The sequence below is a fragment of the Netta rufina genome (assembly GCF_964035555.1).
Source record: "Netta rufina genome assembly, chromosome: 16".
Classification (NCBI taxonomy): Eukaryota; Metazoa; Chordata; class Aves; order Anseriformes; family Anatidae; genus Netta; species Netta rufina.
This window is the reverse complement of record NC_140140.1, coordinates 9,631,992-9,704,080: the sequence shown is the minus strand read 5'-3', so window position 1 is coordinate 9,704,080 and position 72,089 is coordinate 9,631,992. Positions and strand designations below refer to the sequence as shown.

At 40.1% G+C, this 72,089-nt stretch overlaps 2 protein-coding genes across 4 annotated transcripts in view; one reads left to right on the top strand and one right to left on the bottom strand.

Annotated features, from left to right (window-relative positions):
- The first annotated feature begins 15,649 nt into the window (after nt 1-15,649).
- On the top strand, nt 15,650-44,058 carry ZNF217 (zinc finger protein 217). Of its 3 annotated transcripts, none has more exons than XM_084296413.1 (6): nt 15,650-15,783; nt 30,410-32,199; nt 34,368-34,493; nt 35,321-36,916; nt 40,533-40,661; nt 41,950-44,058. In XM_084296413.1, the coding sequence occupies exons 2-5, from the start codon at nt 30,801-30,803 to the stop codon at nt 40,640-40,642; spliced, it is 3,231 nt and encodes a 1,076-aa protein (XP_084152539.1). In that variant the 5' UTR covers nt 15,650-15,783; nt 30,410-30,800; the 3' UTR covers nt 40,643-40,661; nt 41,950-44,058. The 3 variants fall into 3 exon arrangements, with proteins under 3 accessions (XP_084152539.1, XP_084152540.1, XP_084152541.1); XM_084296414.1 differs by lacking the exon at nt 15,650-15,783 and adding an exon at nt 16,118-16,457; XM_084296415.1 differs by lacking the exon at nt 15,650-15,783 and adding an exon at nt 30,211-30,238.
- A 17,054-nt stretch (nt 44,059-61,112) lies between these two features.
- The window catches only part of TSHZ2 (teashirt zinc finger homeobox 2), a 220,323-nt gene continuing 209,346 nt past the window's right edge, over nt 61,113-72,089 (bottom strand). The window contains exon 3 of the mRNA XM_084296558.1: nt 61,113-61,334. The gene's annotated coding sequence lies outside the window, so the exon portion shown is untranslated. The remainder of the gene's footprint in view (nt 61,335-72,089) is intronic.

The window sequence follows — 72,089 nt, the reverse complement described above, 5'->3', positions numbered from 1 at the left end:
TTTTATGAGGCAAATTAAAAGAAATCGTTCACCCAAATCTTCCCTCAGAGATATACTAATATAATTCATTCAAGTCCTGTTTATACACAAAATTAGCTGCCTTTTAAAGTAAAAATAAAATCTGATGAGTAAGAAATGTACCTGTTAATATCAGTGCTTAATGAACTTTGCTCATGGTGAGACCTGTGAATATAATGCAGAATTGGGCACTGCTATTTTTAGGAGCATCAAATCGATGTCACTGTGACACTGCACTTACAGCTTTTTATGTTGCTTTCCTGAAGAGCTAACCAATTTCTTCAGCTCATCAAGACAAACTATTTGAATCATTTAGAAAATGAGAACAAAGGATAAATCATTCTCTGCTATCGCCAATTAATTTTACACCCTTCCAAATTTTAGGACTTTTTTTTTTTTTTTTTAATTGTGTGTCTATATTACTCCCTTGAAACCATATTTGAAACTATTTTTTTAATTTAAATTGTGTGAGGAATACAGTTGAAGGGGGAAAGGGAAGAAAGATTTTATTTGTCAGAAGAACTGATACAGTCTATGTGGTTAAAAGAAGAAAAAAAAAAAAGTACAACAAATTGCTGGTCACTGAATATAGAAATCCATGTTGTTGTCCATTAATTTGCAGTTATATAACTATTGGCAAGTAAAAAAAAAGATATTTTTTTTTTCTCCTTAATACACCACCAACAACAAACAAAAACAACCTACACATAGCCAGCCTTTCTTCCATCATTTCTAATCACTATGTATAAATGCTTTGCTAGGAATATATTATCTCCATTTGCAGACTGTAAACTTGTATTTCTGATGATAAATCTGCTGAGACATTGGCTTAGTTATGAGCAGAGTGCATGGGTAACCGGAGATATTTCATGTACTGCTTTATATCTAAATTCAGACAATATGACCCTTATGTTCTTAATATTGTCAATTCTGAAAATGCTTTACAAATGTTAATATAATACCTGAAGGTCCAAAGTTCATGGAAAAAGTAGGGAAACCCTGAAACTGAAAGCAGTCCTATCATGAGACCAAAAGTAAAATAAAATAAAATAAAATAAAATAAAATAAAATAAAATAAAATAAAATAAAATAAAATAAAAATATGTACACACTTTAAGCATATATTGAAGTACTGTTATGGTTACTCTGTTTTGAAACAATATCTTCACAGAGTAAGAATTAGAATGTAATGTCTTATTATCATTAACAATATTATTTTTTTTTTTTTAACTGTTCCTTGCACTTAATGCCGTGTACGTTTCCACTGGTAATAATGAGCCAGAGCAGTAGGTATTCACAGCTGGAATTATACTAGTTGAGGTGTCCTGTGCATTACCGAAATCTTTGAGCAGGTAAAGCAGTTAATTAGTCCCCTAGTGCGAAGTTTGCAATCAGGTGTTGAAGCAGTTTCAGTTACAGTGTTGTGGTGAATCATTTCCTTCTGATGCTTGTGGTGATCAATCATGTGGGGCCCTCTTCTAGATTTTCACACTAGCTTTAAGACAAAAGACTTTCAGAAAGAAAAACAAAATATTATCCATCTGTGTACCCAGCATGTAGCTCATGTAACCATTTTAAAGTTTGTTTATTTTCTAAATAAAAGGTTATACAAACATTTTACTTTTTAAAATTTACATATTAATCTAAGGCTTTATAAGGAAAAGTTCTCTAATACCATCTGAGTTTAAAGCACAAAAACTATATATATTTTTTGAAATGCTGTTATTTATTTTTTGATTGCTAGTCTTCTTTCTGACATTAAACATGTTATCAGCAGAACATTCAGGAAAATATCCTGATTTTTCCAGAGGCAGCTTTTAAACTGCATCACAGATAAAACTAAATACTTTTTTTTTTTTTTTTTTCTGAAAGAAGAGGCAACACAGGTCCGTACTTGTATGACCACGCATATTTCATTACATGCACAGAAAGCATGTATGAAGAATTTTCACCTGCAGCTATTTTGATTGATTGATTTGGATTCAGGAATGCATCCCTATTTGAGCCCACACTTAAGCATGTGGTTAACAACACGCACAAGGTAATACTTAAATTTGGTCATGCACTTAAATGTGGTCATGATGAAGGATGGATTTGAGCATGTGCGAAAGTGATTTCTTGACTTGTGGCCTTTGTCACTGCAATATAAAAATATGCATACAGAGCACCAGCCACACACTGCAATTATGAAAGCCTAACCTCCTGTCCTCAGTCGTGTTTTAATATATAAAATAATTGTGTGACAATGAAGACCTTCAGCTCTCACAGACTTCAGTGGGAATTAAGGATCATTGGAGGTGGCGAAACTAACAATATTTGCATAAAAATGCACATGGGAAAAAAAGAGCATCAACTGTATAATCATATTCCAGGCCTATTTTCAATGTCTTCTTTATCTTTTTATCTGACTACTGTGTTCAGGGTGGATTTTACTAGAAATGTAAATGAACATTCATTTCAAAAAAAAATTTTTTTCTTTACATGATGGTAATTAATTGTGGGAAACAATTTTTAACTTTTCCCCATTGTTTCCTCCAGTTTGCAGACCTGTACCCTGGGGTCTAGGAAGATTATTAACTGTGGAGATTGCTTGCTTTCCACTGCTTCTTATAATTATAAAATGGTTAAATGAATAAAGAATAAGGAACGTGACCTTGTCACCCCAACTCATGAGTGATTGTCAAGCGAGGTATCCCAGTAGGTCAAATACCAAAGTCTCCCATTTATTTTTTTCCATTTTATCATGAACTAAACCTGGAAGTGCTGATCTCACAAAGACTTCTGCACATTCATACTTTTAAGCATCAGAAAGAAAAGGCCCGTGCCGTGCCTTCGATATGTATGGTGCAGGAGTGAGACCTAAGGAAATTGGGAGCCAAACCCATTGACTTCAATAGAGGTTTCACATGAAGGATTGCAGGATCAGATTCCTGGGTGATACAAAGGAAGGTTTACAGAAAGTGCTGGGGGTGGGGAACAGTTACCGAAGATATAATTAAAGTTGCGACAGCACTTACTGATGATCGCTTCTGATGAAAGCAACAAAACTATACACCAACTAAATGTGAAGGTCTCTTCTTGGTTTAATTTCCAACAATAAGGTTAAGCAAGCAAGAGCGGGGTGGGTGCGAGGGCTGGGGGATGGGTGCATTTGCATATTCGTAAGAGATGGGGGATATCACAGGGGAGGCAGAGTACAGAGAGAGCATGCGGAGACACTGGCACTTGGATGTTATTGCCCCCGCTACAGTATTTTTGATAGCTGGATCAATATAACATTGGCTGTCCTTGCAAAACACAACAGGTCAATAAATAAATTCGTCTGCATTTTTCTAGCTTGCCGTGCTGGGAAATAATACAGGTTACTAAAGAATTGTCACCTTTGATTTATAAAACTAATTGAACATAGGTGGTTTGGTTTATCTCAAATCATTTAGCAAATTAAAAGATACAGGGGAAGAAAATTCTACAAGTGAGCCAGTGCAATCCAGTGCATCTGAACACTTCGCAGTTTATGGAGACATCTGACCTTGATTAGTATGAGTGCGTTTAGCACAGCACTTTGGTGTTGCTCACCCTTTGTCTGTTGACAAGATACGATATTCAAAATAAATCTGCAGTGAAGCATTTTTAAAACTATCATTTAAGATTCTAGGAATTAATTTCAACTTCAGTCTTGGGGCAACAATTTTCCCTAAGTAATTCCTGCTTTTTTTGCAGCATAGTTTTGCTTCTGATTTTGTATTGCCTTGCATTATATTATATTTGTAATAGTCGAGTTTATTCATTTCATTGGGATTCATTTATTACATAAACTGGCTCTTCTCTTAGATTAACACATATTTCTGTTCAAGACACTTCTTGCAGATTTTGGAAATACTATGTGCTATTTTTGTCCTGTTCTTGTGTTATAAATGAATTGCTCCTGCAAGCTAAAGAAGCAGTTTCAGGATTATTTTTTTTAATCATGGACTTTTCCTAATTGTCTTTGGCTTGCAAAAAAATGAGATTCCCAGGTGAGTCTCTAATATTCCATCTAATTAGGATTCCTTTTTTAAAAGATAAAATAAAATAAAATAAAATAAAATAAAATAAAATAAAATAAAATAAAATAAAATAAAATAAAATAAAATAAAAATAAAAAAACTTGGGTTAAGCTCCCCTGCCTGTGATGGCAGTGGCCCAGGCTGCGCTCCCCGTTACGCTGTGCAGTCAATCAGAGCCTGCCTGGACCTTCCTGAATATCGTGGCATGAAAGGCAGTTTGGATAATTTCAATCCTAAAAAACCTACAGCAATGAATTGGGGGAAATGAAGCTGATTTGTTAACATTCCAGAGATGGAAATTTCCCATATTTCCCCTTGAGATTTTGCATTGGGGATGATGAGTATTGTCTCCAAAGCCAAGTCAATATACATGTATTCCTCACAGCCAGCAGGTCCCTAATCCACTCACTTCTTCCCTGGTTATGAAGAGCTAATCTGGGGCTGCTACATTTCTGTCTGGGATTTCCTGGACAGAAATATGTGCACATGTGCTGTGTAATGGCATGTAGAATAAACCTGATGTATCCGGGATGCATCAAACTTATTGCACATGTGTAAATCAACCATATATCGCATGCTCAATAAATCCAACATTTCCGAGAAAAGTAGTACATGACCTACACATTCACTATACAGATCCTTAGAATTGGGGATGTATGAAAATTCATCTGATGCTACTGCACAGAAATTTCAACTGGGCTGCTCTTTTAAGCAGGAATCCCAGATGAAGGGCAAAGGCACGCCTTATTTTTTTTCTTGAACAAAGAAGAGGACAAAAAATTACTTTCCTCATCTCTTTGGTGACAAAAAAAAAAAAGGATATGTTTGGAAATATCTAAGCATAAAAGTAGCCTCAGATAATCCTACCATATTGTACATTTCCATTCTGTTCCTCCTTTGGTTAATTGCTGAGAGTTCATGGTTTTGGTCCACTAGATATCATATGGGTATCCTAAGGTATTCTTTAAAGGATTTATACACTTAGTTCAGTGTTTGTGTTCCAGACTTGTAGTATCTCGGGGAAAATGCTGCATCTCTCCAAGCCGCAGTTTCTTCATCTATAAAATGGGTATGGAGATGCCTACCCCTGTTTGTAAAGTATGAGTACGCTTCAGTGGTTCTGTTGTTCTTATGGCCAGCTGTGACTTTTAATTAAATTGTGGACTGTTGTAAGAAAAGCTTGTGCTACCTATGCATGTTGGGTTGTGCCTCTGTAAGTCACTCACTCCCACATAAAGCAATTTTTGAAAGCCCCACAAAACTCACTTTACTTTTGACCTATTCCTGTTTCTAAGATGCATGACATGAAAGCCTAGGACATTAACACAGTGCACAGTCCTCTCAACTAGCTTCAAAAAAAATGCATATAGTCACAGCTATCATTAAAAAATCTTTTTCCTCCTTTGAAAAATGAGAAAGTAGAAACAAAGGCTGCTCGGATGACAAATGTTTCTTACTAAAAATAATTTAAATCAATGAAAATATTTATATAATTAAGTAATAGGTGCCTGGGGTAGTAGAGGGAGTCTGTTGACTTTATGTAACTGGTCATTATTATACTAAATACAGGGCACACTATTACTACAAAGCCATTATCATTCAGTACATGGCTTCTTGTTCAGAGTAGTTAATGCATTTATGAACCTTTAAAATATCTGCATGAGAGAAAGGATTAGTGACTTCTCTGCCTTAGAAAAGAATTCTTTTCCCTTTATTTTACAAATTGTGATTTTATTTTCAAAGCTGAAACAAAGGAAAGGCTGTACTCTGGCAAGGAGACTTAAGGCTGACAGCTGGAGTACTGTATATAGGGTGGCAGTTCTTGATTTGTCAGCATGTTGCTAGGGGTAGGGAAATTGAGAGTATAGTAAAATGCCTATTGAGATATTCCTGTATCTCATGGCACATATGTACGCTTGCTCTTTCCCTTGTCTAACTATATTCACTGCAACTTCTAAAAAAAATATATATATATCCTCTTGACGAAACCAGAAAGACACATCCTGTGTTTCCTTTCTTCTCTTTGCCTTTGTGCACAGGTCGAAGAAGTAACAGAATAAGGGGCAGCACAGAAACCAAGTCTGCAGAGGAGTTGGGTTGGAGGAGGGTTGCAGGAGAGCAGCAGTGAGGCTGCGCTCCCTCAGGGCACTGGGGGGGAACAGGGGACAGCCAGCATGTCGACACGGCTGGGGGCACTGGGAGCTCTACTGTCTGTATAGATACACCATCTATATGTAGCATCTATCTATCTATCTATCTATCTGTCAGGAGCTGTACTGCCTCCTTACTTCCCAGACAATTATATACCAGGCTCCATAGCAGCATGCAGGACCTGAGGTCCTGTTGGTGTTGGTGCAGGTAGGACATGAAGAGGGCACACGTTCATAGAGAGTTCTTCCAATTTCTCCTGAGTGTCTGCACAGGTAAAAGCAAATGAAAATGTGCCCAATTAGCTGCTTCCATGTACAATTATCTGGTGTACATACATGAATTAAAATAATTATGCGCCTAAAGTAGACATCCAGCTTCACGTACATTTGCAATACTCTGTCAAGTTGCTTAATTTCTCTTGAAAACCCACCTTCAATAATGAAGTCTAAAGCCATTTTGTATCTAACACAGCAGAATAGATTTCTGTGCTCTTCTTACACTTTGTACAATGACCTTATTTACTATTGCCCTTCAACGTTTGTAAAAGATATTTATCTAACTGCACACACATAGCACCAAAGGACATTGTACAGCATTTAAACTTTACTCATTTTTCTAAACTTCTGTGTGCTGCTTTAAGGGTTTGAATTCACCATAGAGCCTGAGAAAGGCACAGTGTCTGAAACAAACTGGTCTGTGCTGTTCCTGCAGAAGAAGCAGGAAGTTTGAAGCAGGAAGCATTTTTTCACTCTCATGGTTTATATTGTCACCAGAAGTCCTTGATAAAGCTATGGTTGCATCTGTTGGGCAAGGATTTTGTCAGTACCAAAAGCTGGTATTAGGAGACCTGAGAGAGGGCTCTGCTTCTCCTCAACATCAGTGACTAATGCACTGTACTTCAGCCAAACAGTTCTCTTTTCCTGTACGTATGCATGTAAATATAGTTTCCAATTATTATATATAGTCTAAACTTGAACGGCTTTCTTACTCACAGAAACTGTGTTCTCACAAACTGTGTTAATAGCAACTTTGTTATTCTAAAACTATAGTACCCTACAATTTTGGAAGAACAGTCTTATATTATGAAAAAGTCCATGTAAATTTTTTTTTTTTTTTAACTATCTAATCTGCAGTAATACCATCTCAAATAAACTGAAAGGGGTTTACATTTCAATTCTGCTTGACATTTCATTTCTGATGCTTTAGGTTTTGCATTTGATTCCATGGAACAAGTCACTGTAATTTTTCTCTGATGTCAGAAGGTGAAGTTTGAAATGTTCTCAGTTGCATGTGCTACTGCGAGGCTTCACAGCATCATTTGAAAATAGGATTTTTAATTGTAGAAAAAGCCCAATTATGTACGTTTATTAAAACAAACAAACAAAAACCACAACACTTCTCTCAAAAACTTCATTATTTAGTAGAATTTATTTTGAGGAAGAAAAGTACAGGAACTAATGTAAAAATGTCAATAATGAATCAAAATCTGATAATTTACCCTGAATAATATCCTGACACAGCCCACAGGGAAGCTATTACTCTGTCCCATACCAATACTTGCACTGTAGCAAAACCCCAATGTCAACCTCTGAATTTCCACCTGGAAGTGGGAGTCCTGCCTGTTGAAACGGGGGGCAGCCATCCAAGGGGTGCACACAGAGCCTGCTCTGCACTGTGGGATCAGGTTTTGCAGAATGATAACAGGTTAATTAAAATAAAAATAAAAGCAAAACTCCTCTTAAGCATGCTGAAGTGCTGTGGGGAAGTCACAGCTGCTGGAAATGATTGCAGCACCGTTAAAGCAATAGCATGCTACTATAGGCACCAGCTGAAACTCTGGCTCATACACATCTGCCTAGGTTCTGCATGAAGCTGGGGCTGAACCCCTGCTCCCTTGTCCCCCTAGAAGTGAGGCATGGAGGGGAAGGCACTGCAGGTAAGCAAACAATCAGCTCTTCCTTACATGTACTGCATTTGGCAGGTTTTCTCCCCCTGGCTGGCTCTCAAGAGTTGCCTGCCTGTGAGCCGAGCATTGGCAGCGCATTGACAAAACTTCCCTTCGGGGATTGTTTGGGGAATTTTGGCGCAAGTCAGCGTGGCAGAAGTTGGGGAATCTGTGCAAGGAGACGGCACTTGGGGCTTGATTTTTTTGAAAGTTACTTGAAAGCTTCTTAGATCTGGGGAGTGTTTTTCTCTTCCCCCTCCCCCTTCAGCCCAGAGCATCGATGGCAAATGTTCATCACCTGTTTGCGCAGCGCCTGCCCGCTCCCGCACAGTTGCAAGAACGTCACTTCTGCAAGAACAGGGAAGCAGAAAAATGTAAATCAAACAAACAGAACAAATGCAGGGAAAGCGATCAGGTTACCGGGCAGTTGTGAAAGGGGAAAAAAACCTAAAGCGTTTTGAAGTAAAGTAATATTGTGGTGTCTGAGAACTGATTCTCAAAATGGGGAAGCACAGTCACTGCTGGTGGGCAAGAGCGTTTGAGGCAGCTATCTCTGCTCAGATCAAGGAATACTTGTTCCCATTAACTAGCATTAGAAACCAGTGAGATCTGGCAACATACCAGGCCTTTGTCAACTGTCATGCAAATACCCCGTTTCAAACAATCGCTTGTCCTTTTTTTTATAAGCTTTCATATGCGCATTTTTGTCATACCAGCCCTATGGCATTCAAAACGCTAAGAAGCCTCCGATTTTTTTTTTCTCCTGTATTTCTGATACAAGGAGGAAGTGTTGATGAAGGTGCAACTGTAGGAAGAAATAAGTAATGATAACAAAGAGAGTGAGCTCAGGGAATTCATTGTGATCAGATTAGGAAGAAGAAAAAGCTGCAGCCATCCCAGAATGGTAATACAGCTTCAGGAGTAATCAATATTAGCTCCCTATTTATAGAACACCTTTCATTCAGATGTTGTGCGGTGTTTATAAATTAATAAACACACGTGCAATAATCCCATCATCCATTATTAACATATCAGCAGTTTAGGCTTATGAGAGTCAATTATTATTTTTAACCCTGAAAGTTTTTAACAGACCCACAAAATCGGTTTTTGTATCCCATTCTCTCTGCCCTGCAATTCGGTCTTTTAGGTGTTGTAATAGCACTACCGCTGAAGGAGAGGACACACCCTAAGGTAAATAGCTTAGCAGAAGAATTTGTGCAAAAATTAATTTAACCGGTCCCATGGCATCTCTCAGAGTCTGGGGCAATCTGACATAGGAGCATCTATATTCATGGGGTCTTCAGTCCCTCCGTTACTGCTGTCCTAAGGCAGATGATTTTGTGTCCTTGCCCATGGTTCAGTACCCTGGGCTCTGCCTTCACGTCCAGGTCCAGGCAGCAGTGACCCCCCCTCCCGTCAGCCCTTGGGTGCATGTGGAATACAGAACAGGAGGGAATTCCCCAGGAGATGTCTCCTGCAGTTTGTAAACCTCTTGAGAAACTCAGGTGGGCTACTTCCAGTATTTTGGTGATACACAATGTGTATTGAAACACGTTGTAAATAACATTATTAGTCTGCCTGAAATTTCCATTCCATTTGTTTAAGAACAAAACAAAGAGAAGGCTTTTAATGGAAGGCAAAACGGAAGACAACCCTCAAAAGAAGAAGTGAAGAAAAAGGTGGCATTTGAATTACATTTACAGCACTGCACAGGTGTCAGAAGTGAAACACGGCTGCAGAGCTCTTCAGACCTGTGATCTCTGTAAGATCTGGGCTTTTGCTGTAGATCAACTTATTCTGTAGCAAGTGTGAATACTTGGAGGGAAGAGTATTTACAAATACAAAATTAAGCATATAATCGTATCAAAACAATGCATTTAGGCTTCAATTTTAGAACCAGTTCAGTGTGTACCTGCCTCTATACATGTAAGCAGCCTGCTCAGAGCTAGGCTTTTAATATTAAACATTTTTTTTATTATTTGACAAATGGTGTTAGATGCTAATTAGCATGGTGACTGCATTCTTAATTTGCCTTTGCTTGTGCAGTGGAAAGAAGTAGTTCATAAACTGAGAGTGAGAACACTGAAAGCCAAAACTAATCAAGGAAGACAGAAGATTAACAGCCAGTCTCTAGATCTGCCCCTTGATATTCAGAGTAAAGGGCAGGTGATAGCAGGGAGGACAATTTGGAAAGTTACAACTAAAGTTTAGGGCCTCCGGTCCTGATTACTAAGCACATTTGGGGCAGACTGTACAATACCAGAATCTTCAGTTTATCTTTTCAAGTGGCTTTTTTTTTTTTTTTTTAAACATATATTTTGTCTTCATTTACTGCACAGTACAAATGTATGCATGCTTGAAGTTTGCTTCTGTTTTCAGTCCTGAGGAAGAGCTGGTGTGCCTGAAATCCCTCCTCTCTTCCGACTGCATTGCTTCAATGAAAGGTATTACTTCTCTGTGCAAATCTTTATTCTCATTCTAGCACCATAGTAACAACTCTGTTACTTTCATTACTACTATCAACCAATTCATATGCACTCAAATAAATGGCAGTAAGATCCTGAAGATCTTTTACCCTATGAGTTAAAAGAAAAGAGGACAGCCATATCGTGTGTGCTGTCATTTAGAAAAGGATCCATTTGCAGAACAAAGTACAGAAACAAAACTGTAGGTTGAGCAAAATGAGCTTGGAGAAAGTGATTTATTTATTTATTTATAGAAATCTACGTGCTATCGAACAAGCTTCTGTTTACATGTCTTCTCCTATGCTACGTGTACTGTGATAAATGGAAAGAAAAGGCATGCCATGCTTCAAGTCTGTTAAAGTTCATACTCAGTGAAAACAAAACAAAATCAAGGTCAAATAGAAAATCTTTAATAGCTGTACTGTCAGCATGCCTCACAGGACTTGAAATCTATGAGTTTATACACACAGGATGTATGAAATAGAGAAAGGGGGAAAAAAAAAACCTGCAGTTTCTTTCGCGTTATAAAAATAAACTGTTCTATGCTAAATGTGCTGCTTATAAAGTAACTAGACCTACACATTTTAGCAGAGTATAAAAATACCTACCAAAAATGCTTTTTTAAAGAATGCAGCACTTTGGCCTAGAATGCAAAGAGGGGAGGGGAAAAACAAAACAAAACAAACCCCAAGCTGTTGCTGATGACAGAGGGAGGCTGGTAACTGAATATGCGTTGAGGAGATAGCTGCTAATGCAAGAGCAAGGCACATTCTTGGGGGGGAGGGCGCGGGGCGCCTTGTGCACGGCTACTGCACAAAGTTGCTCCATGGATTATCTGATGTTGCAAGAACCTGATTGCTTGCAGCTTTCTCATCACTGCCTCATCTGTGTCTTCATTTAGTAAACCTAATCATGTGAGCATGTTAGTCAAATTGGAGACCATGCCTAACTACCAAACTGCCCCTGCAGCAGGCGTTTCCTGTAAACATACTACTGTGTGCACTGCTGCAGAGGCAAGAACATGAGAATCATCTGACACGATTGGATTTTCTTTTAGTCGTTGCTGAAATAATGCTGAAAGACGTAATTTGTGTGAAGGGGGAATTCAAAAACAAGCCACAGAACACTGATAAAGCTTTCTCATCAGTCTGTCTATTTTCTAGTCTCAGTCTCAGCTATCTTGCAAACAATTTATGAGCAATTTTGTAAGCAAAGTAAAATGATCCTGATTTTACAAACAGAATTTGCTGTGCAGAAATGAATCCTGTACAATTTTATATCCTAACACATGTCCCAGACACCCAAACTAATTTACAAAGGACTTCTCAAATTTGTTCTGTAGCTTTGAGCCATTAAGTTATGCTGCGATTGTGGTTTCAAGCTTATCTCCTTTAAAAGCTAAAACATTGTGTATTTACTTTATTTATCTATTCATGCCAGCATAAGGAGAATTTCGTATGACTTGACTGCTAGAGCCAGGGCTTTTAAAAATAAAACCAAAACAAAACAACAAAAACCTGCCTAATTTTTTTGTGCTTTGTGAGAAGACTTGCCCAAGATCACACAGGAAGTCTGTGGCAGACTTGGGACTGAGCCCAGATCCCCGAAATCCCATTTGTGCCCTACCCACACAGCAGTCCAGATTTAATAGCTGCCTACATATGAATCTAAAATGAGAGAGTCCCTGTGCAAAAGCATGAAGCTTGGTTGATCCCCTGCTCCCAGGTATAGTCTGGGCACTGTGCTGCTCAGATCAGTTATTTCAGACAAACGTCCACACTAACCCTTGAAAGACTTAAACTTAGTTAAAGGCTTCCTGTTGCTTGAGCAGCCTTATGTTCGTTCTCTCTCTGACAGCCAGTGTTTTCCCATGTGCAGCATGCAGAAGAGCAGGGCTTAAACCAGTTTACAAGACTTTTACTACAATTTTTTTAATGTAATGTAAATTTACATAATGTAATTTAAAATAACTTAAACACAAATTTATGTACATTAGGAGTTTGGGGACCGAAACCAAACATTTCAGCTTTCAGCAATGTTATTTTATTTTTTTTCCTGTTCTTATGGAGGAGATTATCACAATTTTGGGCTTGCTGCCTGGTTCCAAAGTCTAGCTTGGAGTTAATATTGCAAGATCGTGTAGTAACATACATGTATAGTGCAGTACAGTAAACACAGGTTTGTTAGTCCTTCCTGTGCTTTTGTTGTCGAAGTTTTTACTTCATGCATAATACATCAATTCCTGAAGCTTCTCCAGAAAGGCAGCAAATGTCCTCAACCCAAGGCAAACAGAGGGAGAAGAAAATCTAAGATTTATTTTTGCAAGTTGCCCCTTGCCTCATATCAAACATTTCCAGTGCCATGAGCATAAATCACGGGAGTCACTGTGGCTAATCTGTAAAAATAAATTGGATGTTTTCATTTCAGTCATATAATGTGATATTATATGATGCATTTTGAGGGGAAAAACAAAAACAAAATTTAAAGGTATGAGTTTCTATATATAAATACATTTATATATATACATATATATTTTTTTTTCCTGAAAGTTTTTTTTTTTTTCCATGTTTTCCACAGTGGTATCCTATCTCAGTTGATAAAAATCATACAGCTTCTGCATTCTCTATTAAATCATGTTTACAGTCACCCAGAGTCCTGGCTCCAGTGGAGCGCCCCTTGATTTTAAGGAGGCCAGTATATTTCACCTGGAAAAGTACACTTTTAAAAAGGGGTGAAAAACAAAAGGGGAGGAGAAGCAATGGGTGTTGATATGTCACAAAAACAAGAAATATTGTAAAATATGACTCATTGAGTCTTTTAGGTGACAGAGTTAAGATGTTAAGAGCAAAGCACGAGGGTTCTTTTGTTTGTTTCTTTGTTTAAAGTTTGTGGGCACTCAAGTTAATTCTTCAATATAAGGACATTTAAAATGCTGAAATGGAAAGACAGTAGCCAGACTACACTTTTAACAGTCATGATTTTCAAGGGTCATGTGATTGAGAGCACTGGTGGTAGCAAACCTGGTAGCTCACACCCATTTCCAGGGAGATTCTACTTTGTTCTTTCTGCCATGCTTCCATTTGCAGGAAATCGATACCAAAATAAATGTAAGTGGCAAGTCCCGCTGAAGCGCAGGGACCCACTCCCGTGCTTAAACTTGGGAGTGTTTGTGGGATCAGGTTTGGTCACATAGTACAAATTAGTGTGCAGCAACTTACAAAGAAATGTGAAGCTCTTGCAATACAGTGGAATATTTTGCAGGCATGCATAAGCACCTTGCTCAGATACATGATACTGTAAAAGTCACACTTAAAAACAACAACTAAAAATGCTCATTGTGCAACAAGCACTGCATCGGTTTCCTCCTGTATCAATCGCCAGGAGGACCAAGTCCTAACAACTTATAACCTGTAAAGAAGCAGGCTGAGGCCACCCCCCATGCTCTCGGTTCACACAGCTGATCCAGAGGTATTTTAACCTTCAGGAAACTAGTAAGGGTGTGCCACCTCCCTTTATGACTAGTTGAAGGTCTTATGCATTGAAATTTTAAAAGTTTGGCCTCGTGTTGTGGTCTTCTTTTCATTAAAAGAATTCCACTTCAAGTTAGTGTGATGTAAGATTCACATTTGTCAATAAAGATAATTCATCTTCCAGAATGGTGTTGTAAGTAATATTGCCACATTTTGTAATGTTTTTGATTAATCTTTATTTGCCATATAAGTGACCTAAATTTCAGCCTGAGCACTGTTGTTCATTTCAGTCTGGGAGAACAGTTTGCGAAAAGCTTTGTTTGTTTGTTTTTAATGTCAAAACAAAACAAATGTATACTTTTAGTTGCAGTTATTTTAGAAATGTCCTCCATTCAGTCAGGATGATTTTATGTGGAAGCAAATAAGCTCCTGGGTGTGATCTCAACCTACTGATGTGAACTAACCTGACTTTAACAGGTCTCTGTGTGTCTTTGGGGAAAAAACGGGAGGAGAGGCCACATGGAAACCTCGCCTCTTTCTTATCCCATTTACTTGAAGAAGGTGCTAACCTCAGGTCTAGCAGAGATTAAGCACTTTGCTAACAGTATTACAGATTTAATTTAACTCCTAAGAAGCTCCGTGGTTCCAGCTGAAATACTTAAAAACTCTTTCAATGAATACTGAACTATTATAGTGAATCTTCTTGCAGTGAAGTTTTTAACTCTTATAATCTCTTATAATTAACTCTTATAGTTTCTCAGCTGCGTTTAATTCCACTTTAGTGCCCATACCTTTAGAGAAGTAACACTCAACAGCCGAGTGCTTATGACCATAGATACGTAGAATATATGAGATAATTTGTTGTTGTTTGTTTGTTTTTAAGCCTACACTTTTTCCCTGTTCTTAGGCTGCAAGTGCTTGCCAATCTATAAGGAGAGGTGACAAATTGCCATCTTTCTCTGTTCTTCCCCTCATGGCCAGTACCTCCACGTGCTGGTCGCGTTTATTATTCACTTGGCTGTACTCTCTATTTATTATTCACTTTACGGTACTCTTTATGGATATATTTATTAAGCTAACTACTCTGCAGCAGTCGGGGGTCACCGGGGCTCCAGCAGCGTGCCACCCCGAGCCGGCCCAAGCCGCTTCGCCCCACCGGGGCCCACAAAAGCCCACTGATGGCGGCCCCTTCCGAGGCGTATGGCCGTATTTACATTTACAAAGAGGCAGCCGAAGGGGCCCCGGGGGCTGAATTGCTGCCCCCTCACACACACATCAGCCCCGTGCCCCACAAAGGCCGGCTCGGCTCCACACCAGGGGCAGCCACCGGCGGCGCTCCGGGGCCCAACGGCCCCTCAAGGGAGCCGGGGGAAGGCAGCGGGGGGGGAGCACTGCCGGACCGCCCCACTCCTCACTGCCGGCTCCGGGCCGGGAGAAGGCGGGGAAGGGAAGAAGAGAAAGGAGGGGAAGGGAGGCGAGGGGCAGGGCCTGCCGTGAGGGCGGAGCGGACGGCCGGGGGGCTGCCCGAGCAACAGCTGCGGCGGGAGCGGTTTACAAACAGTGCCCCGAGCGCCAGCACCGCCGCCGAGTCCGGGCTCCGGCGGCACCGCGGGCGGCCGCCCCCGCTCCCCTCCGTCCCTCCTTGCCCCCACCTCAGGATGCCGGCCGGGGAGGCGGCTCAGGCGCAGGTGAGGGAGGGCTGAGGGTCGGCTGCAGTGAAGGGGGGCTCCCCTCCGGACCCCTCCAATCCACTCGTGTCCTCCCCCCTACTCATACTCCCACGGGAGGGGAGCCACAGCCCCTTCCCCGCGGGGCTGGCCCCCGTGTGATGGAGGGAGGTGGTGGTGGGGGGCAGCACCTCTGCGGGGGGGTCCCCGCTTTGTGAGGGGCTGGGGGGGCCCCCTCGCGGCTGTCCGGAGCCTGGAGGGTGTGAGTGTGGAGGGGGGGGAGGCTGAGGAGGAGGAGGAGGAGGAAGGGCAGGTGAGGAGGGGGGGTCAGGTGAGAGGCGGCGGAGCAGCTGCAGGTAACGAGCCCCTCCCTGGGGGCGGTGGGGGGCGAGCGCAGCCCTTCCCAGCCTCCCTGTCTCCCTCCCAGCCTCTCTCCTTCCCTCCCAGCCTCCCTCCGGTGCCTCCCAGCCCTGCCCGGCTCCTTCCTTCGCCCGCTCGGGGTCGCCTCCCCTCTGCGCCCCCCGCGGCCAGGAGGTGTCCCCAGGTCCCGCTGCGGCCCCTGTCCCTTCCCTTGCTGCCTCCCCGGGGCTCTCCCAGCGCCCAGGCTGGGCTCGGGGGGCTTCTCCGGGCTCGGGGGGAGCAGGGGGCACCCGCTTCTTTGTGAGCCCGAGATGGTCCTGGAGGAAGGATTTGGAGTAAGTGGCTCATGGGGCCGGGGATAGGGGGGTTAATGAAAAGTTTATCGATCCGTTTTGCCATTTTTTTTTCTCCTAAAGGCTAAACCCTTCCTCCTGATTTCCCAGGCATCGTGTTCCTTTCTCTCTTTTTTTTTTTTTTTAATTATTTTTTTTTTATAAGAGGAATAGGAAGTTTAGAAAATAAATAAATAAGCCCCAACTGACTTCTTAGGCAACAAAGACGTTGCCAAGCGAGGACAATAAAATTCTAGAATATCTAGAGATTGAATTTCACTCCTGCTCCGTGATACTCGCCGGACTTTCTGTTCCTGGGGGTGGAGGGGGGGGGGGGTGTTTATTTGTTTCCCACACAGAAAACCTGCAGCCAGAGTGAGCTGTGTGTACTCTAATGAGCCATCCCATAAACGTGCTGTGTGACTCCCAGTAAGTATCTGAATTGAAGTGTAATAGTTTTGAAGTGGCGGTGAACAACAATCTTTATGCTGTGTTATTGATCTGCTGATGAAAGGCGTTTGGATCTGAAAGGGGTTTAGTTTAGGGTTTTTGTGTGCTTAAAGCTTTTTTTTTTTTTTAAGGCAACAACACTTTTTTTTTTCTTTTTTTTTTTTTTTTCCTCTTTCTGAAATGACCTTGAGAGCTTTAAAACTCCATCAGTTTCTAGCCGGTGGGTTTGAGGGGAAGGCAGTAGCAGAAGCATCTAGTGAAAATCGAAAATAGAAATAGGAACTGAAGTAGGTGCAGTGAAATGTTTTCTTATAGAAGTATGTGAAAAGGGAAGTTTTTGTAAGAATGTGTGAAAAAGAAGAGAGGGAAATAACGCAGTTTCAGATGTAACGAGAGACCGAGCATATCATTCTTCACATTTTATTAGGCCCTGAGCTGCAGGACTGATACGATCTGGAAGACACCGAAATAAAACGCCTAACTACAAGTTGAATAGCAGGCATTGACTTGCTGACCAGGGCTTACATGCTCGTTGCTTGGGGGGGGGCTGGCTCTGTGTCTGCAAAGGTATCGGAGCACCGAGCTATGACAATGGCTTGCAAGCGCTTTCACGCCATGTTTTATTGCTCCTAGGAGCTCCCACTGCCTGTGGGTTTGGGAACACGGCTGAGACTTTAATTCGGGATGTCCACCCCAATGTTCAAGCGTTTCCTGGGATAACACAGAAGGACGGTTTTAAATCAGAAGGATAAGCTGCATTCTTTGGCCGAGGGGGAGGGCAGGGGGGAAAGGGTGGAGGAGGCTTTTTTTTCTTCCCCTTTAACTAGTTCTGTAACTGAGTCAATATTTTAAGATCTGTAGCAGGAATGTGGCTTTGTGATCACTGATCTTTCTGCAGCACTTTTGAAAAGGAGCAATACTGTAATTCCCTGCGAAATATTCGGGTTTTCTCTCTTTCGGCTCCCATTTGCAATCAGTGTGAGTTTTCAAGTTCTGCTTTTTGAGTTTGTTAGGGTGATGAATATGAAAAGCAAATAACTTTAGAAACGCGGTTATTACAGGGATTATTGATTGGCTTGGCCTACAGCCAGCAGCTCTTCTGCCGGCACCGGAGTTGCTGATTTAAATTCTGGAGATTCTTTTAAAATATGTAAGTCTTTGTGCATCGTTAAACAATATACCGGGCTATTTAAGAACAGTAGATCAGTTTTTTTAGTTAAGGTTGTTCAATTATGTCTTCATCGCTTTGGAGTTGGTTGAATGACTTGACATGAGATTAAGCACAACAAAAGAAAAGGCAGGGGAACAACAGCTGCCTGCCAGCACCAGAGCACTCGTATTCCTAGCAGTTAAGCATTTTTACCTTCTAGTATTCTGTGGTGTCAGGTTTAAACGTTAATATTTATATTCGTGTTTACAAGAACCTTAGGCATTTCTGATAACACATCAGGCGCTGAGTCCTGGGTATTCGTGTTTTGGGCTTGTTTGTCTCTTGCGTTTTTAAGAAAACTACCTTCAGATCTGATACTAAGGAGTGAATTGATCTCATTAACTTTTCAGACAAAAGTAGCAAACAGTCCCCACTAGTTTGTACTTGTTTAGTTACTGTGTGGTAAGAACTTTAAGGTGTGTCCTTAATGGCAGCTGACGATTCTTGCTGAGAAGCCTTGTTTATTTTAGGTAGATGTTTTATACAGAATTTCCAGTGGGACGAATTACTACACTGCCTGCACTTAGCCTTTCTGAAGACTGGCTGTGAGCATAAGAGAATAATTTTACCATGCTGCAATCAGTATATATATTTTTAAATTAAAGTCATTAAGTTTTACTGTGTATTTTGAGGGTTTTCCTACTTCCTTTGTTTAAACATTCTTAAACAGTACATATCATACATGAATTTAAAACATTCATATGGCACTATTAGGCTGGATTTACATTTAAAATGAGTACCTACGTTCTTGCTGATCAAAATAGAAAAAGTATTTCTTTAAATAAGTGGATGTTTTCTGGTTTTGAATGTGGTAAGAGGACTATATTTGTATCTTGTAAACAAAGTTTCGTATAAAGTAGTCTTTACAGAATGGCTTCCAGGCTTTGGATTAGAGGATTTTTTCCTTAATTTTAAGTGAATATTTTTTTTTCTTTGTTTTGGTAGGGGTGGGGGGAGCAAGATTTAGCACAGGGGCTGGGAAAGAGAAGCTAATAAACTTTAGCACCTTTATCAGACTGTCTTATGAAAGGTTACTTCATTTTGGCTTCCTCTTTCATGAGATCACATTCAAAAATTCCTTTTTGAGCACTTCTAACCTTCAGAAAGTACCTTTCCCTTACTGCTATACTTTCATGTAGAACAGGGTTGCTAGATTAATATCACATTTTATATGAACGGAGTGCTAAGTTATTACTGTGATCAGGGGAAATAATTTCAAAAGGGAGCTCTGAGTTTCCCTTGACTGTCAAAATGGTGATTACAACAAACTCTTAATTACAAACTCAGATTTTTGTAACTAAGAAGGTCTGGGGAAACGTTAAGTAAATTTTGACTTCCCTTTGTTCTTGGTGACTTTTTTTGTCCCAACTCTTTCTAACCTGAATCTTGATATGGAATTCATTGTCCTGTTAAAGGATTCCATGCTCTGGGTATGTAAATACACTCCCTCTTTCCTGTGTTATGAAATGTGCAACTACCACTGGCATATGGAAGGAACAGCCCCGTCCCCCCTTCTCCTCCCCAAGGTAAAATGGGCTAAGCTTTCTTTTCTTTGCAAGCAGCTGAAAGAAGAGTTTGACCTTTGAACTCCCCCTCACACTTCCACCCTGCTTTCAGGATGATTAAATAACCAAGGATATTTGCCTGTGTCTTATGCTTATTTATCTCACTTAAAATGTTCTAATACTTAACTGTTGAGGTATTGTCTTTAAATATAGCAAGATAGTACATTTCAGCTACAGCAGGGCTGCCATTTGCCAGCTCAGCCCTCTTATTTTTGAGACTCTGGATTTAGAACATCAACATTCCAGTAAGATACTCTTTCCACATCTCATAACTACATTAATTTCAAGCTACTATTTGCTTTTAATGGACTCGGGGTCATTTCTGATGACCCTTGACCCCCCACTTTTAAGGTAACTTTAGTAACCAAAAAGTTGAAAAGAGTTTTTCTTTGTGGCGCATGAATACGATCAGGGGATTCTGCTGACTACTGTATGCATGCTTTTAGAGAGATGTGACTCATACCACAAGAGATTTGCAACTGAAGACAAAAGTAAGGAAAAGGATATGACCAAGCTGTGTAAGATTCTCAATGCGCTGTATTTTAAGGTTTTTAAAAAAAAAAGTGTGCTTTTCCAAGCTAAATTTGCCTAGCTTTTTCTGTACCTCCAAGCACAAGGCTATTCTCAAAGATTTGGTTTTAAACATCAACTTTTTTTTTAAAGTGAAATTCCCAAACCTTGTTTTATTGCTGATAAAAACGTATGCCAACAGGAGAAAAATACATTAAAATTTCTACTGTTACAATCATATGACTTTGGTCAGGGTAGTTTATAGCTTATCATAAATCTAGCTGCTCTTGTGATTCTTTCCCTTCTTTTTCTTTTTTTCTTTTTCTTTTCTTTCGGGGGAGGGGGGGGAGGCGGGGAACAGGCTCAGTGGTGTGATAGGAACTGACATCAAGTTTCAAAGTAAACTAGGGTGGGTGCTGGGAGAAGTGAGGTATAAATGCAAAAAGAGACATACTTGTTTATGTACACACCATGTCTGTGAGTGTGTTGCTGGAGATGGAATTAGTACTCAGGCTGCCTTGGAAATTTCACAAGAAAGTAGAAGAGGAAATGTAGTTAAAATATGCAGGAAAATCTATGTAGATCAGTGTGACTTAGAGATTTGAGCAGAAACCTGTCCACGTAAAAGTGAATAATTGACCGGGTGGTGATTCTCTATGTGCTAAAGATTTTATGTAACTAAAGTATCAAAGTCTGAGTTTGTTTATGCACAACAGGTACACTTGCATTTTTCTGTGTAATAAAGTGTAGAGCAGTTTGCCTCTGACATAAGCGACTGTAGGAAATTAAAGGCCCTTGTATTGTGCTTACGCTTATTGTGGTGTTTGGGAGCTGATTGGGTGGGACCTTTGGGGTTATGGCAGCCTCTGTTTCTTCTCCTACACAGGTAGGAAGAAGCAAATCAGATGTGCTCCATCCAAAACCTGTGATGTATATAGTTACATAGTGCACTGTTAGGAAAATGGGCATAAAGGTGTTCTGGAGAAACCACTGCTTTTGTTTAGCTTTAATGCTCATCTCTAATCTTTTTTTTAATGCTAGTAAAAAATCATATAAGAAACTTCTGCTTATTTTCTCTCTTCAGAAAGGTTGATTTCTTGTGGATGCTGACTCGTTTCTAGGATAGCGTGGCACCTTAAAGCTCAGTGAGGTGCACTGTGCCATCTCATGCATCCCTTCAGTCCAATAGTGTTGGATAATATGATGCCAGGGAACTAAGAGTTGAGTCTCCATCAGTTGGTGCTGGCCTCTGGAAGAGCTCCCACCTGCATAGAATAAAGGAGGCAATGATTTGAAATGTCTATTTCTAGCACACTTCTATTTTAGTATCTTCAGATGCTATGCCAGGGGATGACTTGAGTAGCAGTAAATGTCTTTCCATCAGGCTGTGTACCTTTTTCCATCTTTCAGGACTGATTTTTGCTAATATATACTTGTGGATATCTTCAAAGTGACACCTTTGAAGTCAGTGCTCTGCAGTGGGGGGGGGGGAGGATAAAAAGCTGCTGCTTTTTTTCTCTCCCAAAGTACAGGGGCTTAAACTGTGCTGGGTGGGAGTTTGATTCAGAGTTGAAATCAGGTGAGAGGACTAGGGAAGACTAATGACATGGACAAAGTGAGCTCTTTGGAAGTAACTACTAATCTCAAATTCAGGAATAACAAAATCTCTTTTCCTGTTATTTCATCTTTGCTGCTCAAAGGGATGCAACTTCCCTATAATTGCTACAGAGGAACTTCAGGCTCGTGAGTAGTAAGGAATTGTCTAATTGGTAATCTCTGAATTTTACCACTTCTTTGTAGTGGTGGTTGCTGGAGAGATTTAACATGCTTCTGCCAAGAAGTGTTAAAAATAAATAAGTAAATCAAATTTGCTGTTAAGGTCTCTGAAAATATCTTCTTTCAAATGGAAACCAGGACTAAACATATAAGGCAGTTTATGTAAGGTGAGACTGACTCAACAATAAAAATGTATCTCTCGCTGCACCGAGAGTCTTTACCTGATGTGGAGAGAACAATAAACTGTTTTGTAAGGTAAGGGGTCATTGCCAGTTTAAGTGTGTGTAACTTCTTAATTTAATGAAGTTGCATCATATGGCAGTGGTGAAATGTGTCCCAGACTTATTTAAAATGGGATTACTCTTGTCTTTCAGCCCTTCCACGCCAGGTATTGGCTCCTTCATATTGTCTAAAGTACACTTTGCTTTTGTGGTTCCTGAGAAATTCTCACCTAATCAGAGGGAGGGGGGGGAAAGAGAAAAATCTGGCCGTTAGAGCAGTCCTTCTAACTTCAAAAGTCAATGCTTATTTGTAGCACTTCCTCCTTTAATGCCAAGAATTAGTCTCTTTTATATTTGCTCTTGCTCAGTGGAGGAAAAACATGTGCAAAGTGATGCAAGCTTATATGTTCTCTTCTTTAAAAGGAATAATTACATCTTTTGATAGAAGAGGCATTCAGTTCACTGAGGGAGATGCATTCAGCTCATCTATCCTCTGCCAAAACAGTTAGACATATAGCCTTAAAGAAAAAGGGACTCTGCAGGAAAAGGTTTTTTAGAGAAAGGATATCCTTTGTTTCTATTAGTATAGATGTCTGAAATGGGGGGGGGGGGAGTTTTCCTAATATTGTTCATTATTAACTACTAGTTATTTTCCACTGGTGATTAAAATCCTGTTTGCTAGACTTCAGGGGGAAAAGTATTTGTATATATGTCTGTCTTATCTGGCTACAAAAGAGCTTTCAATGCGAAATCTTTCTAAAGTGTTTGTGGAGGAATGCCTGGGCAGTAACGTTCTTGCATTCTGGTGTACGTCTGTTCCTTTAGGTCTGCTTTTTGTGAATTGTCTTCGTTTCACTGCATTGGAAAGCTCTAGTTGTGTGAAAAGGTCCTGTAACTGAGGGAAATAGAATAGCCTTTCTTTTAGAAAGGATGAAAAAATAAACCATGAAAACCCCTCCAAGAATCGAAGTTTAAGATAACTTTCAAAACTTCAAGCCTGAAGGATGAAGACTTAAATTGTGCAGCATTTAGGGAGTGGAAATTCCAATTTGTGGTCATCTTTTATGTTCTCTTTTCAACCTGAACGTCTTCGTTTTGATCTTTTCCTGCAACTGAAATAAACAACTCTCTTCCTCCCCTTCCTCCTGCTAGATCTCCGTTTCCTTTAAAGTACTTGTGTTAGTTCTTTATCAGAATGAACTGTTAACAAACTTTTATTTAAGAACATTTTTGTACTTGAACGCTTGGCAGAAAAATTCATGGTTGAGAAGCTGTGCTCGGTGTATTCACATGCTCCTCCGTTAACAAAGAAATGTACTGGGAAGTTGTTAAAATGATTTACAGTTAAAAGAGAGAAGGGAGTAGCTCTTTCCTTCCCTAGAAAGCAATAGGACACAAAGTAATGAAGAGTAAGTTATTGGCTTCATGTAGTGTTATGAAGAAAAGCTGACTCCTCTGCTGTTCTGCAAAATAATACTTTATCTGGGCTGACTTTTATAGCTTTCCAGCATTCAGCTCGAGTCGCAGGCAGATGGGCACTGTACTCAGAAATAAGGTCCCAGTCCATGGAGCATATGACTTGTTGCCTTCCCTGTGTTTAGGGGCTGCCATTTCTTCAAACTAGGGCAGGGAAGACATTTGTCTGATATGGGAGAACAGCTTACTGCATGAGGTGTGACACACAGCTTTCCTAAAAGTAGGAAGGGCAATGTGTACTTGACTGAAGTCCAAGCACCTGTAAAGTCAACGTTGGAATTTCACGCTGTGGATCTCTGGGAACTCGACTAACGTTTCAGAGCAATTGGTGAGTTAGTCATAGCACCCTGCAATGACTTCTTGCCTCGCTTTCTGACTAAGCGGAGGAGCTCGTGAAGGCACAGCACGCCAGTGGTGGTGGCACCACGGAGCTCTTGCCGCTGGTGGGTTCTGCAAGCACTACACGAGCAACATTAGGATGCTGCATGTACTATCTTGAGAGCTGGGAGTTCTTGATTATTGCTAGAGACTACTTGGGGGTGTGGTATTTCTGCTTAGTGTCTTCTGTGTGCACTTGGTGTGGTGCAACTGCCTTAACTATGTGCAATGAGATGGATGTAATCTTAAAGAAATCTCTAAGCTAAGTTCAGCCTCATCTCTAAAGGAAAAGAAGTTGTATTGAGTTATGCACAAGTTATACTGTGATCAATATTGCCCCGAATGTAGATGTGCCCAGCCAAAATAAATAATCTCCATAAGGTGGCTTTTGTTTGCAGGCGAAGGGTGGAGGTTTCAATAAGGAAAAAGTGGTTAATTGCTTCATTTTATCTACGTTCATCAGGCAGAACTGGAACAGCTATTCTGCAAAAGCAGAAGTTTTAGATTGAAATAATAAAAAAAAAAAAGATGGTTAAATAACTTGTCAGTGGTTTCCAATAAGTAATCATTAGTATAGGATCTCTCATTAGCAGTGTCGAAGAGGAGGAACCTGTTCTGAGGTATAAATGTGCCAAGAGAGGAAAAAAATCACGTTCAATGACTCTGACCTCTTGAAACTGAGGAAAATTGAAGAAAAACTTTGAAAGCAGGTGGAATTCCTTCACATTTATATTCCTGGAGTGCTAATACACCTAGCACAAGTGAAGGTGGCTACTCCCGGGTGTGCTGGTGAGGCAGGGCTGTCTGCTGGCACGGGGCAGTGGGGCACTCCAGCCTTTTGAACTTCAATTGGGATGGTGAGAGAAACAGGGTATCAATCCGTCCATCTGTCTAGCAGTGCTGGATTCATTACTGGCCTTGAGCTTAAGGACCTGCTGGCAGGTTGCTGAGGTTGTCCTCTGAATACATTTTGCGTAGGAGATACAAAAGTAACCCAAGTGTCACTTATCTCCTAGCTGGAGCTTCTAGTTTTCTCACTTCTGTTTTTAAGAAACTATTGCAGCAACTGGGTTAACTTCTGTAATTGGTGTGGCTTGCTTCTTGCGTTTGAGCAGCAGTTAGTTTTGCTAGCACACAACTCACAAGGTGTAGTTGTTTGTCCTGCTACCAGCTATGCAACTTCTACTCCCAGAGCTCTGTAGCGTTTGAAGCAAGAAATGTGGTTGGACTTTGCTGTTCTCTGAAAGGTGTGTCTAGAACTTTTATTACATATTCATGGACGTTTTGAAATGCAGGAAGTAGAAATGCAATAAAATTACTACTGATCGGTCATTTCCCAAAGAAATCTTTGAGACTGTAACATGTAGTCTTTAGTTGTGTAATTTAATAAAAATAAATTAAACTTCTCTACAGGCACTTAATTAAAACTTTGTCAGCTCTAATAATCTATTTAGATGCAGCAGCTTTTTGGTGTGGTTACTAGGTGGTGTGGCAAGCGCAATGGAAAGATATTCTCATCTGTCCAGCTCAGTTTTTATTTATATACATTTTGTGGTGTTTATACATACAATGGGTATGGCTGCAAACGTGTTAAAATATTTGACCAAAGACCACATAGCCAAATCTGCCTCCTGTGAACGGCTCTGGGCTGTTGGCAGGATAAAGCTCAATAGATGGCATCCCTGGGGGAGAAGAACTCACCTGGAGCCTGGGCAAGGTGAGTTTCTCCCTGTTCCTTGTACCCATGCGCTTGGAGCTCTGCTGGAGGTGCACGTTGACATCCACAAATGGTGAGCACGGACGTTAGAAGATTTCTTGACTCACTGAAATGTGAGGAGGGAGGGATAGTCAGCCTCGGTTTTCAACTTTGAGTTAATCTGCAGCAAATTTAGACCTTTCTCTACAGCTATTGGAACTGATGGTTTCCTGTTGTAGTCTGCACTTTACTCAAGATCTCTGGCTGTCTGACACTGGTGCTGTGTCCTGTTCTTCATTTCTCTTCTCTGACCTTTTGTCTACTGAAAGTGAAAGACTATAGAAGCTACCCCAGGTACTGCAATTTTTTTTTTGAGCCAATGTACAGACCTTCAGACATAAACAGTTACAGTGCCCTTCCAGGCTGCAGGTTGTCTACTTTCCCAAGTAAGCAATAATATGGAATTAAGGTAACTCTTTACAGTTTTGCTGCTATGCAGAGGGTTTGGAATAAAAGGAATGTAATTAATCAGCATTTTTTGATCCTCAAATCCAAGGCATATTATTATCTTCACAAGGAAGAAAAGTGTTTTTTTTTTTTTTTTTTCCTTTTTTCAGATAATGGATAAAATTGTAGTGCAGATATTCAGCTTGCATTGTAAGCGTGCATTAGCCTGTCTAAACAGTACGAGGATAATCATGCCCCCCCTTTTTACAAGCTGTTTGTCTAATCAGAGTGAAATATGAAATCACTAGATACAGAAATAAAGCTAGTCTTCCATCTCACCTGGAAAAAGTCACCTTCTGATTCTAGTAGTAGGGTCTTTTTTCTTTTTTTGGTTATAATTTTGTCTAGTTACATCTGCAGTTTTCTTCAGAAATTCCACCTGAAGGGTTTTTCCTGTCTATAGGTATTATATCCTGTATATAATGGTAGACCCAAGAGAAAATAGTTGTCTGAACTGCAATTAGGCATTTTGGATTCTAAAACAGGAATATCTTGCTCTGCTTTGCAGTGCTGCCTAGAGGATGAGCTGTGCCCAGTTCTTCAAAAGTGTTCTGAGCCTTCTATTAACAAAGTGAAAGCTTGAAAAGCATTCAGCAGCTAACACGGGTCAGTGGATGAGATACAGAGCTCTGAAGAGCCATGGAAGATTTCTTCAAAGGATTTGTTCAAGTCTATTAATACCTGATAAAACTTGAACCTGAACTCCTCTCATGATCCATGTGTTAGTTATATGCTTGGTATTTGTAGATGCAGTTGTGAGGACAGGCTCAGTTTTTTATAGTTAAATAATTTTTATGCTTTGATACGGTGAGATGAGGTGAGATTGAAGTGGACCAACTTTCAAAGAGCTTACCAGATAAAATGTTGTTGATAATTTGAGGTTCATTTCACATGCATCAGTGACTGAACTAGGGCAGTTCCTAGATCTGATCCATGCCAGTCTCTTAAATTCTAATAATCTTGAAATTTTTTTTTTTTTTAAATGTTTCTATTATCCTAGATTAGGTTTGAGTGGAAACGTGTGCAGTGGTTCCTATTACAAGGATGTCCCTTCTACTCTTGCCTCACCCCAGAATGCTGAAATACCTTTCTGTGGAGGACAGGGGATCGCGTGGGGATTTCTGATGGCTTTCATCTGTGTTTTCTCCACAGTGACTTCATTCTGGTTGCTCTGTCTGTTGTGTATATGTTGTAACGCCACAAAGTGGGGAGAGTAATAGACTGGTGTTTTCTGTATTCCTAGACGGCGAGGTAATGGTTGATGATGACTCTCAGCAACTCAGTACGTGGGACTGCAGAGACACTGGCCTTTGGGTCTGACTTTGTCCCAAAATGCCTGTGGCCTTTGTGTGGGATGATTCTTACATCTATAGCTGCAGAGCACTTACCTGTGTCTCCGAAAGGAAGTGCATTAAGTTCAGTTTTTATCTTGCCTCGATATTCATTATAGGTATTTAGGAGTCTTTCAAAGTGGCTGTCCATTTTTAGTTTGCAAATAAATTATTTTCAGGCAGATAGCCACCGTCTAAGCACACGAGCTCTGTCACAGCATGTTATCCTGCTGTGTAAAAATACCTCCTAAAACTACAGTAGAAACAGAACGAAGCAGCAAGTTGAAACATGAAGTAAAACATGCTAACCATTACTCTTTGATATGTTTTTCCTTATGCTTTACAGGAAGGGAAAGCTTTTTTGAATACTTCAGCTTCAGACTTTTGTGATAGCTTCTCCACCTGCCTCTTAGGGCTGAGTGAAAGCCAGAAAGTCAGAAGTGAGTGAGGAAGATAGCGAGGCAAAAGCAAAGGCCACAGCAGAAGCGATTCAGATATGTCACACCACAGGCTGAAGCTGCCTACTACAGAAGGTTTTTGAGTCATTATGAAAAGAGGAAGTGTTAATCATGGCAGTGATTAAACTGTAAATGGGGATAAAGGCCAGAGTCAGAGACTTTGGCTGCAGAAAATTTGGGTTCTGTTGCCATCAACCTGTCAGCCTGTAGCTTGCTCCCTCTTATGCTTTCTACCCCTACCCACCAATCTCCTTCTGTTTTGAGTTTCTGGTTTAGTCTTGGAACATCATAGCTTTAAAAAAGCTAGAAGGGACCACTATGGGTTCTTGGTACTGAACCAAATTGTTGTCTAGACCTTGGTTAGATGACTGGATAGTGAGCAGAGTAAGCCCTGGAAACAAAGGAAAAAGATGGAATACAAGCACTTGGCAACAGTTATTTTATTCTGTGTTGGCATTTGGGTGATTTCTTTTTTTTTAATCCTTCTTCATTAGGTTACATTTTTTGTCTCCGTGGAGGTAGAAAAAGAGCTAACTTTGCAAATTAAAACCAAGATATTCTCAGGACCAGGCTATAGTGCAGTGAGATGAAGTGTTTGAGAGGTTGGACCTACCACTCCTAGCATGTTTTGTCTAGCAATGTGTTGTCGTGTTTCCTTTCCCTGGTGGTTATTTTACCTGGAATTGACTGTTCAGTGGTAGACAAGGGTTTCTAGTATAGCTGAAGACTTACCAAACCCAGAGTCTGGGGTAGTTGCCTTTTGGCTTCAGTTGGTTAAAGGTCCTGTTCCCCCTCCCCAGCTGATGGCTGCAGATGTATTGGTTGTGGGAGTGTCATCTGCGCCTGGCAAACCTGTTGGGGCCACAGACCTGTACAAACAGGTCAACTTCTGGTGGTTGATTTCTACTGAAATGTCTTAAGCCATTACATCTCAAAGCCACCTTTGCTGTCTAGGTGGAACTGTTGATGAGAAAAGGCTGGAGAAGGTAACCTCAGCTGGGTTGGTAGCCGTGTCTTTGTGTGCTACCACTGCCTGTTGTGAAAGTCTCTGTAGCCTGAACTCTGTCAGGGTTGTGCTTTGAATGGCTACCTCTTCTTTGGCTGAAATGAGGCAAAACGTTTCAATTTTCCACCCAAATATAACAATGCAGAAGTGGAAGTCCAGTGGAAATTAAACAAAAAAACTACTTATCTTGTACTGCCTTCTGCTATACGAGCTGTAGAACATATTGTGTTCTGTGACGTTAATTCAAGTAATGTGAATCACTGGCCAACTGTCTCTTATGAAATAATTTGTGAAAGTTTGAGGCTTGAGTCAAATTTTACATGTATTCTTTTCATTAGATATTTATGCAAACATTCAGGAAACATCCTGAGATGAGGCGCATTTCCCATTCAATTTATATGGTCATGTATTATTTTGGTAAACCTTTTCTTTACCCCCAATTTTGATCTAGAAGAATCCTGAACTCCAAAACTATAATTTGACAACCCTTAGAGTGGCAGCCATTAATTGCTGCTAGCAGACCCAATGGTTCTTACGGAGATGTGATTAAGTATATCATAACCTTTTTAAATCACATGGAATCTGAAACTTTCACTTTGGAATAAAAACAAACACTTTCTGTTGCACACAATTTGAAATTGGAAGCATTTCCTTTCTAAGTGTAGTAGTAGCTCCTTAGATGATTTTAAATACTAAACTACTGGTCAAGGAACTGTATCATTAGGCTATTTCAAAATTTGAGTTGATTAAATTGTGGCAAAGGTTGTAAATCTGTGGATGATATTAAAAGCTCTGAGTCGTGGTATTAAAGAATAGCTGTTAATACAAGGATTTGTACTTACGCTTATTGTGTACTAGAACTATGAATGCTAATTCCAAGCTGTCTAATCTTGGCGAGGGGTGGTGATGGTGGGGTGGTTGCTCAACAGCTATTACTAAACAGATGAGCACAGTTTTTACCCTGCCTCCAAACTCTGGTTTCGCAGGTTCTTGGAAAGGTTACTTTGGCTTGCTGCATTCGTCACAAATTCATTTAACGCACAGATTGAAATATGGTTTCAGCTACTTTATGTAGATGAATAAGAGTAGACTTGGAGTAGATAATAAATAAAAGATTGCTTTTATATAACAATCTCAAAGCAGTAGGCCAAGCTAATGGAGTACATGGATGTTAAAGATCATACTGTTTATTTCAACTTGGTAGGTAGAAAATTGACGAGCATCTTTTACCTGTCTCCCATTGACTAGTAAATTATGCCTGCTGTGTTCGATAGCATTCAGTAGTTCTTTAGTCCTGAAGTTCTTTATTTGGGAGACAATGCCTTCCTTTTCTTTTGAAAAGTCTTACTGACTACTTTCTCTCTTTTTCAGGTGCTGGAGTTCTTTGTGGCACTGAACTTGTCCTTGAGTATATTTTGCTCAATGCAACTATTTGAAATGTTTCTACAGAAAAACTAAGTGCAACTGACTGTTTCTACAGACTTGAAAAATCAGAAGAAATAGTTCAAGAAACCTCATTCAGTCACTGAGAGAACCAATGGATACATGTTCAGTGACGTCTGAACACGGACAAAAATGAAAAAGAAATAATCTTTTGCTTGTGGAAAACAAATTTTTTTCCTGGCAGAGGTCTTTTAGCTTAGCAGACTTGCAAGCACATGTTGGAGAACTTTACAAGTGTCCTTATTGTGATCAGTGAACATCCCCCAAAGAACTGAAACCTTACATTAAAACACGTAATAGGGAACAGAACGTAGGAAACATGCCAACTCAGCCTCTCTTGGCATACATGGATGGACCGGATGGAATAGCCAGTACCGTTGGTGCACAGATGGAGAATAATGATGCCTCAATGACAATAAAAGGAACAAATACCATTTCTTACAAAAGCTTGCAAGAAAAGTTTCTCATGCAAGCTGAGGGATGTATGCCTCTGGACTGCATGTTTTGTGATGAGACTTTTAAACATCCTGAAGAACTTGGTAAGCATGTTTTAACTCAACATAGGCCCACTCTTTGTGAACCAGCTGTCCTGCGTGTCGAAGCAGAGTACCTTAGTCCTCTAGATAAATGTCAAGTAAGAACAAATTTGCCTTCTCCAAACAATGAAAAAGACAGTGAAGAACTTAGTTGTGAAGTTTGTGGACAAACATTTGATGAGGCTTTTGATGTTGAGGCACACATGAAAAAGCATAAAGATTCCTTCACATATTGGTGTAACGTATGTGGAAGAAGATTTAAAGAGCCGTGGTTCCTCAAAAATCACATGAGAACTCATACTGGAAAGCCAGGTTCTAGAAACAAGCTCCAACAAGGTTCTGAAAGCCCCATAACAATAAATGAGGTGGTGCAGGAGCATGTAACTGAAAATGTAACATCACCTTACAAAATTTGTATGGTTTGTGGCTTCCTATTTCTCAATAAAGAGACTCTAATTGAGCACAGTAAAGTGCACACCAAAGAATCAGTACCCAATGGTGAAAGTCCTCAAGTGACTGGTGAATCTAATCCAGAAGAAACAACTCAAAGAGAAGAATTTTTGCGATTCTTGAATTTGAGACCAAACTTGGTTTCAGAAAATGACAAATCACAAAAACCTGTGAAATGGATAGCTGAACTAGATCCATTCAATACATATCAAGCATGGCAGCTGGCTACCAAAGGTAAAGTTGCAGTTGGGCATGGCCAAATTAAAGAACCTGGGCAAGAAGGAAGTACAGATAATGACGATTCCTCTTCTGATAAAGAAGAACTTGGTGAAATATGGAATGCAAGTAAAGGTAGCCAGACTGAAAATACAGGGAAGTCAAAAGTAAATAAAAACAGCAGTTATACAGGGAATAGTAACTTATCCCAAGACAAATTGAAACATCCCAGTGGTGAAGTGCCTTCTATGGAGATGGATTCTAAATTATCCCAGAACAAAGAGAAACCGACACACTGTTCAGAGTGTGGTAAAGCCTTCAGAACATACCACCAGCTAGTCCTTCATTCCAGAGTGCATAAGAGAGACAGGCGGACTGATGGAGAGACTTCAGCTGCTTCGAGGACGTGCTGTAATGATATAATGGCAAGTCTGGATGAAAATGGAGCAACAGAGCGAATGGAAGGAGGGTCTGAAGATGGGTCTGAAGATGGCCTTCCTGAAACACTTAATCTAGGTGAGCAGCATTTTTGAGACATGAGATTGAACTAGCTGTTGCTATACAGTTCAGGAGCTGTTTAAAGCCAAAAATGGATCTTGTCTCTTAGATAAATTTTTCAAAACTTGCCCTGAGATATAAAACGCTATGGTGGGAGAAGGGGAAAAGAGGAAAGAGAAGGAAACAATTGTCCCAACAGCAATGTTTTCAGACCTTTGAAGCTGTGTTGGGCCTTCTTGCAGTTATGATTTGGGTTTCTTGAATAATTGAAATACTTATAACAATAATCTGTCTAGAAAAAGTCTGCCTTGTGTCTCCGCCCCTCCCCAATCTGTAAGATTCATAGTTTTACTGAATATTTTTCAGTACTGAATATATCAGTTAAATTCTTGTCCAGCACATGATTTTACAAGTAATATTTCTGAAGTCATTGCATTTTTCACACTTTATTCTGCATCTTGTAAGAAAGGGCAGAAAAATGTCCAGTGCTCAAGATTAGCAGCTGTTGGGATCCTGAGAAGTGAAGAATAATTCAAAACTTTTTTCTATCCATCTGCAGGTTGCATGCTTATTTTGAAGGGTGTGTAACTTGAAAGGCTAAATGCAGAACAACTTTAAATTAGTTGTGTAAGGGCATGCATATAGGTTATTAATATGTGGACACTATATGTAAGAGGAATATATTTAACTATTCTTCCTTGAAGGATTGCTAGCAGTTCTCTCTGACAGAATAGATGGACTCAATCTATGTTACTCAGGACTAATTTTGAATCTCACTGTCTCTGGAAAAATGTGATACTGATGCTAAATGATTCCTTAATTGAAAAAGCTTGCATGTCTGGGGACAAAATGAAGTAACAAAAAGACATGTAGCTAATCTAGCACTCTTGTGTGTGACACGCTTTGAGTCTGCCTTTAAAGAACAGACACTTGCATAATCTCAAGAAAAGACATAACGTACAGAATGTCCTGGCACGCACGACCGAGTTTTCCGTTTCTGGTAATGTGCAGCCCTTTATTTTGCCTCCAGTAATAAAGGAATAAAATCATTACCTAATGTTAGCTTGCTTGTTTTGTTTCTTGGTCTTGTCCAAAACGACAACAGCTCTCATTGTGCGATGCTGAGTCATGCTTATTGAGACATTATCTGTTTGTTTAAAACAGCTATGGCTCTTCTTAGCCAGAGTTTAGCCATGCTTAGCATTTCCAGTATGGAAGCTTTCCAACACACAGGAACTGTAGAGAACCATTTTAAGCTGTCTGTCATGGCTTTTAACATCTTAGTCAAGGAAAATGTTTCCTTCTTTCTATTCTCGCTGTAGCGTTCTAGTTAGCTTTGACTTGGGTATTTTACTTAAGTTGTCTTGATGTCTTTACAATTCAACCTGCCAAAGAAATCATGTTGATTTGACTGGTGCCTTGTGTGGAAGTTTTCTCCACTTTCTTCTTAGACATTATGCTGTACTTGCCGCCCTCCAGTGGTAATTACTGCTGCTTACACTTGAGCGAAAATATTTTTTTATCTGTGAATTTGTTCCTTGAAAACGTGCCTCACAGAACTAGCAACCCAGGCACTTTGTTTGTTGAAGCTTAAGCATTCATGCTTCTAGTGAAAGATTGCTTATCAAAGCTAAGGTGGCGGTTAAACAGGCAAGCAGTCCATTGATTAGCACTGAATTTTATTATAACAAAAAAAAGAATCAGTCTTTCTCCCCACCTTCCTTCTGCAGAACAAGTCCCTGTGTTGTGTCAGGGTGCTCAGAGCAGGTTTGCAGTCCAGATGATGCACTGATTGAAGCACTTCCCTTAAGATAAGAATACAGCTTATAATCTCCATGAAGTTTTGACATAGGCCATTCTCTGCTGTAGATCATTAAAGATAATTGGATGTTTTTTCTTCTTCAAGGCCTAGTTTTACATCTTGTTTGTTCTCTGGGGCTTCTTCATTTCAGTCACTAACCGCAGTGTTACTTGACACAGTTGGAAACCTACTTAACTATTTGGCTTTCTGATCAAGTGTGCATCAGTGCTGAGCCAAAGATGTTCACAGGCTGTAGGAGCTGACAATGTTTCATCATGTTGTGCTTTTTCCTTAATAAAGACAGTTAAGATAGTTGTTTATAGTTTTGAAAGGGGCTACAGGCTTGTATTTGCTCTTCATAATATAGCTATATTTTCTCCCAAAGATAAAAATGAAGATGGTTTGGAAAGAGCAAAAGTTAAAAACCTTGGAGCCTCCAGAGAATGCAGCTATTGTGGAAAGTATTTTCGCTCAAATTATTACCTCAATATTCATCTCAGAACTCATACAGGTAAATGGGCTTCAGCTTTGTGGGAGGGGAAGAAAGTCTGCTGAATCCAATAGGACAGAATATTTGGTTTTGCTTAAGAAAAACATGTTACCTTCACAATTTCTGGTGTTTAAAAAGTTTTATCTAATGCTGAGAAAGTTCCGATTATAATTTCTTAATTCATTATTTACCTAAATGTAAACCTTTTTGAATAAGGCTAATTATATTATACTCTGAACAACACGTATTGTGTTTTAAAATTTAGAATTCTTTCTGTTTTGGCAGTCTAGCAAAAAGATTTTTTTAGACAAACAAAAAAAACACCTCTACCTTCCAAGTATTAAGTTGGTTTTCTGTTAGTTGCTACTACCTGAGGAAAAAATTGTCTATTCCTCAGTTTGCTTGGCTAAGGAAAAGTTAAATTCTTCCAACTTCTGTTAATACATGCCCATGTTTCTTTTGAAACAGCCCTATTTATAGAAGAACTGTAACGTTTGTGTTGTTGAATAGCATGCTTGTGGTATGATCAAGGGCTACAAATTGTTGGAGTTGACCCACAGCTGTACTTCGTGCTTATCTCTGCCAAACATATTGTCAGCTACCATCTCCATACATAGGGAACATATGGAAAATATCTTCATCAGAACCAGAAGATGTCACTGTAGTTAGCAAAAGTAGTGAGATGTAGTAGTTTAAATGACTTAGTTTGAGATCTAAGTTTATGTGAAAGGTGAAAGAAAAAGTTATTTTACTGTTGTAAGCTATAGACTATTCCCTTGTCTTTAATTGTATTCAAGATTTTAAATCAATTTGCATCCAACTGATTTACTGATAAAACTGTGTTTCAGGTGAAAAACCATACAAATGTGAATTCTGTGAGTATGCAGCAGCACAGAAAACTTCACTGAGGTATCATTTAGAGAGGCATCACAAAGACAAGCAAGCTGATAGTGCAGCAGACGTGAAAGGTGACAGCAAAGTTTCATTGCAGAGTCAGGAGACGGAGCTCTTGCTGGCTGCTGATGGTGCTCAAGAAACCAAAAATTTGAAGAGGCTTTTTGATGGTGCCAAAGATGCTGAGGGCTGCCCACCTGCAAAGCAGCAAAAGGAAATTCTGTCCTTGAATAACGCAATAGGCAGCACAGTCCTTATAAGAATGAAAAACGATTCTAGGGAATTGAACAAACGTTCAATTTGTAACAATTTGAATCAAATGCATGAGAGTATGTCTGCTCCTTACTTGGAAAAACTAAAGACTGAGAAGGAGACAAAGGAAGTTCAGCCCCATGCTCCACATAAGAGAGAGAGAGAGGCTTCTGTGGAATCGGAGGGAGATGATGTCCAGTATGTTTGTGCTTTTAAGGATGGAAAAAATGCGAGTGATGCGCGAGAGTGCCCTGAAAACTACAAACACAAACTTATGGCGGACTCTCAAGAAATGCCCTTGAACTTATCTGTTGGGACTTCACAAGAATGTTCAGTGGTTTCAACTGCTAGAGGCCTGCTAGCACCCAGCACCTGCCCGTTTTGTACTTACAGAACATTCTACCCAGAAGTCCTAATGATGCACCAGAGGCTGATGCACAAGTACAATCCTGACACCGTTAACAAAAACGGATATAGAAACAAGACTCTAGCTAAAGCCAGACGCACTGGATGCCCTCCAGCTCTACTTGGTAAAGATGTGCTTCCTTTGTCCTTTAATCCTAATAAAAGTAAGGCTTCCCCATCTACACAGCAAAAACCCCTGCAAACAGGGAAATCTAAGCAATGCCACCCTCCACAGAACAAAGTTCCTCTCTTTGCCGTGACTGACTCAAGCAGCACAGCCCCAAGTAACCTCAAGTTTCACAAACAGCCAAGTAATGTTGGAGCTCAGGCAAATAACTATAGACAACCTCAGCAAGAAATGCACTCCAGTTCCAGTATCTCTCCAGTATTGGACAGAGTAAAAAGAGCTGAATCTAAAGTAAAAGCTCTAAATGTGGCAGTGTCTCAATCTGGTGTAGTGAGCAGCAGCATGAATGGGGTTCTTGACTCTCACCTAAACGAATCTGCCTGGCCTTGTCATCGAGGAAGAGACTATCTTTGTAGTAAATCTGTGGGCAATGTAAATCTAGAGTATGGTGAAACATCTTCTAAAAGAATGAAACATAGTGTGTTAGTTATTGAACAAGCTGACTGTGCAGTGGCTAATTACAGAAGATACGAAACAAGCAGATTTCGTGTTGCAAACAGATATGCAAATCTGCTACCTCAGGAATGTTCTCGCACCAAACCTGCATCCTCTGTTTTGCCAACCAAACAAGGGCTTCTGAATTCGGATGACGTTGACTCTCCTAATGTATTGACTGTTCTCAAACCCTATGAGCCATATAGCTCTGGATCACTTTACAGTTCTTGTGGATCTAGTAATGGCCAAGTAACCAGCTCTACAATAGAAGGTATCGTATCTCCTTCCTACTTAGTGTCTTATAACATTATAAAGGAAGGTGAATGAAATAAAAAACAAATGCATAGTGATAATTGAAACAATTGAGAAAATAAAGCTATTTTTAGTATTTCATCAAGTCTGGTTAAAGCTTGAATTTTAAATGTAAAATCCAGGTTCAGCAGGCTCCTGTCATGGGGAATAAGGCATGTAAGTTCTGAATTTTAAAGAGGGGTTTAAAGTTCCTCAAGTTCTGCCCTCCTCCCCATGGGTTTCTGATGTCAAACATGTATTGTTTGCTCATCAGAGCCCTCCAGACATGTTGACTAATTCAGGAAATGGAATGGGCCTTTCTGCTTAATTTACAAGAAATCTTGGACAATCTGGAATATTAATAGAAGCTTTAAAAAATTAACAACCCCCCCCACCCCCCCCCCCCCAAAAAAAAATAATCTCATAGACAATTGTTCTCTTCCATTGCAAAAACCAATGTATTAAAAATCACCAACTGTAATGTAAATCTTAAAACTGTATCATTCAGAGGATTTTTATAATGTCTAGGTTTTAGTTGGAACAGAGTGCTTCGTTAAATCGAGACAACATATTTCTGCTATTCTAATTATGGTGTCTCATTGCACTAAGAAGTAAGGCTTTACTGGGGAAAATGCTTAATCTAGCAGAGATAAATGCTTTGATGTATTTGGAAAACTAGTAATTTTGAGATTTTTTTTGTGTTTTGTTAGCACTTGCAAAACTTAGCAGGAGGCCAAGATTAAAAGGTGCTAGGTGATATTTAAGCAGTTGTCTTACTATTTGTAGAATATATTTATGACTTTTAGCTGAGGCTGGTATGTATTTAGCCTTAAATATAGGACTTTCAATTTTGAAATGAAGATCCTATTATAGAAGTGAATAGTGCGTGTGTGCACTCTGTAGTCTGAAGGTATCTGCTGAGTATTCCAACTCTCTGAATACTCCCATCCTCTAGAAGAGGATTACTCTTCTGAGGTAGTCCGGGTTCGTAACAAGCAGGGTTATGTTACCCTAGGTCAGAGCAAACTGCAAAGCATTATGTGCATTTAGTTAAGTGGCAAAAAAAAATCTGTTTGGTCTGTTCTGTTTGTGTGTATTAGAGTTGTGGGCTTGCTAGTAGATTAGGGAAAGATAAAGTAAAGTGTTATAGCGCTGCTTCCAGCCTAGATATGGGAAGGATAAAGGAACAGCTAGCATCTCCGCTGACGCATTGCACAGCCACTTCAGCAGGGTTAATTCCTGGTTTTGTGAAGTGCTGTCTGTGTGCAATGAATTGCACAGAGGAAAGTGGAATGGGCACTGCTACACACAAAAAGCAGAAGGACAGACGCAGGGAGAAGTGCTACTGCCTCTTGGTTCCTAGTGATCTGAGAGAATTAAATACTTTTTTTTTCCTAACTGTCTTTTCTGTGCACAGAAGTCATTCATGCTGTTGTGGAATTTATAGTGCTTTGCAAGGCTTTTTATTAATGGTTAATTGCAGCTAAGAACATTCAGGCTTTTTAGGGAATCTCATGATATTGTATAAACCCCTGTCAATTTTTGTGGAAACATGAGGGGAAAAATACTTTTGTAGCTTCAACCACTTTGGGAAGTCTGTACCCCAAGGACTAGCTGGTGGGCTAGTGTCTTGCCCCCCTGCTGCATTACTGTACTTCTGGACTAGACAAGCTCTCTTCTGCCAGTATTCTTAGTGAAGCCAGCCTGTGGAAGTGGCAGTTGATGCAATACTATTTATAAACAGTGACTTCATTGGAATTCACCTTGTTCTTCTTTTTGAAAGCTCCACCTGTCTACCAGAAAAATCTGTGGTAGGCTTTTCTTCCTCTTCTGTAGTACGAGCCTGGAGTCAGTAGCTCACAGTCAAGAACTTTTTACTGTTTTTTGCTATGTAAAGTTCTCAGAACTCTGGCTACAACTGATGTGACAGAATCATTGTTATAGAAATAATGATTTCATTGTTCATTGCCTAATGCCATCTCAGGGCAAGAGGAGCTACTTTTTATGGCTGTTACTTACCTTGGAAAGACTTGTGAAACAAGACCCCTTCAGTGGATTTTCTTAGCAAGTTCAATAAAAGCCTTGTGCAATAAAATGTAGGCTTTTAAGGCTAATTTCCCGGCTTTCCAACCATTCTGCCCAGAAGTACACAAATGAAACCAAACCTTGATGTTTTTGAGAAGGTTATGGGTAGCAGACAAGTAAACTTCTCGGTATTAGAGTTCTAACATGGGTGGAGACAGTAAAGATGAAAGTTTCTGCACATTCTTTTTTGGTTCAAAAAAAAAAAAAAAAGCTGAAGTACCCCTGTTTTTTCAGAGTTGCAACCCCACAGAGGTGCTTTGTGAGATGTCATATGCAAAGTACTGCAGGTGTAGGCCCGCAGGTTTCTGTAGTCTTTTTATTCAGCCCTGGTGATATTATAAAAACATGTCCAAAACCTTTCTTTAAGGGTCCGTGTGCCTTGTGGCAATGTTATTTAGGTCCTATGAACATGTTATATTGCATGTTTAATGCTGGATCAAGTTGTCATGAGAATATGTTCCACTTGGCAAACTTGATTAAAGCATGATGCCTTCCATTACTGCTTGTAAGCTGTGCCACTCTGTGTTGCCCTGAAGAGACAGAAACGATCTGAAACCGCTCAGTTTGTATTATTTTCAAATTACTTGCCTTTGCAATGGTAACATGCTATCAAGGATAACCTGTTGGCTGATTGATCTGGCAGAAGCTGCAAATTAAAGACAATTGCTCACGACACACTCCAATGGCTTTGTAGATTCTGTTGAAATATTAATTTAAATTTGCCATTTTAATTTAATTAAAGCTTGCTAGTTTTTTTCAATGCTGCATTTAAAGCTTTCATGGAATATGGATGGCAGTTGGGCTTTTTGTATCCTGTGGGAGTAATGATTCTTGGCTTTTTTTCCTTTATTTTATGAAGTGATTTTTGACTGCTTGCTTAAGCTAATAAGACTTGATATGGAACAGGCATTGATTTCACATATATAAATCTGAATTAATGGTCTCAGATAAATATAAAATTACCTGTATACTAGACTGAAAATTACTTAAAGTTCTTGATGTACATGGTTATTTAAAGTGTTACAAATTCCACGTAATCTATGAAGGTAGTAATGTAGCACACTTGTTTTTCATTTCAAATACACATTTAAGAATTTGATTTTCAAACAAATACAGGAAATGGACATGTAGGCATCATGCTATAGAAGGTATTGCAGCACTTAAACCTTCTTAAAGTCAAGTCTACTGTATGATGAGTTAAGCAAAGATATTTCTTTCTTGCAAGTAAAATAAGCAAAACCTAGCATGATGGACATTGCGTGCATACAGCTTAAAACCTAGTTTTTACGTTTACATTTTTCTCCTCGTCTTAATCCTGCATATTGCGTTTCCTATAACCTTTTAATAGGACTAGGAGTAGCTATTGTCTTGGGCCATGCTCATGAGTTGTATTTTGGTAGCTTGTGGTGTTTTGGGATTCTGGATGTTGACATAGACCTGCTCACAACTGAATGTCTGACTAATTAGATTAGCAGGAAATAAATTAACTCCTCTAAATTTATTTTTGTCAGGAAAGAGATCAGTGTCATACCAACACTTATCTAGCAGCGTGCTACAAAAACGAAGTTATGAAAGTTTCATTGGCAATGCACGCTTTCGACCAAGTGACAAGAAGACTTGATCATTTGCTTCAAGAAACGGTAAACAAACCTTTTGAACTAATTGTTACTTAAATATTGCATTATGTACTCATAACATCAAACGTTGCTGCACAGTGTGATGAGAGGTTATGAAAGTATGAACCAGAACAGCTGAAAATACAAACTCCTCTTAGGAAGTGAACCAAATACTCATAGAGCATGTTATTTCAAATATTAGCAGTAGCTTACTTTGCATAAAAATGTATACATGCTCCTTTCGTAAAAGAAATGGAAGTCCTAACAATAGATAAATATTTTAATTAGATACAGTATTAGTGGGAACTGTTCAATGAGATGGCCTTCCCCTTGAGTCAGTGTATGCGGGCGGGGGAACAACATGCAGAGAACTGGAAGTGAGGAAGTGCCTGTTATCACAGTTCATGAATCCTATTAGTCCCTGAGAGGTTATCTTGGTTAGTCCTTCCTGAAGATGTCTACATTACTCATTTCACAACTTCTGAAGACTGTGAGGATTGCCTCAGACAAGACTCTTGGATTATTTCATAGAAGAGTAAGGGTTTCCTGATAGCTAGCTCCTTGACAGTTTATCTTTGTGTACTGGAGCAGTTGTTCCAAATAGCTTTTCTTTTGTTTGGCTGAGGGATGGGTGTAGCCTCTAAGGGAAACAGGTCAAGTGAGAAGAATTAGCTTGGTATTCTGAATTCCCGTGCTTCATCTCTGCAGTATGTAGCTATATCTCAGAACTTCACAATTCCATTGTGTTCACAACATTCTTAGCTGCTAAGGAGATAAGCACTCTATAAGACTATAAATAAATGTGTATGCTGCTTCTATACTGAAGCTACAGATCATTTTCCTCATTCAAATTTAAGCAGATACCTCTTGAGTGCTACAGCACCTGGACCAGCATGCAGGCTTTTGTAGAAAGATTTTCACGTATCTGGGGAGCAGAGCTGTCTGACCTTCAGCCGACAGCTTTTAAAACACTTTGCTTTAGTTCTTGATAGTCTTCTAATCTTACTGCTTTTATTGTCCCCTACTAAACATATTTTTGCTTAGTTCTGCTTTTAAGCTAACTCAATTTCCTGCCTGTATTTCTACTTGGGGCCTGAGTGTCTTCAAAAGTAGACTTGATTGCCAGCTTTTATTTGTTATGAAATAGATTCAGATTGTATATGGCAATAGTAATTTCAACATACACTTATGCAAGGGTGCAGATTAAATTCTTTGTTTTAAAAATGCATCCTCCTGAAAAAAGTGTTACGGTATTTTATAGTTTTATACAAAAAACACAAACACCAACGTTATTTTTTTTGATTTGTTCTAGGTCTTAAGGACACAAGTGCATGTTCTATGGAATTATATCTGCAGTTCATCCCTTGAGGAAAATGAATGGTGAAAGCTACTGAACTAAGCTGTGATTGTACTGTATATAAAAACACTACAGTTTTATAATATTGGTTCTGTTAACATTTTGTACCAAATAGCCATAAAAAGTAGTCTAAACAATTGGGTTATGAAGGTGTGTGGAGAATGTATATCTTGACATTGACTTTGAGTATTTTTCATTAGAATTAATTGACCAAATATTAGGTAGGAATTATATTTTTACATACTTGAGCGCTGCTGAAAAGAGTTTCTTTGAAAGAATATATAATCCTTGCACCTCAGGTAAACTGTAAATACTGAAGTTGAAATCCTGTTTGCTTAATGCTCCTTTTTCATAAAGGTGAAAGTTTCTCAAATGTTTTTTTTTTTTTTTTTTTCTGTTGAACTATGTTAGTTTCTTGAAACAACTTCCAAATAAACTGTCTAAAACTGTCCAGTTTATAAATGTTGTGAACATCAAAGCAACGGTGCTGATGTTAAGCTGATCTGCCTTGTATATGTTAGGACCATAATGTGTTGGAGGGATCTGCTTTCCTGGAGCTGTTTTCAGCATGTTTTTAGAGGCGTGGATGAGGCAATACTTGACATTTGAATTTGTCAGTGTGGTGTTCCTGAAATACGGTTGGATTCCTGTTTTGGCATTGGTTGCTGTTCTTCAGAGAAGTTTTTTTAGTGAACATCTCTAGCAACGTACAAACTTTTACAGCAGAAAATACCTAGGACTTGCATGAGAAACGATACTAATCTAAATGTTTCAGATGTTTAGTTTTCTACTAAACTCCATACAGTTACATTTAGAGGAAAACTACTTTGCACCTTTGTCCAAACTATCAAGTCACAAACAGGCTTACAATATGAATATGGGATCTACAGACTTCAAAAAAGGGATGTGGCTATGGTGTAGCCTGCTTGACTGTGCTTGGAAGCTTCTTGATGTCTGTTTTTAGCATCTACTGGGTGTTTAAAATGAGTAAGGAATAACCTGTTAATAGGAGAATATCTCCTTTTATATTTTTTTGTGAAGACAACAAGAGTTTTTTCTAATGCGCATGCAGTTTTAACTTTTCCTAAAGGGAAGATGGCCAGTTTCCAGCCAGTAAAGCAGAACTGTGTAATTTGACATGCGTTCCTAGTTGCTTCTCATAAAGCCTGTAGTTAAGAGTTGATTTCTTCTGTACCTGGCTTTGACTTCCATATATTTGAGTAAAACAAACAAAAAAAAATTTGCACTCTTCTTTTTACTCTCTTCCCTCAAACAGCAAATATAAACTAGCAAAACCTAGAAACTCTTGTTTTTTCATTATGCAACTTGAGATGTTCCAGTTGTATGTCTTAGTTCCTGAATATGGGACCTGATTTTAATGTCTCTGTAAACTGGCGATGTAATGAAGTGCTGTGTATCAGGAAATTGTACACTATTTACCTTCTTTCCTGTTCATAAGCTGAGCCATATGTACATAATCTAGATTTGTTTTCCTAGTTTTGCACTTTTATAGCCTATTTTTTGAAGATGGATTCACTTGGAAAATGGTTAATCTATTTTTTTGCGTGATCTTTCAATGAGTCTTATAGAATGCATGCTGTAACTATCATCTATGTACCTTATGGGGTTCTGTGATTAAAACATGTACAGGACTGTATTAAGATGTGTAAGCAAACAGACCTAAGATGTGTTTTTAATCTTCCTTCATGCCGGTACAGTTTCCCTCAAGGCTTTTTAGTAGATATCTTGGGGGTTGAATGGAAAAATGGACATGAAGACTCTATTTCATGGCAGCCCAGTCCTGTACTTCAGAATACACTTTGCCCATCAGTATTAACTATTGGGATACTACTGGTTTTGTATGTTTCTTTGGAGATAACAGTGCATATATAGAGGTACAAATTGTTGATTTTTCTTTTTGTTTTTGTATTTATTTCATTCCATTTTGTTTTATTTTAATTGTTGAAACCAGAAGTTGTCAAGCAGTAGGCACACATTACTCATTTAATTTATGATGTATTTCACTTTAGTTGAGTATATTATTACATGTGGATGTAAATATAGACCTGGTGTTTTGCAAAACTGGTTTCTGTGTCTTGTTTTCAAAGATTAAAATTAGTTGGATGGAATTTCATATTCTCTTGACCTTTCATCATACTCAGACCCCTGTGGGAGGAGATGAAGGATCTGCCAATAACCAAACCCAAATTCATGTCCTATTCAGTTGCTCTCATGAAAATACTGAGTCACTTCCCAGGAAATCTGGCTGAGGCTTGGAGGACAACTCTAAAGAAGAAACCTTTTGTTTCTTCCTCTTCAGTTTTCTTCCTTTAAGAAAAACAGAGTTCTTGTATACGTACATTGTGGTAATAAGAAAGAGTAGGGCATGGATTTTTTTAAAAAATTATTTTTGAAGCTTCAGAATTTGTAAGGGCTTTTTGGGGAAAAAAAATAAATCTAGATCTGATGTGTTCTTGGAGCTTGACTGACTGGCATTGCCTTTGATAGTATCTGAAAACCAGATTAAGAGCTTGGGGAAGACAGTTGGAAAAGACTTGTCAAAGGCAACTCACCCTCAAGAGAAGAGAGCTCCTCAGATGATATCCTCATTATAAATTAACTTCATTTAAGGGCACATAGATGTGACCAGTGCCTCAGTGGCATCCCAGATTAAGCTTTTGATTATTGTGCTGGGCTGGTACTGGTGGCTGTGATTAAAGTTTGTGGAAGTAGGCTAGGCTGCTTTGACTAAAGAAAAGGCAGTGCTGGTGGGGAGAACAGAAACTTCAAAGTGGAAGCCTAACAAAATGAAGTGATATGTAGATATATGTTGATCTGTCACTTGCTTTGGGACTAGTGAGTCCTTACAGTGCCTGTGGTGTACAAATGGGTCTTGGAGTCTTGCTGCTGGGGACGTTCATCTAGGCTTGGGGTAACATTGCTACTGCTAAATTCCTGTGCAGTGCTGAATGACGGTGCGGTAGAGGGGGGTGTAAAACAGACGTGAGCTACGCAAGTCATCTTTAATGTTAACCATAGCTATCATTTGGGGGATATCCTTGGGGGGTGGCTTAAAAAAAAAAAAAAAAAAAAGAGCCAGTGAATGAATCTAGGGTGCATCTTCATTGCTGGTGTTGATTAAAGCTGTTCTAGTTGAGGGATTAGTGTGATGTACTCCTGACTAGTCTGCTGTCATTCCTATACTCCTGGTGCCAACGAAGCCCTGTGGTAACTGGTTTGCCTGATAACCTGATGAGTGCCGTTTGTTTCTTCTGAGTGGGGCCTTACTTGAGGACTTAAAAGTGCTACCTAAAATGCTGGAATGTATAACTACTAAAGTGTTTCTCTACAGCAATAACTGTTCAGATCACTTGGGTGGTAACATTAAATATAAATGTTTGAGGCAGCTTCTATACTTTTAATGAGTTATGCTGAAGGCACATTCAGGTGACCATGTCTTGCAACTTGCAAGCAGCAGCGTTAATTTTCTCATACTAGGAAGTTCTAGTGTTAAATCACCAAACAGTTTCATGTTCCCCTTTTTAGTAAAAGAGGAAAATATGAAAGTGCATTACTGAGCAGATTTCTCTGTTCATTTGCACACACTTAAGAAAAGTGCATTTAATTAGGATTAGCGAGTCTCTAAATTGCAGATGGTTCTCAGGGGAAAAAATAGTTATGAGTGCATTCATGACATTAAAATCAGTACATTTAATTCAATTTCATCTTAATATTAATTCATAACATCTGAAGTAGTAGTTCCTACAGAAGATGTTCATGTGATTTAGGATTAGTACAGAAAACGAGATCTAGCATTTCCAAACATGCAACAGCATGATTACCATGTGTAATTATACAGATTGAGTAACTACATGCTAATTACAAGAGTGCCCATTTCGACTTGCACTGTTATCTGTGACAAGGGTCTGTTATGTGAAATGCAATTTTATTTAGTCTGGAGTTTATTACTAATAGATAATCCACGTCCAGGACTGGGTCACGTGTAAAACACTGCAAAACTCAGGGGTTAACAGGAGCTGTTGGTGCATAACTCCAGAGTGGGCTGTCTGCTGCGCTAAGCATGGTATTACAACACAAGTTTTTTTTGTCTTAAAGTTTAACACTTTTTAGACTGACACATTGGTCTTTGGTTTGACCAGACTTGAAAGTACAGCATCACTTTCTTTCAAGAGTTAAACGTAAGCGTGTGGTATCTTCCTGGATTAACCGTTCTTAATTTTATTTCTCTACTTGAGATGGGATGAGCTGTATCTGCTTTGGGCAGATGCAGAAGCATTATATTCCTTCTGTATATGTAAATATGAAAGCAAAGTAACGTGCTTAGGTCTGGACCAAGCTGGATTCCGTGGACTTTAGAAACTCTGGATTTAGATAGCACTGCTCCCTGAGATTTCCTCCCTCTGTTTCCACTGAGGTTATCTGTAGGTCCCTATGTGCAATACCATAGCTATCACCCTCCTGGCTTAGCAGGGCTCTGCAGCCCCTAGAAGTTCTCACAACAGGGTTAAAAGCAGCAAAGCAAGGGTCTACGTGGTGCTGTCTGCCCAGCAAAAGGCTGGGCATTCCTCAGCATGCATGGGCATGTGAAGGGTGAGGTTTTGCTACATGGAGCAGGTTTTGACTAAGATATACCATGGTCTTGGCTTCTCTGTGTTGGCAGAGGGGAATATTCTTCACAGTGCTTCACTCTTGAGGATCTCCAGCTCTCTGATGTCTCGTTAGGGGTCCATGGAAATGAGTTAACTCCTTGCTCTTCTCTCAGGGAGTGCACTGTGGGTTTCTCTCCCTGTCTCGCTAGAGTGACAATGCGACAGCTTTCAGCAGCATTTTAAGCAAGAGAGAGTGTGATGCGTGAAAGGGAATCAGGCTCTTTGAGAGAGTTTAGCGAGTGTTTGAGCATTAGATGGCAGTGTTGGCAAGGAGGAGCGCTGGGAGCAGCTAACCAGGAGAGCTCGGGCACCAGCCAGCAGCTAGCTGCGTGGGGAGGGCTCTGCATCTAGGGCCAAGTTGACTTCAGATTCCTAAATTAATTAGCAAGTGCGTAAAAGTAGATACAAATAAAATAAGTAGAGCTGCCTCCAAACACACCATACGTGCAAAAAGACGTTGACCTATTTAAATAATTTATGTAGCAGAAATTGTAGGATAACCAGAAAACTTCACCGACAAGTGAGAAGAACCCAAGGAAATCTGTGGATATATAAATGTTGTCTCTGATTTTGTCTTCTCACCCTATCAATATTTACCAAAATGTGTTGCTACAGAGCAGATTTGGTGTGCAGTTTAGCTGTTGGCTACCCCTATATTTGGTTTTATGATTAATTAAATGATGTATTTTATGATGTGTTACACATTACTATGAGAACTATTTGTCTGAATCTTTAATACACAACTTCTCATGAGCAAATCTGGGCTAATAATTGTGCAATACTTTGGCATTTCAAACTGATTTTGCACGTATGAAATGTTTTCATTCACCCTCAATGAATGTCATGACCTAATGCAATTACTGATTTTTCATCCATTGAATAATCACTTGCAAAGTGCCTCTCTTTGATTTTACCTCCCTCACCTTTGGTGTAGGTATCAGAACAAGTTGGAAGTAGTGGACAGGAGGAGCCCGCGTTACCTACGTGAGCTGGGAGAGCAACAGACTCCTTGGTTTTCTGATAGCTTCTTGATTTTCCTGGAAAATCAGGAGAATTTTGATTTAGAGTAAATGCATCCTGCCTTCAAATTGTAAAAAACAGTTTCATTTTGTCGTGAAATATGTCACTTCAGTTCAGAATTCTTCTGAATTTTTAATATAGATGTGTATATATATAGTCTCAAAAAGCTAATTAAAAGCATTGCTAAATAAAGTAATTTTTCCAGTGTCAAAACTGAGCTCAATTTTTTTTTTTTTTCCAGGAACATAGAAGGTCAGAACAATTGAATGAAATTAGAATTAATTCAGAATTACATTTTCACCAATGTTGCATTTTTTCCTCTTGTGTTTTTTCCACAACTGCTCACCAAAACCTCTGGAAAGTGCCAAGCTTTTCAGCCAGCAGATTAAGTTATTTTGTACATCTGTTTGCAGTTTGCAGTTTTCTGTTGAACAAGGAGAAATGGCTCAGTACTTCAGTTATCTTTATTGTCTAGATAACACATTTTCCAGGCACTTTTTTTTTTTTTTTTTTTTTTGGTAAACTTTACTTCGAATCACACTTTAGCTGAAGCACCATCACAGCACACTTCTCAATATTAACCCTGTGTCTTTGCTCTGGGCATTCTACCAAGGTGGACGTGGTCTAAGATGAGATTTGGCACTTCTTAATTTCTGTTTCTTTTTGATTTACCTTCATTGTTGCGTTCAGGCTTGTATTTCTTCTCTCCCTCCCTCTGCAACTGTTACTTGAAGTTAAAAGGTAATTGAACTCAACATTTCTGTTCAAATTGGGTCTTGTAAAATTCTCTTTTAGCGGAACCTAAATCTGAGACTTTGACATTTTGACAGAATCTGTTTTCAGGTTGAAAAATTTCTTTCTTGATAAGAATTTTTGTTGTTTTCCTGTTTGACTCCAAAACCCTAAGAGCTGATCATCTTTAAAGTATTAGCATAATTGTTTACAGATGGTCTTTTTATATTAAAAAAAAAAAAAAAAAAAGCAACAACACACAATGGAACACACACCGATTTCTCCCTTCTCTAACCTAGCTCCACTGCTGTTTTTCTAAGCTCAGGGGCTTCTCATTTTCTTCATTTAACCTAAATGTATTGTGGGATGAGTTTATCCAGAGCTATTGATATTTCATTAGTTACTTCAGAGAAACAAGCCAACAAAATTCTTGAACACTTGTAGAGCTGTTCAGTTCTTGTTAACTAAATGGAAGTGCTTGAATGTCCTGTTACAAATAAATGTGGTTTTATTGCCAGTGATTTTTGGCACTGCAATTATAAAGCTCAGTCTTGGGACATGTTAATGATGCCTGGATTACACCACGTCACTGAACTGCACACTCAGAAAGCCAGATCCAGTAAATTTACTTGTGAACACTTTAAAAATAAAGATCAGGGATAGTCTACCATGAAAAGGGACTTATTGGCATGGAGTCAGCTCTGTTAGCAGGAACTATAGCTGCACTTCTATCACTATAAATTAAAGTTGAGTATTAATGTAAAACTAACATCAATTTCTAAACAAAACAAGCAAAAACCGTGAAAACCATATTTCAGGTATGTTTGTCTGGACACTACTTCCTTTATGGAATTCCTTGTTTATTTTGCAGTAGCACCTGGAATGCCCAATGTCTAAGCTGCAGCCCTGGTCAGTTTAGCTACAGTAGAAACCAACAGTAAGAGAGAAACTTTCCAGTATTTCAAAAGACGCATTCATTGCTACACTTTAGACAGCTTCTCCAAGTATGTTGCATCCCTAAAAGTACCATTTCCTCAGCAAAAGCATGCTTTTTGTGTAGGTGGTATTAAAAAATGCTGTAAATACCTGTTCAGGAACAGTACCATTGCAGTAAATATTTTAGTGTGTATCCAGTTCTGGTTTCCCAAATATTTTTGTTAGCATTGAGGTTTATCTGAACATCTCTGCAAGAAGCCTCCTCTTCCCTGACCGGGGCCCTTTAGACGTGGTGTGGAGAAATGTTTTAGGGACTCAGATGTCTTTTGCAGGATGACCAAAGAAGGCACCGAAGGGCTTAGCCCGGAGTGCATGAAGTGCAAGAAGTGCATGAGCAGACGTCACTGGAAGAGCTCCCTGTTCAATCCTCACACATGTGTCCTAAATTTCACAGCCAATGGATGCTGTTGGTTCCTGCTTGTGGCCCCGGTGTCGACTGCCAGCGCTCTGTCCCAGCAGGATGCCACTTACCCGCTGGGACCACAGGCTGGCCCTTTGGTTGTGCTGTGCAGTCCTTTACTGACCTGAGAGCTCTGCGGTGCTCCGGAGGGTGCCTCACAGAATCCCAGCCCCACAGGCTCGGTGAGGTCCCACCCCAAATCCTTCATGCCTGACCCCAGTGCCCTGTGAACCAGCTTCCCCTTGGCACCCAGCCCTCACGGGCAGAGCAGCTATTTAAATTGTAAAGCATTCAGCAGAGGTAGATGGAATTAAATTTATTCCTGGATTGTTGAATAATGTAATATACGTGTTGTACATAAAAGAATCACAAACCACCCAGCCTGATTTTCCTATGAAAACATTTAACTTTTATTAAATCAAGACAGTTTTAAGGAGCAGCAAGAATGAAAGCAAAAACAACAATTGAACCAGCTTTCAAAGTTGCCCTGTAGCCAAAACATCTATATGAGAAGCTGAAGGGTTGATTTTATTTGTTTGTTTGTTTATCCAGTTGAAGTGCATCACCAATAATTAACAACAACAACAACAACAAAGAAAAAAAAAAGGGAAAAAAAGATGCAAGTTCAAACCCTTGGAATAAATCAGAGTGGTCTCCAGAGCCTCCCAGAGCTGCCTACAGCTGCTTTGGCTGTCTCCATCAACACAGGAACACTGCAGCCTTTTAAGCCCTTAATCCTGCCCAGGCCCAATACTGCCCAGCCGGGTCCAGCCTAGGCCTTGAGGAAGGGCAGGACATGGCCATGGGCCCGGCCCCACGGCCTCGCAGGGCAGTGAGCTCCGGCACATGTGTGTTAGGGCAGGAGGTGGGACCGGGTCCAAGCAGCGAGCGCGTTGCTGCTTCCTGGAGCCATTCAAGTATTCGGGGTCGATGCCTGTGAGCCTTGCAGGTGAAACTCCCCTCAGGCCAGGATTTGGCCCCGTACCTATAGGACATACCTAAACCATTAACTATTCTTCCCAGGAAAGTGGCAGAGGACCCTGCGTGCTGGAGTTAAGTCAGAAAGGCGAGACAAAGCCCTGGGGAGCGGTCTGCAGGGAACAAACCTGTATTGGCAGACAGCAAGATAAATTGGATGATCTAATAGTCCTTTTCCATCTCTAAGTTTTATGATTCATTTGTTATTTTAGCCATCTATATATATTTTTTATTTTACCCTAGAGGGGTTTCTTGAAATGTGTGCAATATATTCCTTAAAAAAAAAAAAAATCACTTAAAAAAAGGTCTGTATTGCAGGATCCAAGGCACTGACTCCTAAGTGCGTTCACTAATGAACTACACAGCGTGTAGAAGAGGAAGGGTGCCTCTTGCCCCCCCTGGTCCCTGGGTGCGGGATGGTTCCTTTGGGCTGCAGGTGAGAGGGTGGCGGGTGGAGGGGGGCTGGCTCTGGGTGGTGGGGATGGCTGAGGAAGAAGGGAGGGATTGTGCCTGCTGGCTTCTGCCTGCCACGCTGGGCTGGACCAGCCCCTGAGCAATGCTTGGCTTGGGGATGGTTGGGACATGGCTTGGGGTTGGTTTTGGGATGGCTTGGGGACAGTGAGCAGTGCCCAGGGGTGGCATTGCTGCCACCATGCAGCTGGCAGGGTAGCTCCAGGTGGGTGCTGCGCTCATCTCCTCTTTTATCACCCCGAGGAGGAGTGGTGGCAATTAAACACAGCTAACAGGTGATCCTGTACCCATCAAAATTTAATGAGTACAAGGCTTGGGAATCTCTGCCACGTCTGGCTTTGCCTCATCTGCAGTAAATAACAGATGATGGTGGTGCGGCAGCAGCGCGAGCTCCTGAGCTCGGCGCATGAGGCATCGCCCGGTTCGGAGGGAGCGTTACGGGGAACGAGGGAGTACTTAGGGAAACTAAGTGTTAAACAGAGCCATCCGTCTGAGGTGGAGCACTTGAGAGAAGGGTATTTGGTATCTCAATCATGCCTGGTTTATGGCTAGCGAGCCTTGAATTTGTGTGACAGCAGCCCAATGCCTCGCTGTAGATTACATCATAAATAACCCAGGCATGGAGTGGTCAGAGGAGCCAGATGAGGGAGCGAAAAGGATGTGTAGAAACGAACACAGGGTGGTGTAGTTAGATTTTTCTTTTTTCTTTATTTTTTTTTAATGATTATTATTTAAGGGAAGGGAGGCTGCTAGAAATCATTTGTGAGTTTTACTGAAACAGGCACATTCCTGTGGTTTTTACTCCCACAGTCTCTCCAGGTCAGTCTTTTTCTTTCTCTGTAGAGAAAGAAAGGGGGGAAAAAGAAAGAAAGAAAAGAAAAACCCACACAAAAATCAATCCATCAAATGTCATTACAGATTTATTAAGCCTGATGTAGAAAGACTTTTAACAGTAACATCTTCAGAAAGCATAAAAAGAGCACTTCTGTTCAGTCTTGTGCTTTGAAAATCTAAATATATTTTTATCATATAAATAATTCTTTTCATGTTTTAAGTGCATCTGTTTTTTTTTTTTTTTCCTTTTCAAATTTCCATTTTACAATTGGCCAAAACTGAAGTCTGCATTGACTGAAATGAAGCCATTTGCAAAGCTAATGATGTTGTGAAGCATGTCTATGGTGAACCATATCAGCTAGATTTCAGAAAGGTAGTTCAATGAGTGCAGCATTAAAATGAGGGACAGCCTCCAGCAAAATCATAATTGAACACACCCAAGTCCTTAATGTCTGCAGTTGGGTTTCCTGATGCAAATTACGATAACATTTCAGATGTGAGCAGTCGCTTTCCAATAGCTGCAGTGGAAAAGAGACATTTTATGCCACAAAGGAAAGAATTACCATGTTTAAAAATGTAAATAATATATGTATAGAAACCTTTTTTATGGAAATGAGGCATTCAGGATTATGTGAACAGTTTGGGCTATTTTTTTTCCTTTTAAACACAACAGATAAAGATGTGTGATCTATTATTCAGGGCTTTAATTACAGTTCTAAAACTGCAGTGATTTTATTAAAAAAAAAAATCCCTGGGCATAAAAAGTAATGGTTTTTTTTTTTTTTTTTTTTTTTGTGGTAAAGTTGAGGGATTTTTTTTTTTTTTTACAATGTATTTGCAATGATAAAAAATAAAGAACAAAAAATCACTGTTGATAGATTTCTATGCTGCAAAATCATACACAGAAATACATCTTAAATGCACTGGAATACAGGCGTCTTCCTGTAAATCAGAAAAGGCCTTAGATAAATAGGTTTGACCTGATTTAAATTTAATGAGATACATAGTCCTGATTGTTAATAATTGGTTTGGGGAAACCCAAAACAATAAAAGCAGTAATCTCCTCTAGTATAAATTATACGAATTTATTTAGCAATCAACCAAAGAAAAAAATACCATTAACATTTTCAATTTGTTTAGTTTAAGTTAGTTGTAATAAGCAAATAATTTGAAGCAAAATTGCCAGCTAGGCTTTGAGCAAGACAGCAAATACTGGGAAGATGCAGATCTGTGATGGATCTATTGGGCCACTAGGTGGTACAATCCTCCCAGAAGAAAGGGCTTTTTCCGTTGTAAGGACCATTCATAATCATCAAAACCAAGTGAAACATGGTTTTGATTAAAACAGCCTGTTGGCTCAATAATCTTAGTAATTTTAAAAACATCCTTAATGTGGAAGAAGAACACTGCAATGTCAGAAATGGCCTTGGGGCCCATTATAAACAGCAACAAAATAAATAAGGAGGAGAAATGAGAGGTCATGAAAACAAAATTAAGCTAATGTTTCAAATTTTGACAATTATGAATTGTTCCTCCAAGAAGACATTAAAAAAAAATTCAGGCACTATTAGATAAAATACAAAGAGAATAATTGTACATGTATGAGTTTTCCCATGGGACTAAGCATGCTTTAAAAGCAAAACTTGACTCAGATTTCCCCTCTTCCCCCCGCCCCCCGTTATAGCCAGCAATTGGGCAGGTCTCATGCAAACACAGACTTGCTTCTCACAGTTCCTTCAAAAACTCATCCCTAATTCCTTTATGAACCGTTAAAAGATGATGACCAAGGAAGCAAACAAACAAAAATTACAAGCATATTTTCTGTACAAAAAAAAAAAAAAATCCCCCGTCATGGACCAATTTTTGTAGGAAACAGAAACAAGCAAATATAACAAAATCTGTGTTTGTAACATGGCAATATAGTTAATATATACAAATATGTACAGTATAAAAATGCATCAAAGGCGTAACTTTTCATCCAAACAAGCTGCAGTGCACAATGGAAAGCAGCTTGGCACCCCCGCCATCTAAGTATACAGGCAATATAGTCTATACAGCATGCACTTGTTACAAAATGAGTGCATAAGCACTGAAACATTCTACAGATAAAGTCACCGTGAGTCCTTTTCGAAAGGAGTCCCATTTGTGTTGTTAATATAAAAAAGTGTTTAATCTTTCCTTTTTGCGGTTTGTAGTATATACATTTTTAAGGAGAAATGAGTTTTTGATTCATTTTATTGTATTTTATTTTATGAAACAAAATTCTAGAACTAACACCACGGGTCACGTAAGTAACCTGGAGATGCTGCCAGTAACAAACTTACCACATACCACAAGCATTGGGGCAGAGCAAAACTGTCAGATTTACTATAATGGCCAACTATGCTCTATTTAAAGTGGGGATGGATCTCTTATGATTCATGCTGACATATTCAAGATAATAAAAACCAAAACAAATGCACAGAAGGAGAAATAAAAGGAAAAAAAATAAAAATAACAACAACAAAGGAAAGGATTAATAAGTGGTGCCTGAGCACTAGACAAAAGGGCATATTGTACCAGAGACATATGACAGTTAAGTACCCTGAGCCAAATAAGAACTGTTTAGCTTGTCAGCTTTTGCAACCTGTATTGCACATTCCAGCATTTGCTGCATTATAAAGCCAAAACACTGCATTGTATGTCCTGAAGAGAGCTGCTGTTCGCTCGGTGCCAAGTGCCCAGCTGCTATGTCAGCCGCAGAATCGATGCCTGTTGTAGACACATATGCACACGTACTGTTGTAGTGTGCCTCTGTGTGCACAGGTATATATATGTGTGTGTAGAGGGCAGGTACCTGTCTGTAGCTGCACTTCTGCCTGGATACATGCAGACATGTAATTTTTGATCGGTACGTGGACCAGTGGTAAGTAGAAACATTGCCCATACAAATCTGCCACACCTGAGACAATCGCATGCATGTTTGAGACCTGCACCCCCCCCTTCCCCTGGGGCTGATGCCCGTGTGTGGATGTGGGTTTCAAGAGCATGCCATCGTTGCATTATAACATAGCTGCATTTTGCAAGATTTTATTTTCGTTTTTGTTTTCAAATGGTGATCTTTTTTTTCCTGTTATCTCATCTAAAAAGTCTAAGGAAACAATTTGTTGTCTTTACCTAAAGCCAAAAAAAAGTGAAAAAAAAAAGTTTACAAAGCTCAATGGTATGAACTCAAGTAGAGATGCATGACCTACTAGGATTAGCATTTAATCTGGTGTCTCAAACAGGGCTTTTTACAAAGGCCTGAAGACATTTCATGAGCTGAGAGTGAAGATGAACTGGAGGTTTATTACTCTGCAGCTAAATCCAGTGGTACAGCTGTTTTACTTTTTAAAATGCTCTCAAAGAAAATATTGTACAGACACTTGGGTACAAGGAACAGCAGTGTCATCTTAAACTTTGTCTACTCGTAACATTTTTGCCAGCATAGTTAAAACAACAAATGGCCACTGGTGTAGGCTGAAGTACACCGGGATAAAAGTGCTTGTACTGGTATAAAAGTGGTCCAGCAAAGCAAAATAAGCTGTACCAGTATAAAGTGCTTTATAGCGATACAACTGTTTTTACATTAGGACTTCTACCAGCCGAGCCACATCAATAACAAAGTTTTGCAATCACTTCCCTGACATGACTATAAAACTTCTGAAGTGCAGACTGTGCCTCCGATTTAATCTGCACAGAGCTCGGGACTGCTTGCTGAAGTTGTTTTCAAAACCATCTAAACATGCTAGGAATCCAAGGCTAGGACTGTGAGGGCTGTGTTTGGATCTGCGTAAATATACCGAATTCAAGGAAGTTACTCCGGATTTACACCGGAGCAGGTGAATTCAGAATCTGGCCTTTGCGCCTGGCACACAGCCATGTGCCAAGGGCTGTCTGCAGGCTTCTGTTATCACCGGAAAGCACTCCTTATTTCTGTATTCTCTCGTTTTCCTTTTGAAGAGATCTGGAGAACAAAATCCTAAATTCTGCACGCTTGTGTGAAATAATTACTGCAGTAATTAATTAAGAAAAGAAGAAAAAGGGAAATCCAGGCAGCATTTCTTTCTGGAATGCATCCTGAGTGGCTCATGCGGTGCCATCAACAGGACTTACACTGACATCAGCTGCTGATGAAGTAGCTTCGCAATTTGATGAAATGTGAATTGAAATCTACCTCTAGATGTGTGTCATTTTATTCCTTAATTATGTCTCAAAACACTGCTGGCTCTGTGGTCCAGCGTGTCATACATTAAAAAACACTCACTTTGCGCCTACCAGTGGCCACCTCAAGCTCTTCAGTAGCGTTCCTGAAAAGTTATTTGTTTTAGTGAAATTCGATAACGTCTGGCTGATCATTTTCTACAGGAGATGATCAGAGAAAAAAGAAAGTGGCAACCTGTGGGATGAATTGTGAGAGGGAGCAGGAGTGGCGGCCAGCAAAGCTGGGTGTCATCGCCCCGTCACGGCTCCGAAACCCAAAGAGAAGCCGGTCTCTGGTCTCCCTGTGGGGGGCCAGCAAAGAGGAATTACAGCACTGTGCAGCTCCCAAACACGGTTTCTGGGAGCAAAAACGATACGTCAGCTTGTGCAGGGAGATGGGCACATACCAGTAGCACTTTTTCAAAATATATAGAGGTGGTTATATCAGTTCTCTTGCTTGGGGACAGATGGCCTTTAAAGCCTGTTGTAATTGCAATGTATTGATCGGGAATCTGTGATCAATACTGTCTTTATAGAGAGAATTTTAAATATAAATTGCATCGTATATCTGTTTGAGAAGACAAAAGCCCTGTGTGACGCCTCCAACTAGCAGGAGCGTTGTGACCAGCAGGAGAGTTACGGTACAGGAGGAGAGGGGACGGGGACGGGGATGGGGACAGGGACAGGGATGGAGGTGGGGATGGGAGGACAGCCTCTGCTCAGCCTGGCCCCAGGCACCGAGGAAATTTCCACAGTAAATAATTTTTGCTGTCCTTTGCCATGTGTTTACCCACAGATGCCCTCATGGGAGGCTGCTGCAGCAGGCAGGATCACGCTGCCAGGAATTAGCAGGGAGCAGCGCCCCAGAAAACAAACCCCCCTCTGGGCAGTGCTTGCCAGAGGCTGCCCCAGGCCCAAAGCCAGTTCCTTTTGCATTTCTGCTGGGCTCAGCCCTGCCTGGCACAGAGCTCTTTTGCTCCCTGCCAGGCCTGCAGCCCTCGGTCCCCACTGCCGCTGTCCCCTCTGCTTGAGGAACTGCTCCAGGGCATAAAGGGCTTGGTATCGGCCGATACATAGGGCACTTTATCAAAATATGATTAAGGGAAGAAAAAAGACCAAAAATTAGGAAAGCAATCATCGCCCTGTGGATGTGTAAGAGTTGACACGATAGCCTGTAAAGCTGGCTTGGAAGGCCTCAACCCCTATCGTGTTAATATATAATTATTGATTTTTAAAATGACTTGTTATATCCTCCCTGATCTCTAAAAAAGCTCAGAAGGTCAGTCTTGTAAATACTTTTACAAGTAGGTAATAAAAATCATGATGAAGTTGCATTGACAAGTAATTACTGGCTAGGTTTGTTAGCAGATTCTCAAAGATTTTTTTTTTTAAACCAACAATTATTATTGCACTAATGACAGCCATTTTTAAAGTTAAGTGTCCTTCTCCCTCTCAGCTGAAATAATAAGGGCCTGGAAAAAACACCTGAGACTGATATACTGAAATTCTTATATATTAGGCTCCAAAGAGATGCTAATTTTTTCTCTTCCTTTTAAAATAAAATACATATTTTTAAGGTGATATGGCTTATTTTGACCAGGAAGGGAGCTCCGGTTTCTGAATAAATCTCTCAAAGCAGTGTATAAGGGTAACAATTCTTACTGCTTTATTGCAGTGCAAGAGCATAAACAGCTTGGATATGTGGTGTATCAATATGCCACTTGTTAATAAGCAAGGATGTGAATCATAAATATTCGGCTGTTTGATCACCAGGCTTTTAATTAATGTTTTGATGATCTCCAATAAGAATAAAAGTCAGAACGATAGATATTGAGTAGATACGACAGAGAAAAGATGCAATGATTTTCTATGTTACCTGATTTATATGACAGATAAACTATCAACTCATCCAGTTTCATACACAGAAAGAGAGAGAAGAGACGTACATTTTCTTTTTTTTATATCTTATTGTAAAAAAAAAAGAAAAAGAAAAAGAAAAAAAAAAAAGAATCACTTAATTCAAATGTGTATCTAAAATGTTCCCAGAGGACAGCGATGCAGGCAAAATAATCAAGGTTTAGCACTGTGTAATAAAGGTTTGTGGCCGGATTTTAAATAAGCAGCTGTTCCTGCACTCGCCTGTGCTGGAGCAAAGCTTCTTGTGCAAAGCAAGGTGCTGGGTGGGTCAGCCCTGTGTGGGGGGAGCAGTCCTCCACAAAACTTGGAGCTCTCCAGCCCTGAGGTCCCCAGGGGCCAATAGAGCATGGCTGGAGGCAGGGGATGGGATGCTGTTTCCATCCTTCACCAGGAGTGAACCCCATACCTGCTACAGGCACCAGGAAAGCCTCCCTGCTGCCAGAACTGAGCAGCAGGTGCCCCGAGGAGCCCCAGTGCCAAATGCCATAGGCTGGGGGGGATGCCAGAATGATCCAATTTTTATTTTTTTGTATTTTTTTTTCTGGAATGTATAAAAGCTTGGGAAAGGAGCACGGATAGAGAATGGCTCACGGTTTCTCTCGGGTGGCATTTTGTCATGGTGCTGCCTTTGGGCCCATGCTGCAGGCCCTCACCTTGTGTAACTTCACTTAATAACTCCAAACTGGGCTGTGCAATTTAACTGCTTCTGAGGAGCTTGATGCTAATGCATTGATTTCGCTTTAATAGAATATTGTTGTCAATGGACGGCGCTCAGCACGGTGCAGGCTTCAATCTTAACCCATCTGAAGGCTCTGCTCGTTTCCAGTTGAGCTCCGTTCATTTCCAGTTGAATAGGTTAAGCAAAGACAGACCTCACTGTTCTCAATTCACTTTATGATCCTCCCATCATAAAAAATAATATCAGCACCTTGCTTTTCATGTCAGAACTACATTTGAGCTGCTATTCCCTATGCCCATGAGTAAATCCCATAAAAGCCGCCCCGTTGTACTGTCGCTATTTTTCCTTGTGGATGATTGATTGATGGATGAGTGCTGACACTTCAATGAAGCTATTTCGACTGCCATCTCAATCCGATGATGTGAGGGGTATATTTTCTGTCCATGCCTCATTACTTCAGAATGACATTCCTGGAACTTCATTTACTTTTTCCCTCCTTCCCTCAAGCGCCATATTTTTTCCCATCTAGGTTATGCATGCCATAAAAAAAGCAATTTGCTATTATATGTGGCATAAGGGCAACACTTTCCCTAGGAGGTAAATAAGAAGGGCCTTTTTTTCTCCTCCATGTTAAGTTTAGGGATCATGTCAAAATTTCCCAAACATTGCCAAAAACAGCCCTTCTGCACAAGCAGTAGGGAATAGGGTAAACATGTTTAGCCTGATTTTGTGAATGCTGCGCTTCAGTTTTAGCCTTGAATGTCTAAAATAAAATAAGAGTAAAAGACACCCCAAAGCCCTCTCTTCTATGAGAAAGATCCTATTCTCAAATTGTGCCTAGCATACTTTGAATATTTCATTTGTAATGGAGTAGTGTTTACAACTGGATCCAGACTTATTTTTCCCTCGAGACTGGGGAAAGTTCATCGTTAAATGCAGAGATGGATTTGTCTACTGGAGGTTGCTTGAGTTGCAAGGAAATGCTCAGCTGGAGTAAACAGGGCTGCGCCTGGTTTTCCAAACAGTGCACTAGGTAACACAGGGCTCGTGTCGTTAGCATATCTGGGAAGATTTTGCGAGTTGACTCGGGACCCGATTTTAATCTGTGTAATACAGTATTCCCGTTAATAATAATATATAATTAAGACATCCGTTAAAAATCCATAACGTTAATTTAATGGAGAAAATCTAATACAGTTCTATTGGAATTTTTACGTTAAATTAACTTTAACGGGCTTTTAATGGATGTCTTAATTAGATCTCATTATTAACGTGAATATTCCACAAATTAAAATTGGGACCTCAAAGTTTTAATGAAAAAAGTTACAAGCACAAATCCGAAATTGCCATCTTCTCAGGCCCCTGCCCACCAGGTCCTGGCTGACTTGCAGAAGGATGCGCGGTCCAGGCAAACTGCACGGGCAGGGGGACAGCGTGCAGACCAGATTCTGATCTCGTCTGTGATGGTGTAAATCTAAAATGACTCCACTGACTCCAACAGAAATAATCAGATTTACACCCACCTAACTGAGAAAGGAATTGTACTTTATTCTCTTATATCTATATATAGATATTTATATAGTGATATTTATATATAGATATACCTATATTCATATAACGTTCAATAATCTAACAATAGTACTTTTGTTAAAAATCACTCCATCGCATGTCTTGTCATAATCCATAATGGAGATTTAAATATATATATATATCTGAGGAATAAAACAAACTGAAAATAATCCATTTTAAACAAATCTTTGGCAGCAACATGGTTAAGCATAACTATTTGAACAACTTGCACAGAAGATTAACATTGTTCAGAGGTTTTTTGGCTCAGAATCTGTTTTAACTTAATAATTCTTGTACTTACGGTGATGTATTGATCCCTAGTGCAATGACTGGATTGGGCAACCCAGGTGCAACAGTAATAGCTGCACTGAATAGAAACATTTCCTTTAGACAAACTATCCCAAAGGGGTTATAAATAGGAAATGGACATTACCATGAAAAGTAAAGCTTCCAATGTGACTGCATCTTGTGTAGCACACTTGGACATTAAACTATGAAGATTTTTTTTTTCCTGTCAAGTGTTACAAATTGACGAAATAAGTACATCAATGTTCCCAGTCATTATCTTACTTCAGTGGCACTTTGTTTTAGTGACAGCAAAAAGGGACAGTGGAGACCAGACAGCCCCAGTGCAGTTTATCAATGAAAATCTAATATCGTCCATAAGCAGGGGAGTGGAAATCAATACTTCATTACCAAATTGTTAGTGAGGATGAAGAAGAATAGCTGGAGTTTTTTTGGCAGTCTTCTCGGTCCGGGTTGCTGTGAGTTCAATGTCAGAATCAGAGTGACGTGCGGAGACGGGCTGGGTGCGGGAAGCCTGGGCTGGAGAGCTGGAACTAAGGCATTTGTCCTGCAAGCAGAAGAAGAGTAACTAGTGTTACCAGGCTTTTAATCATGAGTCCAGATTTTATTGAATATGGACTTTTTTATCAAGAGAAATTCTGGAACTGAGTCAGCTTTGCTTTACATTTTCTGCCCATAGGCTCGCAAAAAGGCAAGGACACAGAAGAGGGAAGAAACCCCCAGTTCCTTAAGCCTATAATGACTCTGGGATTAGAGGGTAAACTCCAGCTGATGCAGGTCTGCCAGGTCCTGTGGGTGTGCTACTATGCTTTTCCCTCATGTTTCCTAAACCTGGTCAATACAAAGAGTCTCATTTTACAGATGGTCAAGAATCTGCTCTGAAATCATCAGGGTGAACTGGACATCTTGGTACCCACATTGTGCTTGCATTCTTGGACTACTGCTGTGCTATTTGTGGTCGTTGTGGCACCTCCCCTCCCCAGCATCATGAGTTGCTGTTCTTCCGTGTGGACCTTTCCTGTTCTGCAGGGACTAAAAGTGCTAAGTGGCTCTAGTTGTGAAGTTACTTCCACACAGAGATGGAGGGTGCTTGTTTTATTTCATTCAAGATGTGGGTTTAAAAGTTCAGCCCAAAGTTAAGTTCTGTTTTGCTCATAACCTGGGGGAAAGATAGATACTGAGAAAAGCAGTAGAGGAAAAAAAAAAAAAAAGGGGGGGGGGGGGAAATAAGGTGAGAAATGAGTCAGGCAATAAGTAGAATGAAAGCCAATCTGGAGAGAGCACAGGAAAGGAAAAAAAAAAAAAAAAAAAAAAAAAAAAAAAAGACCAGCAGTGGGCAAAGAGGCGGGCAAAGAGAAATATGTTACTGAAAAATATACTATCTGTTCAAGGGCATGCATGTTTCAGCAAACACAACTCAAACCCTGAGGTGTGTTTCCAGTATGCCAGCTAAATCAACTGGAAATTCAGTAGTAGCTTTATTTAAAGTAAAATAAACACAGCTTTTCAAAAAAATTCCACATGAAAACAGAAAAGTCTATTGAGTCCTTTTTATTTAGTTTTAATCTGGTTTGTTTTACAATATCTTCACCCTTTCAGTTTTCACAGTGATGCTGAGTTTTGCATTGGCAACCCAGACCCGCTATGGAGAAACTGTTGGAAGGAAAGAAGAGGTTTGGCAGCTAAATGTAGAGATTTTTTGGCACCTGAGAATGCATGGAAGTCCATTTGAAACTGTGGCGAATACCTTAGATCATTATTCCCACTTAAAAAAATATTAAAAGCAATCCATGTTGACACTTTAAAATGTTGTCTTTAGGTTTCAGAGGTAACGCTCCAGAGCAATTCACACTTTGCAAAGCTATTATTTTTCACTGTGAAAGGACAAAGCTCTGTCAGTTTACACCTTGATCAAGTTTTAAAGCAGCCCAGAAGCCTTGCTGTTGTAAAGCCTGGAGGCGAAGCACCGCCGTGGTGTGAGCTGGAGCTGCTTCCGTGGCCAAGTTCACAGCTGCAGGCTTGCCCCCTGCAAATGGTCTGAGCACAGCCTGCAGCAGTGTCGCAGGCAGTTGACTTTTTACCTATCTGAGTGGGTTTTGCAGCCCTCTCCAGGATGGAAAACTCCCTGTGATATGGCACTGAGCTCCTACCTTGGGCTCCCACCAAGCTCTGATGGCAGAGCATCTGCCTGAGGGATGGGTGTAGGAAACACCCGGGGCTGCTCCTGGTCCTGCCCAGGCAGCATTAGTGGCTGCAGTGAGCAGATTGGTGTGGGAGCAATAACTCTTGATTAATTCAGTTCTGCCTCCCGAATGCCATTAGGGCAATAAAGCAGCATGTAGTGTTACTGAAAGTGCTAAGTCTGGGCAGGAGGCTTCATTTGAAGGAAAGTAATGGCAGAGCACTGGTTCCCTGCCAGTGGGAAATATTTATCCAGGGCTTGGACTGGAGAACTGAGCAGCCTGACGGCCTCCTGCCTCCTTTTCTTTTTCACTTTGTCTAGAGGAAGGTCTTAAACTTCTGTGCTAGACCAGCAGCGAAATCAGCTTAGCAATATTTAGTTTCACACTGCTCTAAAAGCTGTTTGTGACCATTGTGTAAACTTCTGGGGCTCAGCGTCCGTACACTTGACTAATGGTGACATCCATGCGTGACTGAAATCAATTGGGATTGGCATTGATTTCAGCGGGGTAAGTACTTCACCCCCAGGTCTTTTGCCCAACTAAAGGCTTCATCCTCTGTTTTTATTTATTTATTTATTTTATCTTTTTGCATCGTTGTCACTGCAGGCTGGGACAGGACTTTGGGAAATTAATTAGTGGGAGGCCTGATCAATAAGGGTCATAGTTTATGTATTTCATTATCAAGTCTCTAAGAGATTCAGGGAGTATGTGGAGAGTTTGTCACTTGCAGTCTAGGGCACAGCAGCCTGGTGTTCAAACAGTACTCGATGGGCAAAGTTTAGTGCTTTCTGGGCAATTATTGTAATGTAGCTCAACCTGTTCTATAAAGAAAACTCTACCATTTAAATTACATCACAAAAATGCAATGGAGGGTGTTCATTATGCTGGCCTTGCACAGCATATGTGAAATACCAGATGCAGATACTGAAGCTTTGCTTTTATTTAACATTAATTATCAAGCCATCAACAGAAGGAAAAAGTTGTATCTCTTGCAACGTGGATGTGTCAGGACTCACAAGCATCGTCCCGCTCCTTGTCCACAACATGGCTACCCTCTCCTCCTTCAAACCTCACTGTAAAAACACAGCCGTGAAACTTCTGAAGCAGGGACTCTCGAGAATGTCCTCGAGAATGTCTCTCAAGAATGTCCTCCCAAGTCCTTCGCTTGGGGTTTGCTGCCATAGTTTGCTTTTTGGGGTCTGCAGGAGAGCATCGGCCACTTCAGTGGCATTGCCAGAGGTGTGATGCTACCCTAGATCCAGTCAGATGACAGCAGGTCTATGTGCTTATAATGTTCTTATTTTATATAGTTTTTCCTTCCAGATCTTTGCTAATATCATTTTATCATCCTCTATTAGCTTAGTGGGATATTAAAAATGACAATATGTATCTGTCATCCACCAACCAAAGTCCACAGTCTCAAAATCTTTTTGTGCTGCAGCTGTACCTATAGTAATATATTGCAGGACTCCTTAAAAGGCCAAATGGAAAGGCGCAGACAGTCCCTTTGTGGTTACCAAACATGTTATCTCTAGATGTCATTTTTGACCTACTTTTGCTAGATTTTTACAGCAGCATAAAATCTATCCCTTGAAGATCATCGTCACATACACAATACCTAGACAGGGACAAAAAGTAAATCTGAGGATATTTTGTTTCATTTAGGACTCCTCTCACCATGAATTACAATATTACAGACTCTAAATGTGTTCTCGTTACCCATAATTATAACTAAAATGATATCAATCTAAACAGTAACTACTCAAATGATTCATCCTGACTGTAAGGAGCATGCTCTCTAAGTTGTGCCTGCCCATCCATTTTAAAGCCTTGCGTCAGAAACAGCTTTCCAGAAGGTCATTTAACAGCACATTAAATAAATAAATAGAACATATTTATTTCAGAAAACACATTCGAATAGGAAAGGAAAGCATTTTGGGAGAGGTAAGAATAACCCTTGTGAAATCTAATACTTTCTGCTCTTCTTTGTTCTTGCGGAGGGTGCAGTACCCACCCAAACCCACGCAGAGACCCCTACGTGATGCTTGTAGGAAGGGGGCCCTAACGTGCTCCGTCCTGAAGGGTGCTGTGCCAAGAAGCTGTGCTGTGCAGGACACAGAGTTTGCAGGCAGCTGCTCCCCAGCAGCCAGCAGAAGAGTGCAGGAAAAAAGGACACCCCTATCATTATGACCCACCAGCAAGTGCCCGAGCCCCTGGTGTCCCTGCAGGACACACCAGACCCTGTGTGTTCAGCCTGTGCCATCAGGCACACAGAGAGGAGGGTGAGAAACAGGTCTCCTTTGTTGTACAATGTGTTTCTGTCCCATGATCTAAGCTTGTGAGAATGCAGGACAAGATAATGGAAAAGAAATGTGGGCTCTAGCTCAGATGTTCCCGGGGTGTGTCTGCTGAATGCGAAATAACGCCCAGGTGGAGGAATTTCGAGACCGCATTGTCTGGGATGGTGAAAGCTACATTTAATAAAAACTTGAAGCCATTACATTCTATTTGTCTCAGAAATCTCTTTGTTGAGGATACTTTGTTAAGAGGCTAAGGCTAAAGGCAAATAAAAGACCTCTGGACTTCAGTAGCAAGTCTTATTTGCAGCTGTTGTGGAACACCTTGCTGCAGGAGGTCAGTGAAGTTGTGTGACTTGCATCAGCTGGCCTGCTCCAACAGTTGGGGTATAAAGGAAAGATCTCATTTAAATCTGTCAAAAGAAACCCATCATTTTCTGAGTCCCTTCTTTTCAGAAGCTTCTGACATCTGCGCAGGAAGTTTTGTATGCCTTCATTTTCTTAGCTGTGACCCGGGTTGAAGAAGACCCTTAACCACGTGCCAATTTCCAGTGTGCATGGTGCAGCAACCATGGTTATCTGGCTCTGTGGGCAGCTGTGGGCTGACCCTACCAAACACCATGCCTGGGCAGTGCAGGTACAGAAATGGTGACATTTTAGGGATATGCCTCTGCATGCATCTGTGTGAACCAGGCATGCCACTGAGGCCTCAGGAAAATGCAAGAATCCCTCTACATATGCATTATATGCTATATATATATACATGTATAAATATATAAATAAATATATAAATATATATGTCCCTTTATATGGGCAAGTATTTATATAAATTTCCAGACAAGACACAGCCCAGTCAGAGCTACTGTGTGCAGCCGTGCCCAGCTCACTAGGGTTACCAGACGTCCCTGAACAAATACAGCTAGATCCTGCAAATCCACCTGAACAACACAGCTCACGAAAATGCTGACATCTGCCCTCCCCAGAGGGCAGGCAGTTTCTTCTGCGAGTGACTAGAAAAGGATCCAGGAGGGTGTGAAAGCAAGGAGCACTGAGATGCCTGACCCAAGGGCAGCCCTGGTCCTCCCTCCACGTGCAACCATCAAACTGCCCATGGGACTGTGCCATGCCTCAGACTGGGGGGGATTTAGGCTGGAAAACATTAGCGAGAAGAGTTTTTTTTTTTTTTTTTTAAATGTTGACTCAGATTTAAAATCGGGGCCTGCGACTCCCCATGTTTTCACAGATACATGGAGAAATCTTGGCCTTGTGGAAAGAGTGGGATTTCTGCCACTTGTGTTGCAAAAGGTCAGGATTCACCCCTGATCTCATCTAGGTGCTTGAGGTGATGTGGGATACATGAGTTCAGCAACAAAAAAGAGTACCTGTGGCATCTAAGAGGCACAAAGAAATACCCTGACACTGAACCAGTCCCTCCCAATTGCTTGTGCACACACAGACTCAGTACAGAGATATCCGGAAGGATCACAGGCTTGTAAAGGCAAAGAATAGAGAACATTTTGTTGTTGTTGTTTTCTTTTCTTTTCTTTTCTTTTTTTTTTTTTTTTTCCTTATAAATAAAGTATAGTCATCAAATCACAATGTATTTGAGAGCACATTATTGACAGCCTATTCTTGGAAGGAAAAAATGTGGATTTTTTGGCAAAGTTTCTCTATTTGCTAAAGATTAAATTGTTCATTGTACAGGGCACCATCTGCCCTTGGAGAGAGATTTAGTTGATGGCAGCTGCAACCAAAGTGTGGAAGATATAGCTGAATTTCTGGTTTCTTTTCAACTAGCAACTGTCATTACAGGTCACATGCAAACTGTGTCATTTTCAGTGACAAGCAGGTTCTGTAGACTAGGGTGCTCGCTACATTTTAAAATGCCACCTGTATGGATCCCAGAAGAGAAATAGCTTTTGTAATGCACCTTGAAAAAAGTGGATTTACAGCAGATAAGACAAAGCAGTTATGGTTCGACTGTCCAGACACTGGCAGTGGGTAGGAGCTGGGTTAGCATCCAAGATTTGTGAAGGTAAAGCTGGGTGGATGTCAGGATGTGTTGGCAGGTCACTGAAAGCGAGATTTCCCCAAGTAATTTGGGGACTTAAAAAGGCCGAATTGTCCTCTGCAAGTGTTTACTCAACTGCTGCATAATTCCTCAATTGTCTCGTGATGTAGCTCCTGATTAGACTAAACCTCACAGTTTTTTTCAGTTCTGGAGAGAATTTCTTAATCCTTACACTGGAGGCTGTCGTGGTGGGATTTCTCCCCAGCCCACTTACCGGGCTGTGCCATTACAATCTCTGGATTCATTGCTGGAGTAAAGGGTGCTGGAGAGCAGGGAGACGCTGAGTTCCTCTCTCGACTTTCAGAACTATTATGATGTTTTCCATAACTTGTCACTGGCTAAAACAAACACCTCTGGAAAGGAATTTGTACCTCTTTGTGCCCCCCCATCCCCCCGGACACCACAACCATCTGCAGGAGAGTTGCATTCCCTTTCTCCCCTGAACAAAACAGGAGAGGAGAAGTTAAGAGCACACCGGTATGTTTTATTAGAACTAAGAAACAAAGAGAAACAAAAAAGCAAACCCAAACCTCTTCCCTTTCATCCCTGCCTTGCTATGAAAGTGCCTTCATATTTGCAGGCTTGCTGACAATATTTCAGAATGGTACATCACACACAGCCTCCTCGGGAACAGCAGACATTGTCAGTGCTGCGAGACAACTGCTCGCTGGATTGTACTTCACAAAGATTCGGTATAAAGCATTTCTTTAGAAAAAAGATTTTTGAAATTTGTGAGTCTCACAGCTTTTCAGACAAGGATGAGTTCTGGTTAATTTTCTTCTGATGATTTCCACATTTTCTGCAAGAAAAACAACTGCGACTATAGCCTTAAGACAGCCTGAACTAGTTGTAACACGCCTGGATATAGGAAAACATTTTCATGTGAAAGAAGTTGCAGGACATAAATTTGTTCTCCAGTTTATTCTGTTCAGTTTAACTTTCAGGTCTCCTATGCAATTTTGTCATGGTGGAATGGGATCATGTTTTGAAGCAGAAACTGATACTGCTGGCAAATCTTTAATAAATCTGGTCTGATTAAATCTATATTTTTGGATAAAAGTTTTTTTTGTTGTTGTTGTTTTTTGTTTTTTTTTTTTTTTTCTTCTTCTAAAGGACAGACTCTTTGCCTTCCCAGAAAAATACTGAGGTGCCAGTGCAGCTGTCTGACTGCTCCAGGACGTGCCCAGACCACTCAAACCATGCCTCCTAGGAGAGGCTCGTGCTTCCAGTCCTCATTTCTGCGGCAGAGCAGAAGCACCAGCAGCTCTTGAGCTTTACTCAGGCAGATGCACCTACGTACACCAGTGATTTGGCTGAGCTCAAGTGTTTTCAGGATCAGGGCCTTTAAAGAAACATTTAGAAAACACTTAAAATCCGAGACTATGTCTGTCTGGGTTATTTTTTGCAGAAAGCAAAAGGGCTGCTGACATGAGTTAGTGTGCAGTATACTGGCTTCCCTTTCTTTGTGAGGAATCACTTAAAACGCAAATTCCCACCTTAAAAGCCAAACCAATGTGCTCAGTGCACTACAAGTAAATCACCTACATCGTGGTGCCAGAGCTGCACATGCTCTTCTGTTGCTGATTTATCTACAGAATATATCACATGCCAGTTACTTGAATTAGGATCATGGGGAGAAGGGAATCATTAGAGAGTCGGAGAAACTCTAAAGCATAAAGAAAACTTCTCTGTTTGTCTCCTCTACGATGCCTGTTTTATTTCCTCTTCATGCACTGACAGCACTGATGAAGCAATGGATGCTATAATCCTAAGCAATTGCTTTTGTGGGTAGCATCATTAGGGATACGAACGTTTGCTACAGCATTAGCTCTGAATTTCCTGGTCATTGCAGTGTGCTTAGCGGTGCTGGTGGGTGAATGGCACAGCCTGGATCAGGGATTTCACTATTGGTTATGTTTCCTTTGCTATCAGGGTGCCTCGAAAAGCCAGGTAAATTAGACTTGGAGAAAGGGACACTGCATCTTTGAGTAATGAGGCTGGGAAACAGGGAACACATTTTCCACTAGCTCATGTCTCACTGTATGGCATTCCGATTTCGTGACACTTCATAATAAATCATTGCTTATCACTCACATGGGAACATAACATGGTTCAAGTTAAGATTCGTTAGTGATTGTAAAGAAGAAACATGAATTGCTCTATATCAGGGCTTTTTGATCATCTTTCTGTCCACTGCAGGCATTTTTTTTATTGTAATATTTACTGTAACTCTTGTTTAAGGCATAAATAAAAAGGAAAAGAAAGGGCAAAAAATATGAATAATGAAAATAAATTTGTCTTATTTATGTGTTTATGTAAGCATTTGGCAATTACTTTGCACAGCAGCTTGTACTCAGTGTCAGACTGCAGCACCAACATAAGTTTCTAAAGCTGGGATTTTAAATATATACATGTATATGCATATATATATATATATATATATAAAAGCCAATATATTCCTGTTCTGGAGAAGGTTCTAGTAGGCACAGGAGTTCCTGGAGACAATTTGCTTTTCCAAAGCTAGCACAGGTAGAAGAGTCTGGTCCTGCCCTATAGTGCTGTTCCCCCTGGATGGGCAGCACAACGGGGTGGAAAGTTGGTGGCACCAGTGGAGATGAGGGGTGGGAGAGCTGAACAGGCTCTACTCAGGGTGCATCTGGGGTATTTGCGGTCAGCCTAGTACCTGTGCCCTAGTATCCAGCAGAGGCTGGAGGAAACCGGGCTTTGTGGTCAGTGTGAGGCATATCTGAGAAGTGGGACAGCCTCGGGGCATCCTTGCTTCAGCCCCTGTCCCTGTTCCTGCAGGCAGTTCAGGGATGGCAAAACATGGGTTGGATGGGGCAGATGTTGTGGCTGCACTCAACTGCGTATTCAGGCAAGCGACTCTTCTCCGTCCTTCAGGAGAACAACTTATGATCTCACTGATGACATCAGTAGTGTTTTAGGGGAACAGAAAGTTTTGTATAAATAGACTGACTACCAGAAGAAAAAGGGAGCTTGCTAAATAAAGAATTAGAGGAAATATGAGAATTTTTTCACCAAAAAAAAAAAAAAAAAAAAAAAAAACACAAACAAAAGCCAAAAGCAACCATGATCTCCTTCCCTTTGGTTACAAATACTTTTGTTTAAATTTGTTTTCTTTACATTTTGTGTTTGATAGTGGGAGGTACCTAAAACTCTAGGATAACCCGAGAGAAATCAGATAAGGTAAATATTTACTGCAACTAAAGCTTTGATTATTCCCCCTTCAGTAATTTGCTATTTATTATATTAATCAACTCTATAACGTGTCATGTCTACTGCTCCCTGGCTGAATAATTTCCAAAACTACAAACAGCTTTCAAGATAGTTGCCAGACAGGCGCAAATTAATACTTTCAGAAATTCTTCCTAGAAACATTCCCACGAAGAGAATTTTTCGCACCCTGTATTTGTGTAGAGGAAATAGAGTTGGGTTAAAAAAAAATTGCCAAAGTGAGCTTTTAATCGTTTTCAGCAATATCTTGTATGCATTTTTTCTGGTTTTATTCCAGTTGAATATTGATGTTTTATCAAAAATAACAAACACATTAATACCTTTGTTAGAATAAGTAGTCCTGTGAAATCTGAGACAAGCTGGCAAAAGAAGCAAATGTAGTTAACTGTTTGCTGCATTAGGGGCTTAATTTAGTAGTTACATAAAGAAGAGACCTGATCTGCTTTTACTGGGGCAAATAATCCCCTTGATTTGTGGGACAACTTGTCTGAGTAAAATGGCATATGACCAAGGGACAGTAAATTTAGTTGCCTGATCTGTCTGATCTCTTTCCCTGACACTCTGAATTGCAAGTATTTGTGGCTGTCCTGGCCATTGTCTTTGATCTGCAGCCTGCTCTCGTAAACTCAGTTTTCCTTCTTGTGCTCATGGTCTTGAGCTCTGGAAGACTTCCCCATACCCAGGCAGCCCCCCCCCTCCCCCCCACTCACCCCAAAAAACAAACAAACAAACAAACAAAAAACCCCACATATACTATAAATGCATTATGGACAAAAATGCAAAATACTTTAAAGTTTTTAAAAGAAAATAAAAGTCTGTTCTGGTAGAGCACAACATCAGATACATTTATTATATGTTACTTTTTGCTTATGACCAGTAAGTGATTATATACAAGAATTAAACCCCCCAAGACTTGACCGAGGAAAAAGACATAGCTTTTCTAATATAAGTGGTGTAGTCTTAATCTGATCTCACTTGAAGTGGTATAGTGAATGGGATTATTCTCCATTTATTTTGGCTTATACTAAATTGGAATTTTTACCCCATAAGCTTCCTGTAATTTCTGTAAGTGGAACCGCCTTTGTCAGCATTCTTAATATTTCCCCATGGATATGGTATTAAAAAAAAAAAAAAAGCAGCACATTTGCCCTACAATCTCATGTTTTATCCTTGAGAAATAATGCTTTATTGTAGATTTCTGTTGTTGTTTTTCCCTTTTCCATAGGAAAATGTCTTAGTAACAGTCTCAAACAGAGCCCAGAACAAGAGAGTTCATCTTCAAAATGTTAATTCTATCACTAACCATGCCTGGGTTAAAAACAGATATTGAAACAGGGGAATAAATATTTGACAATGCTGTTAAGGCAACTTTGCTAACGATTTTTGAACAACCTCCAACTGAGGTCTAAATGTCTGCAATATCCATAAACAACTCTATACTGTCCAATTAGGGAGACAAAGACATAGAGTCCTGTCAGGAAGATTTGCATGGCTAA

What these genes read in the sequence shown, in the direction of transcription:
- ZNF217 (XM_084296413.1), top strand. Translation starts at nt 30,801, where the DNA reads ATGCCAACTCAGCCTCTCTTGGCATACATGGATGGACCGGATGGAATA. An exon ending in TCCTGAAACACTTAATCTAG is followed by an intron (nt 32,200 to 34,367) that starts GTGAGCAGCATT and finishes TTTCTCCCAAAG; the next exon opens with ATAAAAATGAAGATGGTTTG. An exon ending in TCATCTCAGAACTCATACAG is followed by an intron (nt 34,494 to 35,320) that starts GTAAATGGGCTT and finishes ACTGTGTTTCAG; the next exon opens with GTGAAAAACCATACAAATGT.